The 72089-nt window shown below is 42.1% G+C and overlaps 2 protein-coding genes across 9 annotated transcripts; one reads left to right on the top strand and one right to left on the bottom strand.

Annotated features, from left to right (window-relative positions):
- Positions 1-31488: 31488 nt before the first annotated feature.
- Positions 31489-44014, bottom strand: c10h11orf54 (chromosome 10 C11orf54 homolog). Of its 4 annotated transcripts, none has more exons than XM_041198170.1 (8): positions 43714-44013; positions 42234-42332; positions 40272-40345; positions 39251-39352; positions 36252-36428; positions 35561-35710; positions 33477-33590; positions 31489-32362 (listed from the first exon to the last, which is right to left on the bottom strand). In XM_041198170.1, exons 1-8 carry the CDS (start codon positions 43772-43774, stop codon positions 32189-32191), a joined length of 951 nt encoding a protein of 316 aa, XP_041054104.1. In that variant the 5' UTR covers positions 43775-44013; the 3' UTR covers positions 31489-32188. The 4 variants fall into 4 exon arrangements, with proteins under 4 accessions (XP_041054104.1, XP_041054107.1, XP_041054105.1 ...); XM_041198173.1 differs by having other exon boundaries at positions 43657-43770; XM_041198171.1 differs by lacking the exon at positions 33477-33590 and having other exon boundaries at positions 43714-44014.
- Positions 44015-45584: 1570 nt separating this feature from the next.
- On the top strand, positions 45585-61593 carry LOC121283618 (TATA box-binding protein-associated factor RNA polymerase I subunit D-like). 5 transcript variants are annotated; one of them, XM_041198391.1, is made up of 7 exons: positions 45585-45644; positions 46032-46148; positions 46930-47469; positions 51263-51650; positions 55223-55395; positions 57378-57435; positions 59798-61593. In XM_041198391.1, the coding sequence occupies exons 3-7, from the start codon at positions 47171-47173 to the stop codon at positions 59981-59983; spliced, it is 1104 nt and encodes a 367-aa protein (XP_041054325.1). In that variant the 5' UTR covers positions 45585-45644; positions 46032-46148; positions 46930-47170; the 3' UTR covers positions 59984-61593. The 5 variants fall into 5 exon arrangements, with proteins under 5 accessions (XP_041054325.1, XP_041054323.1, XP_041054322.1 ...); XM_041198389.1 differs by lacking the exon at positions 45585-45644 and having other exon boundaries at positions 45726-46148; positions 46930-47043; positions 47144-47469; XM_041198388.1 differs by lacking the exon at positions 45585-45644 and having other exon boundaries at positions 45726-46173.
- Positions 61594-72089: the final 10496 nt, after the last annotated feature.

Here is a 72089-nt window from a genome sequence, read left to right as displayed (position 1 = left end):
TTATTTTTACAGCATGAATGGGTCCAATATGTTGTACATATTAAAAATAATTTCCTTGTTTTCATATTTGATACCCAATGAATAAACACTGTAGCTGCTTTGACTTGCTACGTCCTTACAGCCTGTGCTCCTACCTCAAAAAACAGTGTACTTCAATCTCAAAAATGAGTTCCTCCACCCCAGAAGGAAAAGACAGTTCAGACTTATTTCCCAGTTTTTACTGGTGTTCCATTTTAATGTATACAAGACCAGTTCAGACCAGTATTCTCATTTCCCAGTGTTTATTGTTTTTCGTTCTGGGGCTTCTGTTTTGAACCTCGCCATTTGCAGTATAATTCTTTTCATTATTATTTTTCCTAAAATTCATTGCATGAAACTGCATCCGCCATCTGAAAGCCCGTTTTGTGCTTAACTGTAATCTGCCACATCTTTCTCACAATCTCTGACGATCTATAGTTTGGTATATCCAGCAAACTTTGATATGATCCTTCTTGTGGCAATATCCAAGCCCCAGCAATAAAACGCATTAACTTTAGAACAAAATGTATAAATAAACAATAGATATTTTCCAGGGAAAAGGCGATGATACAGATTTTGCCGTCAGCAGCAAAGGAACAGTTCTTGCCACTGACCTCAAAAAACCTGCTCACAAAGATATAGCATGCTTAGAGTGTAGTTTCCTCATTTCAGATCTCAGTTTCAATTTGGTGTCATCCACAGGGGTTCCGGGACATCCAGCAACAAGGCAGACAAGCAAGCTAGCTGTTCAGCAAGCAGCAAGCAGCAAATTCGATTGATGAGTTCTCACAGACAGTAAATCAGGAAGGAAAAAACGGGAAGGGAACATAAATCACATTAATCATTGTACAAAAAGTGAAACAAAAAAATAACATATAAACATGGGGTTATAGATATATTGAAAATAGAAGCAGGAGTAGGCCATTAGGCCCTTCAAGCCTGCTTGATCTTGGCTGATCCTCTATCTCAATGCCACACTCCCCCTCTCTCCTCATACTCTTGACTCCTTTAGGGGCTAGAAATCCATTTACTTTCTTCTTAAATATATTCAGAGACTTGGGCTCCACAGCCTTCTATGGTAAAGAATTCCACAGGTTTACCACCTTCTGAGTGAAGAAATTTCTCCTCATCTCAGTCCTAAATGGCCTACCCGGTATCCTGAGACTGTGACCCCTTATTCTAGACACCCCCAGCCAGAGGAAAAATCATCCCTGCATCCAGTCTGCCCAGCCCTGTCAGAATTTTATACATTTCAATGAGATCCCCCATCATTCTCCTAAATTCTAGTGAATACAGGCTTTGTCGACCCAGTCTCTCTTCATATGGCAACATTGCCATCCCAGAAATCAGCCTGGTGAACCTTCGCTGCACTCCCTCTATAGCAAGAATATCCATTCTTAGGTAAGGAGACCAAAACTGCACACAATACTCCAAGTGTGGCCCTGTACAGCTGCAGTAGATAATCCTTGCTCCTGTGCTCAAGTCCTCTCACCATTGGTCCTGGTCCTACTAAGGTCCAAGCTGTCCAGCTTGTACAGGTCCCATCTTCCCCAGAATCAGTCCCACTGCTTCAGGAAGCTAAATCCCTCCCTCCTACACCATCTCTCCAGCATTCATCTGGTCTACTCTCTAATTCCTCACTAGCACATGGCACTAGGAATAATCTTGAGATTATTAACTTTGACGTCCTGCTTTTTCATTTATTTCCTACCTCTCCATATTCTGCTTACAGGACCTCATCCCTTTTTAAAGTTAAAGAAGAAACACAAATACCAGAAGAAAAGCTGTAAAAAAAATAATTTTATCTTATTAGAAAACTACAATTTTTAGACGTTCTTCTGAGGGAATGAGGCTTCACCCTTGTTAAGATTACTTCTCAGTAGTAATTATGACATAGAAAACTACCTCCTCCGAAAACTAACCCTTGACCCTTCCATCCTTCCAAACTAACGTCCCATCTCCAAGCTCCATTTCTTCTCCGAAGTTCTTGAACAAGCTGTCACCTCTCTAATCAATAGCCACGTTCCTCAGGACTCCATGTTTTAATCTCTCCAGTCAGGTATTTGCCCATGCCACAGTACTGAAATGAGTCTTTTCAAAGTCACAAATGACATTCTACAGGACTGTGTCTGCGGTAAGCTATCCCTCCTTGTCCTCTTGATGTCTCTGCAGCTTTCAGACAATTGACCACCCCATTCTCCTGCAATGCCTCTCCACTGTGGCTCACCTGGATGGGACTGCTCTCGCCTGATTCCATTCTTAGTTACCCAGTTGTGGCAAAGAATCACCTGTAATGATTTCTCTGCTTGCACTGCACCCTTACCTCCAGTATCCCCCAAGGATCTCTCCTTGGCCCTCACTTATTTCTCATTTACATGCAGCCCTTCGGCAACATTATCCCAAACACAATGTCAACTTCCATGTGTACGCCAACAACACCATCTCTATAAACAGAAACAAAATGACACAGATCCTCGAAATATAGAATAAAAATAGAAAATGCTAGAAAAACTCAGCAGGTCTGATGGCATCTGTGGAGAGAGAAGCAGAGTTAACATTTCGAGTCTGCACGACTCCTCGTCAGAGTTCTGTCAGACCTGCTGAGTTTTTCCAGCATTTTCTATTCTCATAATACCCAACTTTATCTCACCACTACCTCTCTCGACCATTCCACAGTCAAACTGTTTGTCTGACATTCCATACTGGATGAGCAAAAATGTCCTCTAACAAAACATTGGAAAAATCAAAGCCATTGTTGTCAGGCCTCGCCAGAAGCTATGGGCAGAATTTTCCCATCCTGCCCACGGTGGGTTTCGCGGAGAATCCAGCAGCCGGCAAAAAGTCGGAAATCCACCCACTTAATAACAGCTTGCAATTCTCCCAATGGTGCTTTCGTGGCAGTTCGGTTATCCCGCCGACTAGTGGCGTAAGATCCATTTGTATTCATTAACGTCTCATGAATGCTCGCCGGAATCATTTACACCTTCCAACCTTGCGTCACACCAGTTGGGAATTACGTCGGCCATTTGAAAAGGGGTGGCATGCACAAGTCGGACCTCAGTTCACTCGTGACTTCAAGTTAAGTGCAACATACTTAGCCTACCTGCCATAATGCCGTGCCGGTCTTGTTGAGATGAGCGCCACTCTGCTGGGGCTGTCGGGTTGGTCTTCTCTGCTCCTTGCCTACATTATCCTGAGGAAAACCACTGTGGTACTCATGCAGGCCTCTACTTTCAGAAACTAGCACTTCAACTGGGGGTGGGCTGTGAGGCGATGGTGGGGTTGAAGAACACAGGTTGGGCAATGGGAAAGGAAGGCTGTGGAATGTCAGTGAGGGGCAAGGGTGAACACGAGGGGGGAAAAAGAGAGGGATGGCTGTGGAATGTCAGTGAGGGGCAAGGGTGAACACGAGGGGAGCAAAAGGGAGGGATGGCAGTGGAATGTCAAACATGAGGTGGGGGCCTTCCTGGGGTTGACCCCTAACTTCCTGTTGCCACAGGAGTCCGCTTAGAAAGAAAGGAGAAAGCCCGCGTGTGGTGAAAGCCACTGAAAGCCAATGGCTTCATGAGTACTGTTAAAAGGCTGCTCAGAACTCAGTGGCTTCACATTACAGTCACTGCATCTCAAGAGTAACACATAGGAATGTAGAATTTGGGAAAGCAGGCAATAGTGAAGGAAGCACAGCTGTATCATATATGGCATTCTATCAATGAAGTCTGTCATTTTTTCACCAGATTTGACACTCCTAACAGGCCAAAGGGTCTCCATTCACAGCAGACACATGGGGTCACCATCACCTGGAAGTTCCCCTCCAAGCCACTCATCATCCTGACTTGGAAATATGCCGCTGTTCCTTAAATGTCGCTGGGTCAAAATCTTTGCACTCTCTTCCTAACAGCAATGTGGGTGTACCTAAATCACAGAGACTGCAGCATTTCAAGAAGGCAGCTCACCACCATGTTCTCAAAGGCAATTAGGGATGAGCAATAAATGCTGGCCTAGCCTGTGACACCCACATCCCATGAATGAATTTTTTAAAAACTGATTGGTCATTAATATACCACATCAGAGATTAGAGCACAGAGCTACGTTGGGTCACTAATCTCACTTAAACACAGGGCTCAAGATGTTACATATCTGCAATGCCATCTTGGTCACCTTGATGTGTGTGCTGGTGTCTCAGGGACAAGGCAGCATTAGCTGCCATGCAAGTAGGGCAGGAAAAACTATGGACCCTTACAGATTCTAAATGTGTCATCCTCTGAGCTTCACTTTCTTGCTCCTTGAATCATTAATGTCTCCAATGTTTCCTTTCAGAGAGAAGGCAAAAGCGCATATGCATCCAGGGCTCAATACTGCCTTTGTCAGGGTCCTAATGCAATGGAGGAGGCGAAGGAGGGAGAGGTGACTTTGAGCACAGCTCCAGCAGTAGAGATGTGGTCAAGCAGAGCCAGAGAATGAACAGGAGGGTCAGGAGGAGAGACCCAGACAATGGGGGTGACTCGGCAGACCTAGGGTTTATCGTAGAAGAGTCTCCTATTTATAAACGAGTAAGAGACAATGCAAGGCATGTCTGCGTTTGTCCCGAGCTCTGGTACATCACATATGCTACATTCTTTGTGAAGACCTGATGCCACGTGGAGTTGGAGGGTATCCCCTGCCAGTGGCTTTGAAGGTGATAAATTTTGCCTTTGGGCCTTTCCAAGGATCAACAGGGGAACTGCGAGGTTTCTCTCAGTCTGCAACACTTCGATGCATAAAGGAGGTCGCAGATGCATTTTATAGGAAAGCCCATCATTATGTTAGGTTTGCTCTGGACGAAGATAGCCAGGCTGTGAGATTCACCAGCTTTGCCGCCATCTCAGGCTTCCCAAGAGTGCAGGGTGCAATAGACAGCACCCAAGTGGCTATACGGGCTCCATTTCAGCAGCCCCTAATGTTTATAAATCACAAGGGCTATCATTCCATCAATGTACAACTGGTATGTGATCACTAGAAGCACATACTGCATGTTTTTGCACTGTACCCTGGGAGTTGCCATGACTCCTACATCCTGAGTCACTCCCAGATGTCTGAGATTTTCAAGGGGCCTGAACATCTGCAGGGATGGCTGCTTGGGGATAAGGGGAACCCACTGAAATGCTGGCTGATAACACCGGTGCACCACCCTCACAGTCAATCTGAGGAGAGGTACAACACTGCTCACAGCTCCACACACTCCCTTATAGAGCAGACCATGGAGCTTCTGAAGATGTGCTTCAGATGCTTGGACCGCTCAGGTGGCTCACTCCAATACGCTTCCGATCGGGTTTCCTGCATCATCGCTGTGTGTTGCACCCTTCACAATCTGGCAATGCAAAGAGGTGACCCCCTGCCAGAGGGTGAAATGGAGGAGGATGAAAGCTCATTGGCGGATGAAGCTCCAGAGGCCCAGGAACCTCAGGATGTTGCTGAGGGTCAGAACGAACATGATCACGCCACAGAGGAAGCAAGACATGGGAGATATAGCTGTGATATGTTAACCACTGACAAGTTCCAGAAAAAGTAAAGTTAAGTGAGGGAATATGGCTACATCTCTCCTCGCCCTCAATGCCATTTACTTTCATTTCAGGGGATGTCAACCCACTTGCGAGAACGAGTCCTGCTGGCCTCATGAATCGCCAGGCTATCATCTTTGCTTTGGTCTGTGGGGCCCTGTGAGTGAGCTCACTCTGGTCACTTAGAGTCCACTTAGGAATGAGAGCAATACGAGAGAAGACTTGAATCCTTCCCCACCGCCTAATGATGCCAACATTGCTGCGACTAAGATGTGCACCTGCCTAGGGATCTCCTCCTCCCATGCATGTCTTTTCTTCTGCCACTACCACTGAAGAGACATAAATGGCGCTAGGTTGTCAATGTTGGTGAGCTGCCCTCACCCAGTGATGTCCCTTGAAGAGGAAGGGTTAGAAACGCTTACATCACACACTTCCAATACAAATTTAAACACATCTCCCTGGCATCACCCAAGGGTGCGGAGACTAGTTCAAATAAGGGTGACACCACAGAGATGTGAATCTCACAGTGGGACACTATCACTGAGTGGAAGGATGGCTAAGCATCAAAATAAGAGGATACCAAAGTACAAAATCACAACCTCTTTAGTTGCCAAAACATTCACATAACCATCAAATGTATTCGCAGAAGTGCAATTTATTTACATGTCTTGATGTCACACAAAAGTGACATCAAGTTTTCTTAACTTTCCTAACTCTATCGCTACACCTGGGCACAGCCCCGACATCCACAGTAGAGGTGGAGGCAGTCTGCTGTCTGCTACATCCTGCTGTCTGTGATGACCTTGGCAGATGTCCTCTGTAGGCCAAAGGCCTGGAGGGCCCTGGCCTGATAATCCCCACTTGCTCAAGGGCAGAAATGCCCTCTGCGGCCTGAGAAGCTGGAGTGGATGGGGTCATAGGCAGAGGGGTCTGTGAGCGGCTGCACGCCCTTGGGGTGTCCTGAGAGGAGGCCCCCGGGATGCCTGGCTGCCACTCATCCTACCTGTGGGTGCTCGAGGGCCTCGCCCTGACTCCGTCAGGAGATGGTGCAACTGGAGGGTGGTCAAAGTGCCTCGACCCATGTCACCTACATCCTGATGGTGCCCGCCAGGGTGTGTGGCCATGGAGTGCCATGCCAAGTGCGAATCTGGCAAAACCTGCTGGACCAAGGCCTCCATGGTGGTCGCCAATCTTCCTATGGTCACCTCACATGTCGGAGCCACAACATCAGAGAGATGCAGACAGACTCCTCCATTGTTCACTCTAGTCTGCTGAGTGACTGTCGAATCTCTGCCAGATGTTCCAGCCTGTCATTTCATCTCCAGCATAGGTTTGGCAGCCGCTTCCAAAGGTTCACCATTTGACTTGGACTGGGCAGGTGGCTGGTCTCCAGCAGCCCTTTGAGTGGGCCCTGACTGCTGTGGGGACGTATCAGTGAGGCATCCCCCAGAAAGTGAGCTCAAGCCTAATCTACATCTGTGCCCGACCAAGGTGTGTGTCTCTGAGCTGGTGGAGGCTTCTTGTGAGCGCCGTGATAGTTCTTCCAGAACTCCCTCCTCAGACGTCGTCTGGGGGCTCACACTGGTAATGGACTGGCTTTGGGGCCATGATCTGCGGGTGCCTAGAAAATAGAGTTTCAGTTAATGAGCATGAACTAAATAAGACTGCACTGTGACTCACTGTGAATGTCAGGATTTGATGAAGTGACGGAGCTGTGATCCATACTGTGTTGATGGGAGAGGCCAATCTCCCTTTCCCCAGAGGAGCGGCCCCTGTCCTCCTCAACCAGCTCTGCTGCGGCCTCCTCAAACTCACTGAGGGCGATGATGTCGGCCATCCCTCCCACAGTCGACGCGCTCTCACGCCTGTTGTGCAACAGCTTGGCTTGTATGAAGAAGAAAGAAAGGCATGTGATGAGAAGGGATGGAGCAGAGGTTGGGTGAGATGCATGTTCCCTGTGTGTGGTGAGCCCTCTCCAGAAGGACCAGAGGATGGAGTGTGAGCAACATGATAGATGGGATGGTGGTGATTTGAACGTCTTGGTGAGAGAACGAGTGTTGATATGTGTCCCCCGCTATTGGTGACATGAGATCCCTGAAGAGAGTAGCCATTTGAGTGTATGATGCCATGATGAGAGTATGATATTGGAGGGTTTTGAAGGATGACTTACCCTGGTGGAGCAGATGAGATCATTCAACTCTTCCTGCATTGGGTGATATTTCGGGTGCAGTCGCCATCCGCGCTGACCTGCTCCACAATGGCCTCCCAGGCCAGAGAGGTGAGGCTGCTGTGCTTCCTGCAGCCACCCCGGGATAGAGCATTTGCCTGTGTTCTTGCACCCCTCTGATCAGGGCCTAGAGGGCCTGGTGGGTGAAGCGGGCTGCTGCTTTCTTCTGGAGGCTCTTGGCCTTCTTCTTCTGGCTGCCAGACATCTGTTCATGTGGCCGGAAGACAGGTGGGCTGGAGAGGCAAGAGTGCAAGTGGGACTGGCATTTTAATATGGCGCCCGGGTCTTCGAACCTGCCAGGTGATGCAGCCCGATACTCACCTGTGCATAATTAATTATCCGCCAAGCGCGGAATTGGGCGCGAATTCCAGCCAGCAAGGTGGGCGCTGTCGAATCTCCCCCCCCCGCCCCCCCCCCACTGCACTTAATCTCATAAATGGGAAATTCCACCCTATGTTCATTGGTTATTGACCATTTGCAACTCAATGTTACATTTGACCCTGAAATAAGACCCCGACCATATATCTGCACCATCACAAAGACTGCCTATTTCCATCTCCATGACACTGCCTGTCTCAGCGCATCTGCTACTGAAACTCTCATTCATGCCTTAGTTAACACAGGCTTCGACTATACCAAGACACTGCTGGCCAGCCTTCCAAATTCTACCCTCTGTAAACTTGAGGTTCTCTAAAACTCTGCTGCCTGTATTTAACTCACACCAAGTCTGCTTCACCTCTCACCCCTATGCTTGCTTCCTTGCATTGGTTTCCCAGTTAAGCAACTGCTTGATTTTAAAATTCTCATCCTTGTTTTCAAATCCTTCCATTGGCATCAGCCTTCCCTATCTCTGTAATCTGCTCCAGTTCCACAAATCTCTGAGATAGCCACACCCCTCTAATTCTAGCCCCTTGAACAACCACAATTTTAATTGCTCCATCATTGGTGGCTGTGCCTTCAGCTGCCAAAACTCCAAGCTCTGAAATTCCCTCCCTAGACCTGTTTGTCACTCCACTCTACCTCTCTTTCATCCTTTAAGATGCTTATTAAAACCTGTTACTTTTGCCAAACTTTTGTTATCCTGCCCTAATGTTCTCCTCATGTGGTTTGTCGTCACATTTTCTTTCTATGGAGTGCCCAGGGTCTTTTACAAAGTTAGAGGTTAACTGTGAATACAAGATAACATTATTGTTAAAAACTCAGTTACTCCGGATCAAACAAGATTTAATATTTTCATTGGTTTTCGCAACGAGAATAGCATTTAAATAGCTGAATTTCATGATAAATCATTGATTTCTATTGGATTTGTTTGCAGGGACTGCAGCATCACAGTGTGTGCAGGAGGAGGGTATCAATGACAGCAACTTCCAGGTTTCTGGAAGTGCCAGTTTTACGCAGAAATGATGACAGGTGCCAGCAATTTCACTGTCATTACAAGCACAAGAACTTGAGAAACTAAGTGGCCAAGATTTTTAATGGACCATTACTCAGCCAATGTTTGGCGGCTTTGCCATGACCTTGGCATTGAAGCTGAAAATTTTTATAACTTGTCCTCTTAATGAAAAGATCTTAAGCCAATCTACCGTATGCCCTAATATACATTTCACAGCTGTGCTATGGATCAATGATCTAGAAAATGTAACTTCCTTTCCTACTAACTCCACTAAGGATAGGAGCCTGCTGCAGATGCTGATTAAAATAAACTTAATTCAAATATCAGTTGCAATGACAATGGAGGATATTCCAACGCAGTTCCATAAGCTATTAGTTTCTATTAGCAAAAAGCCTGAACAAAAAAAAATTTACATTTATGAACGCAAAACATTTTTTTCTTATTTATTCATTCACACAATGTGGGTGTCACAGGCTAGACCAACATTAATTACCCATCCCTAACTGCAGTTGGGAAGATGTTGCTGAGCCACCTTCTTGAACACCACAGTCCATTTGGTGTAGTTATACCCACAGTGCTGTGAGGAAGGGAGGTCCAGGATTTCGACCCAGCGACAGCGAAGGAACGGTGATATATTTCCAAGTCAGGATGGTGTGTGGCTTGGAGGGGAACTTACAGGCGGTGATGTTCTCATGCAGCTGCTGGCCTTGTCCTTCTAGGTGGTAGTGTTCATGGGTTTGGAAGGTGCTGTCTCAGGAATCTTGGGGAGTTGTTGCAGAGCATCCTGTAGATGGTAGACATTGCTGTTAGAGACCATGTTTGTGGATGGGGTGCTGATCAAGTGGGCTTCTTTGTCCTGGATGGTGATGAGCTTCTTTAGTGTTGTTGGAGCCACACGCGTCCAGGCGAGTGAGGAGCATCCCACCACACTCCTGTCTTGTGCCTTGTAGATGGTGGACAGACTTTGGGGAGTCAGGAGGTAAGTAACTCACCGCATGATACATTGCCTCTGATCTGCTCTTGTAGCCACAGTATTTATATGGCTAGTCCAGTTCAGTTTTTAATCAATGATAACACCCAGGATGTTGATAATGGGGGATTCCATGATGGTAATGCCAATGAATGTCCAGGGGAAATGATTAGATTTCTCTTGTTGGAGATGGTCATTGCCTGGCACTTGTGTGGTGTGAATGTTACTTGCCACTTAATGGCACCAGCATGAAAGTTGTCCAGGTCTTGCTGCTTAATGGACACAGGTTCCTTCAGTATCTGAGGAGTCACGAATGGTACCAAACACTGTGCAATCATCAGCGAACATCCCCGCTACTGACTTTATGATGGAAGGAGGGTCATTGATGAAGCAGCTGAAGATGGTTGGGCCTAGGACACTACCCTGAGGAACTCCTGCAGTGATGTCCTGGAGTTGAGTTGATTGACCTCCAACAACCACAGCCAACTTCCTTTATGCTAGGTACATCTCCAACTAATGGAGAGATTTCCCCCTGATTCCCACTGACTTCAGTTTTGTTACGGCTACTTAATACCACATTTGGTCAAGTGCTGTCTTACTATCAAGGGAAGTCAATCTTACCTCCTCACTTCTTGAGTTCAGCTCCTTTGTCCATGTCTGGACCAAGGCTGTAATGAGGTCAGGAGGTGAATGTCCCTGGCAGAACCCAAACTGGGCATCAGTAACCCCATTTTGCTGAGGGAGTGCCGCTTGATAACACTTCCCTTCCATCACGAAACCTTCCATCACCTTGCTGATGATCAAGAGTAGACTGATGGGGCAGCAGTGGCTGGGTTGGATTTGTCTTGTTTTTTTGGGAACAGTATATAGCTGGGCAATCTTCCATATTACTGGGTAGATGCCAGTGCTGTAGTTGTACTGAAACAGTTTAGCTAGGGGCACGGCTAGTTTTGGAGCACAAGTGTTCAGAACTATTTCTGGAATGTTGTCAGGGCCATAGCCTTTGCAGTATCCAGTGCCATCAGCTGTTTCCTGATATCACATGATGTGAATTGTACTGGCTCAAGACTGGCATCAGTGATTCTGTGGACCTCAGGATGGGGCCGAGATGGATCAATAACTTGGCACTTCTGGCTGAAGCTTGTTCAGCCTGGCCACACCCATAGGCAGTGGGCTGATGTGGAGTAGGTTGGCTCCGCACTGACTTTGCTTCCGGAGGGGTTTCCCCACCAACTCCCATAATATTCTGCCCAATGTATATGCTCACTTACTGGCGTGATTAATATGTTTTTTATGGAAATAGGTGTGTCTTTTCTTGGAGAATGCAGTCCAATTATATAATTCATCGGCAAGATTTTGTGGATTTGAAATAAGGAAGGTTATTTATTCTCATTCACTTTCTCTGAGTTAATGCAATGTCACACACTCAGTTTCACATACGCACATCCACACACAAATATTGGATACAGATGAAGATAGTGCACTTTTGCAGATTATAGTTAATTCAATCTCTGATTTATGATTTCCATTCTCCAATGTGGCAGGCCAGTGGTTTCTTGAATTGACTCAGTGATTTTAAAGTTGAAGTGAAGGTTTGGTAAAGCAAATGTTTTACAGCTGGTTGTGAGGTTTCTTGTGGCCAAATATCTAGGAGGTTGGTTCTCAGGTGAACTTTGAAACTGTAACAGGTTAAGCACTTTGGCTGCTTGATGACTTGCAGCTATCTTCAGAGTCTGGTTTTTAGTCACGCTAGTGACTGATAGTTCTGGTGGATCTTCTGGATCTTGGGGAAATAAGAATGCAGTTCCTAAACCCAGTTTCAATCACATGATGCTGGGTTAACACTTCTGAAGCCCACCCAGTCTAGTTTAGTATAGGCTGTCATGATACAATGGGAAGGTAATAGTAGTCACTGAGTTTCGATCTTCCCTTTTGTCCAGTATGAAACATAGAGGCAGGTAGTCTGGAAACTTTAGGTGTTGGCCCATCCTTAAACAATGGAATGTATGAACTCCATGGATGGCTGCAAGGCACCCTAACCTATGTTCATTTTTAATTAGGTATTCACCAGAAAATTGATACAGTCTTTGGTGCAAATGCCAAAAGTCACATGATTTGTAACAGCCATCTTAACAGCTTGTTTGTATCCAATTTTTAAAAGTATTGACTGAAAGTTCATAGTGTGTCATGCCTGTACTGGGCATGACATATGCCATTCCTATGCACTTCATAATAGTTGGTTCAAGAGTAGCAATGCCAGAGGTCAAGAATCCACTTGCCTTGTCAAGTTGTCTATTGGAGAATTGACACAGGGAAGATCTAAAAGGTGGGTGAACATAGATCTCCAGTTGCAAACAAAGTTTAGATTGTTCCACATGGACTTCTTCAATTAGATGAAAGTTAGACATTAGTTAAAACAGCTCACAGTTTGCAAATGGCGCCCCAATTACTGGCTACACTGGAACTCAAACTGTGAATAAATTGGAACATCTAGTTTCACAATTTTCTAGTCACTTGAGGAAGTTAGCACTCTTTCTATTTTAACATCACTTAGATGGGACTTAGGTCAGGTGTTAGAAAAAGAGCTGAGAAATAAAAATAGCAGAATAACACTGTGTATACTTCATAGCAGATCCACTTTAAAAATTATTGTGTTTATTACAGTCTAGCTAAGCTGGTCTGGCCACCTCCCAATTATGCCAGCATGATTAGTGATTGCGCCTTCTGTTGCTTAGCATACTAAGCATTGGAATTCATTCCATAAATTCCCCATCTCTTTATTTCTCTCTCCTCCAACTCATTCCTAAAACCTACAAGTCAGTGCTAATACTTCCTTGAATGGCTCAAGGTTAAATTTTGTCTGTTAACACTCCTTTGAAGCACTTTGGAACATCTTATTGTGTTAAAGATGCTATATAATTCAAGTTGCTATTGTTGAGAAACTGCAAGGCTTTCATGTGCCTTTGTAAATAAGTTATGACTCGTTAACAGTTAACATTCAAAGCTGCTGCTGCTCTTAACAGGGAGACAAGTTTTTTTCTCAAAGGACACTAAATTAATGTTGTAAAAATGGAACTCTGTACACATATAATGTTACAATTGTGAGGTTTATTTTATTTTGTTTTGTGATTGTACCTTTTGGTTGGGACTGTAGCTTTAAAAGTGGGGTAGATGAAAGGGGTCATGTGACATGTTCTGGCATCTGCAGTAAAAGAAGGATGATTTAATTGTTAGAGTTCTGAGGATGACTCAGCATTTTTTTATTGAGAGGGAGGTGCAAGATATTTACACTTGGGAACAATTACAGCAGCTTCTAAGTCTGCAATGAGTAGACCTTGAGTCTACCAACATCCTAGAAAGTTGTTAAAGGTATCGAGTTATAAACAGTGGTGCTCCGAGCTATCCATTTCTTTCTAAGATGAAATGGAGCTGTGATCAAAGATAGTCAACTAACATTTCTGCTTAGATACAAAACTAATATTTTCACCATTGCCATTGGGAAGGCGGTAGAGGAAGCCATTTTGAGATCATGTTACAGGCTTCACTTTAAACCCTGGATTATCACAGAGAGCAGTTGCAGTGTTGCCTTGTGTGGTCTGCAGCCACCTGAGAGGTAGAGAGAGCAAATGAGAAAAGCAGCCAGACCTTCACCTAGCAAAATGCAGGTAGGAATGTGCACTCAGTTTGTTAAACTGAGGAGTTAAAGGACCCCAGAAGATTTGCTTGGCTTGGAGATAGACGAAGAAATCTAAAGCACAACCATCACAGTGAGAAATAGCTTTGGGAATTAAACGTTACCTGACTGGGAAAGTAAAGACAAAGCAACCCATTGGAAGCTGGGAGCACATGTGAACTGTTTGCAGTAAGAACTGTAATTCCATTGAGAGTGCCATGCATGAAAAGTAAAAAGGAAACATTTATTTCCATAGTCTAAAGTATAAGTTGCCAACAAAAGAAAATAGAGTTTAGTTAATAATTTTTTTAGCCATTTGGTATGGTAAAGGTTTTAAAACATGAAATCTTGACATGTTATTCTTTCAGCTGTTATCTTTAAAAGATCAGTCTCTATGGAAATTGCAACAATAATCCGTTGAACATTCAAATATTCTCAACAAAATGAATCCAAAAATCAGTTGACATTGTGGCACAGCACATTAGAACACTAACCAGTGGTAACAGGAATTAGAGAGATGTTAAACAAAAACAGAATTACCTGGAAAAACTCAGCAGGTCTGGCAGCATCGGTGGAGAAGAAAAGAGTTGACGTTTCGAGTCCTCATGACCCTTCAGCAGAGATGTTGTTCACCAGAAGCCCTCACTTACATTGTAGGGAAACACTAGGTGGGTGTCGTGCTCTTTCCCACATAGGGATGGGGAGATCAAGGGAAAAGCACCTGCAGGCCACTCTTCTGCTTATTTCAGTGGCTGGCTAAAGGAGCATTGGCAGTAAGCTGCAAACTGGTAGTCGAGCCTTTTGGTCACAGTCAATGTTTGGCCAGAATATCCGAGAAAGGGTAAAGAACAATTTGAAAAAAAGACATTCTGAACCTCACAAAATGGCACAAATTAATTATATTTTTACCTCAACAGTTGTGGTTAGTTTGCTTTCAAACAGAGCCCTCTAATTGCTGATTGCTTTCACTATCTCATTATACTTGCAAACAATAGTCTCTGACCTGGCAGCTAAAGTTCTCATTCTGGATGCACCAACATCCCTCAAAAGAGCTTCTGTGTTTTTTTCTGGCAACTATATAATTAAAATTACAAGAAACAGGCTAGCAAAGGTTCTGGATAATTAAGAAAAATAATTACATGTATTTGAAGTTGAAAGACCTACGTAGTAAACAAACAAAGAATACAAAGAATTTCCTTACTGTGACGTGTAATTGTTAAAGCAGGTTATATTGCTGCTTAAAAACAAACAAACTGCGGATGCTGGAAATCCAAAACAAAAACAAAAACAGAATTACCTGGAAAAACTCAGCAGGTCCTGGCAGCATCGGCGGAGAAGAAAAAATTTTTTTTCTTCTCCGCCGATGCTGCCAGACCTGCTGAGTTTTTCCAGGTAATTCTGTTTTTGTTTTTGTTTATATTGCTGCTTGTTTGCTGTTGGCCTTTGTTAAATGCGTACACAGATTAGTATGTTTCAAACAAAATAAAAAATCTACACAACTACACACATCTCTTCTTCTTCATTCTACATTTTTTCTCTTCTTGTCTTTATGATTCTTTCCAAGATAAGGTTCTGTATTAAATATCATTATTGTTAAAATAGCAGGTAATGGATTACAATCACATATACTAAAACAATTAACAAAGATATTTTATTGGATACTTATAAAAATTATTAGAAAATGATATAGTGTCAGAGGACTGGAGGACAGCTAGTGCTATTCCTACTAAAAAGGGAGACAGGATAAATCTAGAGACTTATAGAGTAGTGAGCTTAATGTCATTGGTCAGAAACATAATGAAATCTTTACTGAAAGATGTATTAGAAAAAAAGCAAAAATATAGTGAAGAATAATCAATGCTGATTTCAAAAGAGATCATCCTTGACTAACCTTATTGAATTCTTTGAAGCACAGAAAGGGTAGACAAGGGTAATGCAGTAGATGGGCTATATTGTGATTTTCAAAAGGCCTTCAATAAGGTACCGCATAGTAGGCTCATAACTAAAGTAGAACATATGGAGCAGAATTTTACAGCCCATTTGTGGCGGGACACTGTAAAATGCAACAAGCTGTTCAAAAATCCATTGACTTCGGTGGGACTGTAAAACCTACCAGCGTAAAATTCCACCCCATGGAGCCCAGAAACAAGCAAGCAGAATGGATAGCAAGCTGGCTATAAAATAGAAAGCAGAGAGCCAGGATTAAAGATAGTTACTCAGACTGACAGAAGGTAGGAACTGGTGTTCCATAGGGATCAGTGCTGGGGCTGCAGCTGTTCGCCATTTATATGTGAAATGGCCTTAAGAATTGTAAATACAATTTAACAGCTTGCCGATGACACCAAATTGTAGAGTATTATTAATATTGGGAAAACTGTGATAACTACAAGAAGGCATTAATAAACTTCCTGAATGGACAAGTAAATGGCAAATGAATTTTAGTATTGATAAGAATGAGGTGGTGCATTTTACTAGGAGAACTAAGGAAACCAGGTATTCCTTGGAAAATATGGGTCTAAATGGAAGGGAAGAACAAAGGAATATAGCAATGCATATTCAAAAACCGTTAAAAGCAACAACACAGGTTAACAAAGACATAAAAAAACAAATAAAGCATGGGGGTTTACTTCCCGAGAAACAGAATTGAAATTTAGGAAAGTTGTGTTAAACTTGTAAGGAACCTTCATAAGACATAGTTACTAAGTACCATTTGCAGCTCTGGTCTGCATATTCTTAAAAAGGATTTAGAGGCAGCTGAAAACAGTGCTAAGACTCTTGCAAGAAGAGATCATTTTTAAAAATATGTCCAAAACTTTATCCATTTGCAGCCGTGCCTCAATTCATCTGCTGCTGAAATCCTCATCCATTTCTTTGTTACTCCCAATCTTGATTATGCCAATGTTTTGTTAGCCAGCCTCCTACCTTATATTCTCCATAAACTCCAGCTCACCCTTAGTTCTGCTACTTGTGTAGTAACTTGCGCCAAGCCCTATTTACCTATCACTCCCGTTCTCACCGAATTATATTGGTCCCTGCTCCTAAACGTTTTATTCCAGAAAGTTAGTTGGTGAATGATAAAACTGGAGTCCTTACACACTTTTGTATTTATTTAGAGAATTACACATTACAAGTTTACACCTCCAAATCCAGAAACCAATTTTAACCTGTGCCTAATTATAGGAGGTTCAAGTGACTGCCCAGTTTATGCCCATTACTTGCATATAATTAAAACCAATTAATGTACAATTAACACTGAAATGCCTTGAGTTTAAAATTCACATCCTCATTTTCAAGTTTCTCCATGGCCTCACCTCTCCCTAACTCTGTAAGCCCGCCCAGCCCCACAATCTTCTGAGATATCTGCACTCCATTAATCCTGGCCTCTTGTGCATCTCTGGTTTTAACTGCTGCACCACTGGCGACCATGCCTTCAGCTGCCTAAGCCCTAAGCTCTGGAATCTCATCCCTAAACCTCCCCAATGCTACCCCTCCTCCTTTAAGATGCTCCTTGAAAGCTCTCTCTTTGACTGAGCTTTTCATTACCTGTCCTAATACTTCCTTATGTTGGTTGGTGTCAAATTTTATTTGCTAATTCTCTTGTGAAGTGCCTTGGAACATTTTCCTATGTTAAACATGCTATCTAACTGTAAGGTGCTGCTGTTTTGTTACAAGTCTCTTAATAATTCGGTTTCACAGAAATCATTCTTCTAACACTGTGTGCAGAATTTTGCCCTCGTCAGGTGGGCTTGGCAGGGGTGGGCAGGAGCAATTGGGAAGCTGACCACTGCCGGCAATCGGGGCCCTACCGCAATTTCGCGCTGGTAAGCCAACTAAGGCCTGCCCATCGTGAAATGGCTCATCACTGGCTGGGAAGGGCCGAGCGGGAGCGGGGGCTTGTTGGCCACTGGGTCCAATGCGACCCGGCGGCCAGTTCAAAAACCAGAAAGGCTGCCAGGGAAGGACATCTGTCTGCCATTGTAAAGATGGACTCCAGACGGGAGGGCAGATTGGGCGGGCACTCGGCCCCCTGTTATTCCGATGAGTGCCTCGCTGCCCTCCTGAAGGAGGAGGCTGCCAGAAGGGACACCCTTGTCCCCAGAGATGGGAGGAAAAGCTGACCGCACCTCACAAAAAGGGTATGAGAGGAGGTGGCAGCCCAGGTCATCAGCCACCACGTGGTGCGGCGCACCTGGGTGCAGTGCTGGAACCGCTTCAATGATCTGCTGCACTCAGGAAGGGTGAGTACCGTGGTGGTATGGGTCAGGGTGTTGAACTGTTTTGGGCTGGCCAATTCCCCCCGACAGTGGAACTCAGGGGTGTTAGAGTCTGAGTGCCAGCTGTCAATGATGCCGGAGCTGGCCTAGGGGGTGAGCCCTGGCTGCTTGGACTGAGTGCCTCAAGGTTCAAGGGCCACGATTAGAGTGTATCCTGCAAGATGCTCCTCAGCTGGGGTTGGCCAAGCTGCAATGGCGCTGCAGGTAGAGAGTGGACTGGTCAATGCTAGTCTCTCCTTTCAGAAGACATCCCATAACAATGGTGAGAGGACGCCCACACCTCCTCGGCCTCTCCCGATATGAGCAGGAACCCTTGGAGTTCGAGAGGCGCCATGCACCTCGGTCAAGCCGCCGTGGAGAGGTTGGGATGTCAGACGAAGGTAAGAGTGCAGTGCATTGAGGTGAGAATTTCGGCTTGTGCAACATTCTAGTGCAGTCTCTTCATTGATGGGAGCCTCAAACCTGGAGTCCCCATTAATTATTGGAAAACGATGGCACTGTGATGCAGATCTCCATTGTCTCACCAGGGTTCCTGGTATGCACAGTGACGATTTGATGACTTTAACTAAGGACATGCCCTTCTTCTCCCTTTTAGGTTGAACAGGAAGGACCACCATGCTCCCCAAGCTCCTACGTCACACTCACTCTCTGAAGCAGGCACCAGCACAGATACCAGCACCCCTGTGGGCTTTAGTTTGGCTGCGAGTATCTCAGTGCACATTGGTGAGGGCACTTCACACTTGCTTGAGGTGCAGCCAGAGGCAGAGAGTACCCAGGGTGCTGGCAGTCAGAAGACTTCTGAAGACCAGGACGATGCTCAGTCGAAGGCAAATGATGATCCTCTGGAGTCGTCCACTAGGCAGCAGATGCTAGATGTCTAGCGGGATGTGCGGGAGGATCTGGTGGAGGTCCAAGAGGATATGTGTGCCATGGTCTCTGTTGGGGAGGAGTCCCTGCGGAGGGTGAGCACTGTGTTGACCCTCATGACCGAGTGCACTGCCTCCTCCATTGAGAGAGTGGTGACTCTCATGGAGAGGTTGCTCCAGCTAGAGAATCAGGGATTCCTAGGTCTGTGCTCATACCTGCAAGCCCTCACAAAAGCACTAGCCTCAGTGTGAGATGGATGAGGCGCCAAGTATCCCAGTTGGGTGCCTGTCCATCAATGGTGAACAGGGAGGTCCATAGCGACCCTAAGTTGGTGCACGAGCTGCTTGTCATCTCCGCAGGCTCCTCTCAGGGTGCTCCGGATGATGGCAGCAGCTCCTCCACCCCTCTGCCAGTGACCGTCACATCTGATGGGGCTGCGGCAACTGGGAAGATGCCAGCCATACCACTGCCAGGCAGGGCCAGCACAGGCCCCACTGGCCAGAGGACGACAGCCAAAGTAATCAGCAGAGTCAGCAGGCTGTCTCCAATGCCGGTGCCAGTGAGGAGGGGGCACCTAGACGCAGCACCCATTAAGATAAGTTTAAAGTACCTTAAGACAAGGGAGTACTGGTCATGAGTGATCTTTTGTTCCCTCATTTTGTTTTTCTTTTTTTAATGGTGTGACTACCAACACCAGATAATGTTCCATTCAATACTATGTGAGTTCCAACATTAAATTACATTTGCTTTTGTGTATTTGGCCTGAGTATGCTTCATTTGTTTTATAGGTGCAGGGTAGGCCAGTATGTATTGCTGGACAAGAGTGGTTTGTAACTTTATTGCCCAGGCACTGAGTATATCTTGGGGGCCAAGGCAAAGGATCATTTTGTGGTCCAAGGTGGAGGCGGCAGCCCTGGCATGATGTGGTAGCTCTTATTTGGCAGCCTAGCTGAAGGGCTGTTGGATCAAGGTGTCCTTGGTGTTCCTGCCTCCCTGGAGGTTACCAAGGTCTGCCTCCACGCCCTCAACATTCTCCTCATCATGCTCCTCTTTTGACTCACTACTGGATTCATCCTCTGTAGCCTGTGGAGCTGCGTCAAGATCCTCTTCCACCAGTGGGTACCCCCCCTGCCAGTGCCAGATTGTGGACAGTGCAGTGTGCACCCACTATCATTGAAACCCACTCTGGGGCTACTGCAGTGTGCCCCCTGAATGGTCCAGTCATCGGAAGCACATCTTGAGAAGACCTATGGTTCTCTCCACCACCGCCCTTGTGGAGGCGTGGCTCCAGTTGTATCGCTGCTCGGCCTCTGTTCTTGGGTGGCTCCAGCCACCTGTTCAAAGGATAGCCCCTGTCACCAGCAGCCATCCATCCAGCCGGGCTGGAGCACTGAAGAGCCTCAGCACCTGGGAGTGCCTGAGGATGTAGGCATCATGGGGACTGCCAGGGTATCTTGTACAGACTTGCAGAATCAGCATCCTGTGGTCACACACTATCTGCACGTTCATGGAGTGGAATCCCTTCCTGTTGACAAAGGCACCTGGTTGGCCTGCTGGCGCCTTGATGGCCACATGTGAGCAGTCTATTGCACCCTCGACATGGGAGAGCCCAGCAATCGCTGCAAAGCCTCTGGCTCGCTCAGCCTGGCTGGCCTTGTCCGTATGGAAATGAATGAAAGTCAATACCCGCCTGAACAGATTTTCTGTCACCAGTTTGACGCAACTTGGACAGCTGATTAGGAGACTCCACATAGATCACCCACTGAGCCCTGGAAAGAGCTGGAGGCATAGAAGCTGAGGGCCACTGTGACCTTCAGAGCCAGTGGCATGGGGTGTCCACTCACACAGTCGGAGCTGATCTCAGGACCAATCATCTGATAGATTGAGGTCACAGTCTCCCTTGAGAGGTGGAGCCTCCTTCGGCATTGCACCTCAGACATATTGAGGTAGCTGCATTGCCGCCTGTAAACACTGGCAGCAGGATAGTGGCATCTCCTGCAGCCTCTTCTGCCTTGGACCATCTGCTGACCCTGTGCCGCTTGTGCCTGCACCTCTCCTTCCACAGGTCCCTCCCTTGGAAGCTGCATTGGGCCACCTGGCCTCCTCTCCCTTCTGCCCCTCTCTTCCTCCTCAAAGGAGGTGCCTCCAGACCACAATCCCCATTACTAGGGTAAGGGAAGGCTGTCTGATACCTGGAAGGGTCCACACGGTCTGAATCCTCAGAGGGCCTGGACGATGCCAATGAGTCCAGAAATGAAGCCTGGAAATGTTAAGAATGAAGCCCCGATCAGAGATGAAGCTGCCACGTACCAATAAGCCAACAGCAGCAAGTTATCTCCAAAATTCTTCACTACTCACATTGATAATACTGCTGACCCTTCTTATCGCGCCCATGGGGGAGGTTGTGCAAATTGTGGCTGCCCCATTTGCCTGTGTGATGTGTGAAAAATCGCATGGCAACGTTAAATCGCCGTCAATTGTGTTGTCAAAGGCCTTAACTGGCCTGTTAATTTATGGCGGGTGCGGCTCTGATCCCATGTGTCCCTTCCGAGCGAAATATCACACGAGTGTGCAATAACATTGGGATACTCACCCAACATCATCGCGACATTTTACGCTCGAGCGGGTCGGGCACACCTGCCCGCTCATTGAAAAATTATGCCCTGTGTCTCTTGCTAATGGAAGACAGCCACACAATATGGTCACCGATACCCATCTGCACATGCACACTTGTCCGCACATGCACAGAAAACCAATGACATCATTGGCCAGAGACACAGATCCAGCAAAACCCGTGTTTAAAAAAAAACCCTGTGATAGAGGGGAGGGGAATATTAAAACAATTAAAGAAACTTTGTTTTCCCTTCCCGATTACATAAGCAAATTTTTTTTATATCCTTAAATGACATAGGCTATGTATATAACAACTGTGACAACCCTGGAGCTTTGAATTGAATTGGCAGTTGAGGGGAAAGTGGAACATGCGCCTAGTTTCTGGCTGACATTTAACTTTGTGTCAAGTATTTTTTTGGAACCTTATTTCTGTTAAACTGTGTGCATATTTTTTTATTTTGGAAAGTCGGTTTAACTTTTTTTGAATTTGATTCTGCTCTCCGTCTCTCACAATGTCATATGGAGTAAAATGGTACAACTGCGCATGCACTGCATTGTCAGCAATCGCAGCCTTCTTGTAAATACCCTTTGCATTGATCAGTATCATGAAGATGTTAATGTATATAATATTATTGGAATGTTTTAAAAATAGTCTGTGGGTGTGTCTTAATTGGATTAAAGTCTGGGTGATTTGATGTATACTAGTTTTGAGATGCAAGAGAGGTAGAGTGCATTTGCACTTTGTTCATTCAAGAAGGGGAGTGAAATCTGGCACCCAGCTAGCAGAGACCAAGCAATGCTTATATTATTAATAAAACTGGTACTATGAAAGGGGTTTTATTGTTAGAAGACTTGGAGTTCAAAGGGGCTGGTGATACAATGAGAATTTACATTCAGTGAGATGTGCTGCATATAACCGATAGCAGTTTTGTGTGTGCAGGGCAGGGGCAATGTAAGATCAAAGCCTGTAGGCCTACCACTGGGTCTGCAAAGGAATCTCATTTTAAATTTGTACGATGAAAATGCTTTGCCTGGTGTCTGCTTAAAGTCTATGGGTTGCTTTTGCCTTAATGGAGATTGGTTGGGAATTAGTTAAAAGTTATGATAGTAGTAATTTGTAGCCGTGTGTATATCTTTAACTTGTGTAAATTAATAAATGTCTCATCTAAGTTAATATAAAAATCCCTTGAGAACTGGTGGTCCGATTCCTGAATTTAGAGCGGCCTCTCAAACATACCACTTGAAAATATAGCATTTTAAATAACTCAGCTTTACCAACTAGTGTGTCATAACAAGCAGTCCTGTGAATTATTAAAGGAAAGGATTAATCCAGGAAGTACCCCTCATCAGTAGCACAAAGATTAAGATATAGACTAGAAATGAAACTTTAAATTCTCTTACAAGTTTTCAGCAGCAGTTTGCAAGCTAATTTTTCAAAAGCTCATAGACCAAAAACTATCATTTAAATGACCTTTAAATGTTGCATTGTTACTAATAAGAGTTTACAAATCTGCTACAAAAGAATCAAAGTTTCTGAACAAATAGCTATCCTAGCATCAGGTCAGATGCTAGGATATAATTAAATGCTTTGTGTTTTCATAAACTATGTATAGATTTCACATTACGTTAGTTTGGTCCTTAGGCTATTACCACAGAACGTTTGCAACATCAGGTTTACAAGCATGCCAGTCAGGTTTATAACCTCACACATAACTTTGACTTGCATCATTCTCTGTTAATTAATATTGAATGCAAATGATCATATATTTCATTCAAAGCCTTCACTTTCAAATTTACAATCTCTTTAGTATGATTCATTAACTATAAAAGATCAAAGGTTTTCTTCATGCATAATGGATCCTCTGGAGATGTGTTACTTATATAGCACAATTCTCAATTAAAGGCCATGATTGCAAAATTTGCCTGTTTCATGTCTATTTTTCGACACTAGGTGCAACAATCAAGGTCTAAAATGTGACTCGCTTGCATACGCATCTGCTTAGAGTCATGCCAGACACCACATTGGTGAGGGCATTAGCACATGCAGTGTGCATCCAGGGTGCGTAGAATAAGCAGACCGTGAAGTTAATCAGTGTGCAATGCTGGCTTGATGCCAGACCTGCAGATTTGAAGTGCAGCACTCCAACTTATGGACCTGCACTTCTGATCTCCAAGGGGTTGTACCCTGAAGGTACCCCAGAAGTTACAACGCAAAGACTGCACGAGAATTGCCTGGGAAGTTTAAACTTCCAATGGCAATTATCCTGCGCCTGGAACAAAACTCTGTTTTAAATCGGAAACTTCGAATGGTTCCGACTGTTTTAGCAGAATAGTTACCCAGGAAAAGTTAAAAGGATTGAAACGATTTCTAACTCCTGGGTATGTATGGTACTGACACCCCACCCCCCGCCACCACCGACCCCTCCCCCCCTCCACTGAACCCCCAACTACACCCCTCCCCCTGACTATCTCCCATCCCCTCCCATACCCCCAGCTAACCACCCAACTACCCAGCCACCCTTCGACCACTCCAACTACCCCCACCCCCCACATCCCACTCCCCAACCGCTCTACACCCAACTACCCCAAACCCCAACCACAACCCCGACTACTTCCAGCCCCTGCAACCACCCTATCCCCTGACTACTCCAGCCTCTGGCTACGCTCCCAACTATCCTCCCACACCCCAACTATCCTCCCACCCTCTTACTGCCCTCTCAGTCACACCTCCAACCACCACACACCCTGGGATATGAAGACGAGAACTGTGAACAGTGTCCCAGATGTGGTTCTAAAAAAAAAGTAGGCATTCTCTCTTGGCATTTGACACAGGAGAAACAAACATTCAAGCATCTCTTCCCATACCATTACATGAATACAAGACAATTCTATACCTATACTGAATAAGCTTAATAGCAACAGCATTTCTGCCAGCAAAAGCTGAGGCACAGCTTATTCGTGTATTAGGACGCTGCCCTATGGGAAGGTGAAATATGAATTCTCACCCATGCTGTGAGGTAGAGATTCTGGAGCCATGTAATTCTTCTTTTTCTTAAAAAGTATTAAATACTTTTTTGGGGGCCTTACAAAATGATAGCTACTTTTAATTTTAATTAGGCCATTTTTTGGCCTAATATTTTTTTAAATATTTGAAAGGAAACAAGGCAATTTTAACATTGCTTTACTCATGTTTATTTCACACTTCTCAGGTCGCTAAATTGGCATGTAACCAAAACAAATGGTGAATATTTCGCTCAGCGCTGAAGAACACAAAGGTTAGTCACGAGAGCACAGTACTGATTTTGTTAAGTCCATTTTAAAGATGAGAACTGAGTGGTGCTTTTACATGTTTTGAGAGAAATGAATCCCTCTGGTAGGCCTAACCTGACTTCACCTGATCCAACTCCTGATAGCTGTTTACACACTCAAATGAATAAATGTACAGCTGATATTGTATTATAAGTATGTAAGGATTTTTGATTATTTAATCAAAGTGGAAATTTGGATAATTCATATTAAAATGTTACAATAAGTTAAACCTTTTGCAAGGGCTAAAATGGGCAGGATTTCACATCCTGATCTGGCGTAAAATCATGCGCAGTGACATCAGGCAAGTGCCCCAACGTCATCAAGCACTCTCGCGATATTTCAGTCGGCGGGCACATGCGAGAGTTGGCAGTACACCCGCTGACAATTAAGAGGCCTATTAAGGCCCTTAGTCAATTAATTTATTTATATTTTTCGCTGCCCATGCCCATTCAACCGTTGGGTTGGCAGGCAGGCGAATCAGCCAGGTGGCCTTTGCATTTTTGACGAAACCTCAACCACGGGCAGGATGAGATTTCCAACAGTAAATAAAAAACTAATAAAAAAAATTTTAACATCAGTTTTAAGATGTTCCTCTTCATGTGACCGAGTCACATGTGGGGACATGTTTATATCATTTCTAAAATCTTTATTTTGGTGTGTACAATTCTACAGCTCCCTGAGGCAGCTCTGTGCCCTCAGGGAGCCTTCAGCGCACGATCCTCCTCACATGCACAGCCTTCACCGCTTGCCCTCCTCCCACCCTGGCAGCTCTGAGCTCCTCAGCGTGACTTTCATGCTGGCTGGCTGTTAATTAGCATGATTTCGCAGTTGGGGGCCGATTGCAGATGGCAGACCATCCTCTGGCTCCTGGGCCACCCTCCGTGCCCTTCCGACGACCAGAACATCCTGTCCATTGAGATGCAAATTAGAGCTTATTGAAGCATCTATGCAAAATGACTTTTCATTCTTACTGTGTTAGGTAATGAAGTTCATGAAGACATTTCAAAGAAGAATCTTGGTTGTGATTACATTCACATAAGCTTGGCAAGTGGCTGCTCTCAGTGAAGTTCTTATCTTGAAGCACTGTGATAAATTTGATTGGTAACTCAATTGACCAATACCCAAACAGGGAGAGCTGGCGGAGAGTAAGAGATTGAAATTTTGCTCTGGCTGGAACACCGTCAAGAGAAATGTGGTATGGAAGTCTGACACAGATGTTGAGATTGTCTCTCTTTAATGTAATGTAAGCTCATGAGAACAGATAGTTGCAAAAGTGTAATTAGCCTATTAACAGGGTAGTGTGGCATGCTATGTGACTGTGATAAACTATCCCTCCTCATTCTTTTTGACCTAACTCCAGCCTTTGATACAGTTGATCACATCATCCTCCTCCAATGCCTTTCCATTGTCCGACTGGATGGGACTGTCCTCACTAAGTTCCAATCCTATCTATTAAGTTGTAACCAGAAAGTTCCCTGAAATGGCTTCTTCCCACTCCTGTACCATTACCTGTGAAGATCCCTGAGGATCTCTCCTTGGCTCCCTCTTATTTCTCATCTACATGTTGCTCCTTGATGACATCATCAGAAAACAGAAAGTCAAGCTCTGTATGTATGCTGATGATACCCAGCACTACCTCACCACCTCTGATTTTCCATACTGCTTGTCTGACATACAGTACTGGATGAGCAGTTATTTCCTCCAACTAAATATTATGAAGTCTATAACCATTGTCTTTGGTCCACCTCGCAAACTCCATTCCCTAGCCACCAGCTCTATCCCTCTCCTTGTCCAAGTCTGAAACAGGTCATTTGCAACCTTGGCATTCTACATGAACCCGGGATGAGTTTCTAACCTGATAGTCACACCGATACAAAGACCACTTACTTGCACTTCTGTGGCATTGCCTGTCTCAGCACATCTGCTGCCAAAACTCTCATCCTTGTTTTTATTACCCTTATTGACGTGACTATTCAATGCTTTGCTGGCCAGCTTCCTATTCTGTAATCTCTGTAAACTTGAGTTTTTCAGAACTCTGCTGCCCATTTCATAATTCACACCAAGACCTGTTCACCCACCCTATGAAAACATCCATAGGTTCATCAGCATCTTCTGCAATTTGTGCGTGTGATGTGTTGGGATTTGGACTCTATACTAAGCCCCAGTGTTAAGCTACATTACAGTATTCTGGCACTTAAGGAGATGCCAACTTAAAGACTCCTTAACAACATTCCAATAATATTCAAATTAAGACTTTCCATCACTAAGGTTATGTACAGTTCAATTTGATAGCATAAGCCTTATTAATTGTACAAATATGAGTAGTCAATGAGTTGAAGTCTAACAGGTGCACAAATATGTAGAAAAGGTGAGTAAGCCTCACATATGAGAATTCCAACGGACCTGTGGAACAGTCAACCAGTGTATCGTCGTCAGCTGCGGATAGCAAATAAAATACAAGTCTGTCTCTGTACGGTTTTCAACAACATGAAACCACATTAATTCTACAAATTCAGTATGACTCTTTGCTATACTGAGAAGGAAGATATTATGCTAGATAAAAGTAACCTACGGTTTTGCCAATATTTTTTCTTAGCAAGTTTTGTCCCCCAATTTTCTCTCCACTCTTTAATCCTTAAGAAACTGATCCCTTACTTGATGTTAAAAACAAAAACAAAAATACCTGGAAAAACTCAGCAGGTCTGACAGCATCTGCGGAGAGAAACACAGTTAACTTTTCAAGTCTGTATGGCTCTTCAACAGAAATAAGGAAAAATAGAAATGAGGTGAAATATAAGCTGGTTTAAGGGGCGGGGGGGGTGGGACAAGTAGGGCTGGATAGAGGGCCAGTGATAGGTGGAGATAGCCAAAAGATGTCATAGAGGAAAAGACAAAGAGGTGTTGAAGCTGGTGATATTATCTAAGGAATGTGATAATAAAGGTACAGATAGCCTTAGTGGGGGTGGGGTTGGGGGAAGGGATCGAAATAGGCTAAAAGACAGAGATAAAACAATGGGTGGAAATACATTTAAAAATAATGGAAATAGCTGGGAAAAGAAAAATCTATATAAATTGTTGGAAAAAAGGGAAATCGGAAAGGGGGTGGGGATGGAGGAGAGAGTTCATGATCTAAAATTGTTGAACTCAATATTCAGTCCGGAAGGCTGTAAAGTGCCTAGTCGGAAGATGAGGCGCTGTTCCTCCAGTTTGCGTTGAGCTTCACTGGAACAATGCAGCAGGCCAAGGACGGACATGTGGGCATGAGAGCAGGGTGGAGTGTTGAAATGGTAAGCGACAGGGAGGTCGGCGTCATGCTTATGGACAGACCGAAAGTGTTCCACAAAGCAGTCACCCAGTCTGCGTTTGGTCTCTCCAATGTAGAGGACACCGCATTGGGAGCAGCAAATGCAGTAGATTAAATTGAGGGAAGTGCAAGTGAAATGCTGCTTCACTTGAAAGAAGTGTTTGGGCCCTTGGACGTTGAGGAGAGGGAAGTAAAGGGGCAGGTGTTGCATCTTCTGTGGTTGCATGGGAACGTGCCGTGGGAGGGGTTTGAGGTATGGGGGTGATGGAGGAGTGGACCAGGTTGTCCCGGAAGGAACAATCCCTGCGATATGCCGCCGGCGGGGGGTGAAGGGAAGATGTGTTTGGCGGTGGCATCATGCTGGAGTTGGCAGAAATGGCGGTGGGTGATCCTTTGAATGCGGAGGCTGGTGGGGTGATAAGTGTGGACAAGGGGGACCCTATCATGGTTCTGGGAGGGAGAAGAAGGTGTGAGGGTGGATGCACGGGAGATAGGCCGGACACAGTTGAGAGACCTGTCAACCACCGTGGGTAGAAAAGCTCGGTTAAGGATGAAGGGAGACATGTCAGAGGAACTGTTTTTGAAAGTGGCATCATCAGAACAGATGCGACAGAGGCGAAGAAACTGAGAGAATGGGATGGACTCCTTACAGGAAGCAGGGTGTAAGGAGCTATAGTCGAGGAAGCTGTGGGAGTCGGTAGGCTTGTAATGAATATTGGTGGACAGTCTATCACCAGAAATTGAGACAGAGAGGTCAAGGAAGGGAAGTGTCAGAGATGGACCATGTGAAAATGATGAAGGGGTGGAAATTGGAAGCAAAATTAATAAATTTTTCCAGGTCCAGAAGAGAGCATGAAGCAGCACCATAAGCAATCATTGATGTACCGGAGAAAGAGTTGTGGGAGGGGGCCAGAGTAGGATTGGAACAAGGAATGTTCCACATACCCCATAAAGAGACAGGCATAACTCGGGCCCATGCAGGTACCCATAGCCACACCTTTTATTTGGAGGAAGTGAGAAGAGTTTAAGGAGAAATTGTTCAGTGTGAGAACAAGTTCAGCCAGACAGAGGAGAGTAGTGGTGGATGGAGATTGTTCGGACCTCTGTTCAAGGAAGAAACGGAGACCAATCAGACCATCCTTGATGTCCTTTGTTATCTCGTTCAAGTGGTCATTATTAATATGCGAGCCTATAAGGATTGTTGGGTTAACTTTAATTTCTATTGCCAGGCAAAAGCAATTCAGCTGAACATTTTACACCCTACCTAACATCATTTTACACTATATGCTGTGCAATGGTTAAGGATGATGATTTTATGGAAAAAAAGGACATAATTATTTTTTATTCCCTAAACACCAGCACAAATCATAAAAAAACCCCTTTCTTATATTTTTAAAAATTGACTTACATTTTCAACTAATTTATAAATGGACAGAACTGCAAATGCAATAATTATTCATTAAACTTCATTTCCATAATTATTTTGGTTTATAAAGAGTTGGAAGTTAATCTTGAAAATCCTTTCGGAGCAAAAAAAATATACAAATTGGAATTGTACTAATCTAGTTTTCTCAAAACAATCAGAAACTACGGCCTGAATTTTCCCGTCCCAATTTGGGGGCGGGGCCAGCTCGCCGACGGGAAAATGAGATGGGATGATGTCGGGAGGAACCCCCCTACCGACGTCATCCCAGTCCCTTCAAATTTTTAGGAAGGCGTGCGGACAGTGAAATCATTGACAGGCTAATTAAGACCATTAAAGACCTGCCCGTCCAACCTTAAGGCTGGCGCGCAGACCAGGAGCCCCAACAGGCTTCTGATGAAGCATGAAACCTCATCCGCTGGCAGGATGAGGTTTCATGTGTTTTTAAAAAGTCTAATAAAGTTTATGTCATTTTTATTGACATTTCCCATCTCGGGGGACATGTTAATTTTTTAATTTTTCTATTTTTTGACTTTTCTTACCTGTCACTAATCTCCCTGAGACAGGGAGCAGTGCACTCTTTAGCACGCATGCGCGAAAGAGCGCACTTTAACAGTTGGGGATTCCCCCCCCCCCCCCCCCCCCCCACGCCCAGGAAGCGCGTAGCACTTCCTGTCGGGCAGGCCGCTGGGTGGGCCTTAATTGGCCCGCCCACTCAAAATGGCGGCGGGCCCCATTTAGGTGGCAGGGATCGGTTGTCCACCCGCCGCTGAGCCGGTGGAGCCCGCACGTCGTCAGAGGGCAAAATTCTGCCCAATGTAAATACATATTTTATACCAACTTAGGAGTTAGAGGAAGAACCACTTTAAAGTAGGGCAGGAAAAACACAGTTGATGCACAGGAGAGTGGCACTAAGCAGAAGTCCCTAGCAACTGAATCTGGAATAAGAAAGTTGATTATAATATTAGGTCAAAATTAAGAACAAAAAAAGTTGTCACATTCATTGATCAATGGAAATACAAAATTTAAAAAGCTGTAGCAGCCTCAAACTGTCTTCTCATTTAGGATACCATCGTATTCAATTGAAAAAAGATTAGCTTTCCTAGACAACATAAAAGCTAGCAGAGATAACAACAGCAGAAAGGATTATGTCAGACTCAAAGCAACCTCAAGTTTATTGTAAAGTTTATTTCTTTTGATCCCTGCAATATCCCCATATCAAACACTAAGCATGCTCAGATGATGGAAAAACCTAATACAATATCTCTTAGTCTGCATTAATTTGGCTGAACATAAGTAGATTTGTATTGCTGTAGTAACTTAAATTGCATTCTGTTAGACTTTTATCTCCTGGATCTGAATTGATAATAATCCCCCTGCTGTGATTGTGATGTGCATTCCTCTTTTTTCTTTGTTATACCTTTGCATCATTTTAAACATTCAATATGTTTTATTGTTCTACCAGCACAATTGCAGCCATTACTTGCGTTTAAAAAAAGCACTGTTTATAAACCTAAAGTGATGCCACACAGTTTATTCCGATCTCCTAACTTGTGCCAGCAATCCCCACTGAATGGGAAAACTATAGTCCTGTTTCCAAACAGAGGTCACAATCATAACAATTTCATTAGCTTTAATTTGATTATTGTTAATCAATTATCAACCATTCTTTGAATATGAAAAGGAAGGTAAAATATTTTAATATCTATTTTGGAAATTACTTTAACACAATCAGTAATAAATGTTTTTGTCAATCAAGATCTCCACGAATGGGCTTTATGCACCATATCCTCCAACATTTCTTCAAAATAGCTGTAAAACTTAAAATGACTTTTAACAAAAGCTAAGGAGTTATAAAGAATAAATCCAAATCACTGATCTTCATTATCGCAATCTTTTATTAATGAAGATTTAATATTCTACAGGACTAAATGTTTGAATAATAATTTTAGATCTTAATGCTGACATATACCTAATGAAATGGGCTCAAGATTCCATTTGAAACAACGTATCCACATTCTTTTCATATAATCACAAACATGATTTTCTACATAATTCTGAAAATTATAAAAGTACAGATCAGAGAACTATATGGAACCATCGTCCAATAGTGTCATTAAGCTTAATGTGCTGATACCCAAAAGCCATTGAAAAAAATTACATAATAACTTCTACAAATTCTTCTCATCCCCAATGTTAGACCTGTAACCACTCAAAATTTACCCAAAATTCATTTTTTCAAAATGCTCTCTCCAAACACAAAAGAGGATAAATGCCATATTGCTGAAAAAAAGAGACATTTTGTCAAAGTTTTTCATCTTCCACTCATCAGGACAAAAAGCTTTGACAAAATGTCTCTCTTTTTCAGCAATGCTCAAGTTCTGTACTACCAAATGACTATAAATTCCGAAATTATACTGTTGACTGATTTTCACAATTCAAGTTGACAGAGTAGGAAACTTAATACACTTCACTGAAATCCTAATGATAGCACTGACAATTCAGCATTCACAGCATTACTGAATGAATTCAGAATTTAAGGCCTTGTTACATTTTCAGAAGGATTGCCTTCAAGTGTTACTAATCACGCCCTATGTTGTGAGTTTTCTCTGGCCGGTCAATTCGATAAAGGAGTTCTGCTGGCAAGAAGTAGCCCAGGTATTCCACAGTGTCTGGGGTAGTGTCGTAGTGGTAGTGCCCACCTTCTCCATGATGGCTGAAACAATGGGTATGCTCCACTCGAAGATCAAATCCCTTGTAAAAGAAAACAGGTCAGCTAGTTCACTGTAAAACAGGGGCAACAATAAAAACTGCATACAGTGAGCTCCAGTGAAGGTTTTGGTGGCCCATTCCTGTATTTTGCTTTTAGAAAATTGCAAAATTAACACTACAGTCTCACATATCATCTTTGTTTAACACCATGAGAGAAATGGCAACATACTTCCATTTTTATCAACACTAAGAAGTGCAAGGAAAACAGCAAAAAGTATTGAAACAATAATGAAGTATTTTAACCTTGACTGGTCTTATTGTTTCAGTTTTAATCTCTAAAAACATACACCCAAATGATTGGAGGGTGCCAGTTCAGCTAGAAATTTATGGAGTAATACACTACCAAAGAGACCTCAATCTGAAAGACCAAAATATAACTCAAATGAAATGTTTGTGTGTAAAAACAAATTTATTTGAGTTTAGATTCCCAATGTTTCTCCTACTGTTTACTTGGTGAATAATCAAGCTGTACAGCTGCATAAAGCAAATGTAGGTTATGACAACAAAAAGTTCCAAGTTTCCGTTGCAATTGGTAGGTTCATAAAAATACTTTTGTCCCCCTTTTAATTTCAAAGCATCTCCCCCTCCTTTTGTTACATCCTCTCATTAATACACCAACTCTTGCTGGGGTATCACAGACACTAACAACAGAGGTGCTGACATCTAAACAGGCACATATTTGAGTAGGTATTGTTATTTGACTATGAGTAGCTGGAATGCTAACTTATAACATTCCCGACCAAAGCCCTGGGGTACTTGGACCAACTGCAGCACACTAACTGCTGTCTTGGCCGAGGTTCACTAACGCGGCAGAGACAAATATTGAACCTGGTATCTTCTGATCTGCATGGCTTTGTGTTACACCACTTTCTGCATTTACTCAATCAAAAGACTTCCTAAAATAAAGTGTAGAAAGCATACTCTTCCTTTATAAAAGATCACACCAAATTAAAAAGATCTTTAAATTAAGATAAACTCTGAAAAAATATAAAGCAGACATTGGTTAAACATCAAATGTGAATCTTTACTTTTAAAAGTTATTGAAGGACATAGAATACCTAACATTTGTAAATGCTGGTCAGACTTCAACACTTACCAGATCCCGGGACACAAACACTGATTGGCAGACGAGAGGAGCAGTCATGTCAAAGAACTTCAGCCAATAGTTTACAGCCTCATCACTGTCCAGAGGACAGGGAGAAAACTCAGGCTAGAAAAAAAAACTTTAAAACTAAAGAAATACCAAACACTGTTAAAATTAAAAGGGTCTGTTTATATTTGTACAGCTTCTACTCATTAAAATTTTTTTTAAAAATCCTTCAAAGCTCCTCTCCATACCTGTTCAAGATTTTGCAACTGGCAGCTCCCAATATAAGGAAAAACTGTTTTTCAATAATACAGCCATAAAGTTTACTCTTCTCAAAGGTTATATTATTGGTCAGCCTAACACACCAAAACATATTATGTTTAAGAGCCTCCAAGTCAAGATACAGAGATCCACACCTATCTACACTATTTCTGTTGGCTGAATAGGGAGTACAGACTCATTCCCCATAAATACACATCTTACTTGCTAAAATTGAGAGAGCTTCAGTGCAAGTTGATAGAGCCAGTGTTCAGGTCTGCAAGTGCATGCTGGAATACAGCTGGAGTTTATCTAGCAACAATCATGCAGTTTACTAGAGCTGCTTTTCCCCAGTTGCCCAGCTTGGATCACCCTGCCTGTCGGAGCAGTGCTCTACCTGTAGCTGCTCAACTGGTTTACTCCTCTTATATCCTGGTTCATCATTCCAATCACCTGCAGCAGTTTGGACTTGGCCTGGTTCAGATATGGGATTATTAGTTCTATTGCAGGAGTTGACATGGTTCTGAATTTCCATCTTGGAACCACCTTGACACCAGAGATTAGCTGAGAACACTCCCAACTTCCACTACAACTAGGTCCTGATCAATTATCAGATCCACACCACAGGCACTGTTTGAATCTGGGTCCATAGTAGAATGATAAATGATAGTAGTTGAGCTTTCCATATGTTTCCTATTCTGCCAAGGACACAGATTCATTCCAGAGAAATTTGAGGTACAATTTCTGCTGCCTTGCCACCAGTGAGCTGATATTTCAGGTGGTATATGAGAAACCAAACCTGAAGGGGAATCATTAATGGAGTGATCACGGCTGGCGAGTAAAACATCTTTTTTCACACCCGTTACTGCACATAATGCAAATTTGGGATGATTCCACCCACAGTCTATGGACCTCTCAGAGATAGCAGCTAAAATAATCCGACGTTGAAACTGGAGAGAGGTCACGTTGCCCAGCTCTTGGGTGTAGAATATACTGGATTTGAACTTAGTCAGGAAATTAAAATGGGGGCAGAAGGTGCAGCAGCCTTAACGCCCCCTTCTCTCTTCTGAAACCTCTCATCAAAGCTGAGCTATTTGTGGTTTGAAAACCCACATGAAAACCTCATTGCTATAAACTAACAGCTCATAAAAGGGGATCCCAAATCAATACCACTGTCTCCAAGAGAAAAGAGAATCAGCCAGCCATGGCCTCAGACCGATTGTTCTAATGAGAAACCCAAATACCAACAGCTACTGTGGAAAGTGACCCTTCAGCTGCAAACAAGCATCTGGACAATCCAATAATAATTTTTTTGGACTTCACTTTTTATTTGACCAAGGGGAGGGGCGTGGGGGCTTGTGTGCTTCTTATTTTGCATTAGTGGGAAGTCGGACGTATTATACATTTTGAATCTTTGTTAATTTCTGCATCTTTAACTGAGTGAGTTCTAGCAGTAAAACTAACTCTTTACTTGTTAACTTAAGGAACCAGGCTGGCTTATTCTTTACACCGAGCTATACACAAGTTAAGAATATACTGAATCGGCAATACCGCTTCCTTCTTAAATTCAAACTCTGTTATAACCAACCCAGGAGTAGGACAAAGGGAGGAGTCAGTTCATCCTTCCTAACCTGGGCATAACACTTTCTATGAGCAGCTTGTGCACGATTTTCCAATAAGGACTTCACCGCATCAAGCTAGCATGTTCTGGCCCCGAATCGGAAACTGTCCCTTCATTGTCTCTGCAGTATTCTGACCTATCCAAGCCTGAATCTGCTGTCCCTCATACACAATTGCAGTACTATGTAAAAAACATGACATGTATTGGGACTCACCATAACATGAATCTTAGCTTTTCCCTTCTGAATGACGAAAGTCCCTCCCATTCCTATAGGCTTATCTCCATAGTGCCGTTCAAGTGCTTCCCTCATGCAGCTCACAAAATTACTCTGTCCTGTTCTTCTGCTGCTTCTTACTTCAACAACCTAGTTCACGACAATATTAATCTGGTTATACCACAAATCAAAATCAGTTTGAAGAATCTGTGCACACATTTTATTGTAAACCCATTAATATATTTTAGAAAAATGCATTGAAATTGGACTATGCAATATTAACCACAAAAACATCAAACCATTTCTTACCATATCATACAGTATAATTTCAAACCCACAGAGATAATTTCCTAATACCACCATAAAGGAATAAGTACAGTAACTAGACTTCTAAATGTAATGCAAAATGTGGCAAAAACATTAAAATAGATTTGAAAATACATTATAAAATCAAAATACTGTGGATGCTGGAAATTTGTTGCTTCGCTTCTCTCACCTCAAAACCACTAATCTATAAAAAGGTACCAACGTGGATTTCCCTCTCCATTTGGAAAAGTAAAATCTGAATTTGGCAGACATTTAACAGAACATTTGTGTCTTTGATATAATAAAGACACCCTGATATGGAACTTGCAACCACATTAGCAGCATTAAATACTTCATTTGCAAAATGTCAGGCGATTCTATTCACCTTTCCTGGTTTCCCCTCACTAATGTACAAGTTTGCCAGCAGCGCAAAATCGCAGGTCTTGTACTTTTCACCATATTTCTCCAGGATACACTCACCCGTCACAGGGTTTATTTTGGCACTATAACTGTGATTCGCTTCAGGTTTACCACCTCCTTTGGTCAAGACATTGGGCATAAGCTAAAGTAAAACAAACCACATAAAATCAGTGAGCAGATAATCTTACACATCACATCAGGAGATTTACAGAATGGCACTAAGTTACAAATAAACTGTATGAACAGAAACGCTCTCAATACAAACATAATTTCTTAATCATCAGAATTTAATAGCAGTTACTGTAGGCCCTACTTCCCTCACCTTCATCACAAATGCATCTCTCGAAGTTCTCACCCTATGCACAAAAATATTGGCCTCCTCTTATATGAACCTGACAAATTCATAAGCACCACAATTTTTAATGATTTCCAAATTGGGTCATTATATATTTGCAACACATCAAGAACCATTTGGTTGACTATGCCAATGAGAAATGGTTGGAGACAATACCCATAAAAAAGAAACGAGTGCTGCTTAGCTGAGGATTGGCTAACTCAAGGATCAAACTTGAGACCTGCCTGCTCTGTCTGGTTCAGCACCACACCAGGTAGTGTAATTACCAACCAAATCACTGGAACATTACATCTCCCTGAATTCCTAAAATAATTTGAAGCCTAAATGGAACTATGTTAATGTCCTACATTATCTTCTTAAGAACATAAGAAATAGGAACAGGAGTAGATCATACATCCTTGTGCCTGCTCCACCATTCAATATAATCATGGTTGATCTACCTCAACTCCACTTCCCTGCCCACTCGCCATATCTCTTGATTATCTGAGAGATTAAAAATCTCTCCCAGCCTTGAATATATTCAATAACAGAGCATCCACGATCTTTTGGGGTAGAAAATTCCAAATATTCACAAACCTTTTGAGTGAAAAAAGTTCTTATCTCAGTCCTAAATGATCAACCCCTTACCCTGCGACTGTGCATCCATGTTCTAGATTTCCCAGGTGGAAGAAATTACTTCTCAGTGAATACCCTGTCAAGCCCCTTCAGAATCTTCTATATTTCAATGACCTCTCATTCTTCTAAACCCCAGAGTGTAGGCCCAATTTACTTAGCCTATCCTCTGGACAACTCTCTCAACCCAGGGACCAATCTAGTGAACCTTCAATGTGGCCCCTCCAAAGCAAGTTTATCTTTCCTTAGATATGGAGATCAAAAAAGCACACAGTATTGCAGGTGTGGTCTCACCTAGCACAACTGTAGCACAACTTTCTTCTCAAGGGTACTCCCATCCCTTGCAATAAGGGAAACATGCTGTTTGCCTTACTAATTGCTTTTTTTTAAAATTCATTCACGGGATGTGGGCTTTGCTGGCTGGGCCAGCATTTATTGCCCATCCCTAGCTGCCCTTGAGAAAGTGGTGGTGAGCTGCCTTCTTGAACCACTGCAGTTCATGTGGTGTAGCTGTACCCACAGTGCTGTTAGGAAGGGAGTTCCAGGACTTTGATCCAGCGACAGTGAAGGAACGACGATATATTTCCAAGTCAGGGTAGTGAGTGGCTTGGAGGAGAACCTCCAGGTGGTGGTGTTCCCATCTACCTGCTTCCTTGTCCTTCTAGGTGGCAGTGGTCATGGGCTTGGAAGGTGCTGTCGAAGGAGCCTTGGTGAATTCCTGCAGTGCATCTTGTAGATGGTACACACTGCTGCTACAGTGCATCAGTAGTGGAGGGATGAATGTTTGTGGATGTGGTGCTAATCAAGCAGGCTGCTTTGTCCAGGACAGTGTCCAACTTCTTCAGTGTTGTGGGAGCTGCACTCATCCAGGCTTGTTGTACCTGCATAACTTTTGTGTTCCCTATACGAGTACACCCAAATCTCTCCGAACGTCAACATTTCAAAGTTTCACACTGCTTAAAAAATACTCTGCTTTTCTATTATTTTTACCAAAATGAATAACCTCACATTTCCCCACATTAAATACCATCTGCCAACTTGTTGCCCACTTACTTAATGTGTTTATATCTCTGTGCAGTCTTGTGATCTTCCTCACAGCTTGCATTCCCACCTAGCTTTGTAACATCAGCAAACTTAGCTACATTACTCTCAGTCTCTTCATCTAAATCATTAATACAGACTGTAAATAGTTGCAGTCCCTTCACTGATCCTTGCAAAACTCCACTGATCACAGCCTGCCAACTTAAGAATGCCCTATTTGTGCCCAGTCTTTGCTTCCTGTCTGTTAACCGATCCTCTATCCATGCTAATATATTACCCCACCTCCCCCCATCTTGCCCTTATCTTGAGCCCTTACCTTTTGTGTGGCATCTTATCGAATGCCTTTTGGAAGTCCAGGTATACATCTACTCGTTCACTTTTATCTACCCTTCTAGTTACATCCTCAAAAAAATATAATAAGTTTGCCAAACATGACTTCCCTTTTGTAAAGCCATGCTAACTTTGCCTGCCAACTTGAAAATGTCCCATTTATCCCTACTCTCTGCTTCCTGTCTGTTAGTCAATCCTCCATCCATCCTAATATATTACCCCCAATTTCATGAGCCCTTATCTTGCATTTTAACCTTTTGTATGACATCTTATTGAATGCCTTTTGAAAATCCAAATATACTACATCTATTGGTTTTGCTTTATCTTTTCCATTTTTCCCTTTTTATGTTTTTAACGGAACATATTTTTGTTGAACGTTTTGAATGTTTTTCAGTTTGTTTACCACCATAACCTTTTAGTCATTTTGCCTCATTAACCTCAGCCAATATCTACCATTACACCAATGTAATTTCCTTTCTTTAAGTTTATGATTCTTGTTTTGCACTTGAGTTTGTCGCTTTCAAGCTTAATATGGAATTCAATTGTATTATGAGATATTTTCAACCCAATATACAAGGTTACAATAAATGGTTATCATAATTATAAGGAACACTTATAACTTGTACCTCTGCATTCACACCCACAGCTTTAAATGATGCTGCTCCAGCTCCAAGGATGAAGGCAGCAGGCAGTTCCACTTCCTTAGCAACAGTATTGAGATTATAAATCTGTAAAGGGAAATAAAAATATACATATTCCTTTATATTATAACAAACCCCCTGTGGTGGTGCACGCTGTATACTGAAGGAATATGTTGTATAAGATCAGGAGCAAAATACCATGTGAAGTGTAGGTTCATGTTCCTTTAAAAGGTAACTAAACAGTTCAGTGAGTAATGAGTATGTGGAGGTCAATTAAGAATCTACTGCTGCTTTGGCTTGCTATGTCTTCCTGTGTTAAAAGGTGTTACATAAAGGCAAGTTTTTGTAGAGTGGACTTAACAGAATTGCTGGGCAAAATTTAACGGCCTGCCCCGTTGTGGGTTTGGTGGGGGGGGCGGAATTTAATCAGGCACGAGGGTGGTGAGTGAGGACCTCACCGCCTTCCCGCCATTGCCTTGGTTAAGTTTGTGGCGGGAAGGCTAGTAGAGAGCCTTCCCACTCCGCCGCCAATTAATGCCCACTTAAGAGCCTCACCCCGCCATCACTGACATTCACCCAGCGGACGGCAGAAGACTTGCTATATGAGAAGCCCAAAAAGCAAGTCCCGGCAGTTTTGCTTGTGGGCTTCTGAAGGGGGTGGGAGTGGCACTGTAAAAGTGCCTGATCAAGAGACTCAGCATTGGGAACGAGGCGGGGTGGGCGGCCAAGAGCAACCCCCTGTCAATCACCTTCCCACATCCTCCCCACCCCGGACTCATAACTGTGCCTGGGTCCTTCAACGATTCTAGTCATCGGGTGGGTGTATTACCGGCAGCAGCCACTGCCCTCCTGGTGGTGCTCCTGAGCAATGCACAGATGCCAGCCTCTGACTGGCCAGCAGGTCTCAGGAGGCAGGATTGCTGCCTTTGGGGTCCTTGAAGCTGGGGAACACCTGCTTGGCACTTGCCAAAACCAATAAGATTTATCAAAAGGAAATTCTCCTCACCTTCTCAGTTTGTGGAAGAGGTAGAAGATAAGGAACTCCTCCCACATCTGCTATTCGAGGTTTCCCACATAGCCCTGTAAAATAAAAACACACTGCAGTAAAGGTTAACTCTAAAAATTCAATAAGTCAAGTAACCTTTAATGGAATTGAATGCTAATGTCAACCCTGATGGAAGGCAAAATAAATTATTTTAGTGCAATGAGAAATTTAATTTGTCTTATTGTGTTTGGAAGTCCCAAATCAACTGAACTGGAAAACAAATATATTATTGTAGGTACAAAGAGATTTTCTCCATGGATTTTGTCCCTCACTATTCTCCGTGGGCTAAATCTTTGGCTCAGTGAGTGGGGGCAGAGCCCGCTCACCAAGGGGTAAAATGACGCGGGGTGATGTCGGGCATGCGTCCTTCAGATTTCCAGTTCGGCGGGCGATCAGCCAGCTCGGCTGCGTGCCCACCGAACTGTCAAAGACCTAAGTCCATTTAACTAACAATTAAAATAACTAACAGAGCCCAGGCGGCCTTCACATTTTTCATCAAACCTCACCCAGGGCAGGATGAGGTTTCATAAATGATTTTAAATTTTCTCAAAAATTTTTATTAAAACTAATGCACATGTTCCAGCTCATGTGACAGTTTCACATAAGGGGACATGTCATAAAAATTTTTTCAACAATTTATTGAATAGTTAAAACTTAAAACTAATCTCCCTGAAGCACCTCAATGCCTCAGGGAGATTTCTGTACTTTTTCATGTGCATGCACAAATGAGCGCACGCCCGTCTCAGGGAACCCCCCTGCTCGCACAGGGAGCGCTCAGGTGCACGTCACGCTGGGCGGGCCTTAATTGGCCCGCCTACATAAAATGGCAGTGCAGAGAGTTTGCACCCGCCCCTACACAACCACCCTAGTAAGGGGGGAAAATTCTAACCCATGTCTTTGACTCTGGTATTCTTCACCTCCTGCTCCCCCATTAGCACCCACTCTTTCAGCCGTCACACACTTCTGTAGCAATAATGTTTAAAATGTGCTGATTTGCACAGCATGCAATGATTAACAGTTTATTGAAACAGCCAGTTTTCAAACTATGAATCATGCACTTTGCTATGTTGACGAGGTTTTATTTACTTGAGTCAGCAGCATACTAATATGAGAAACATCAATGCAGTTCTATTTTAGTTCAATGCTGCAGAAGACATACAGTAGCTACATGTTAACACAACAGATTCTCAACTAACAGCAGAAGTTAAATTGCAAACCCAATTGTCATGTCTACTCACCCCTCCTTGTACAGTAAGACAATCTTTAACAAGTCAAATACAACAGGACTAACCAACCATTTCTCAAGGTAGGCTGACCCACAAGACACACTTTAATAGTGTCCCTGGAAACAGCCATAGATTGTAATATTTTACAAGCCAGACTCTGGAAGCAGGCATTAAATTTAGAAGGAAAATAGGATAGATTTAGGAAAAATATTTAATTCTTTGCTGTTTTCACAAATGCACCTTCTATATTTGGTAACTGTTAGAGGTTTACTCTCTGTTACAAATAAAAATAAAACATGTGATTGTCGTGGTAACCAGACACAATACTTGTGTGCCCTACTTAGGACAAATTGATAACTTATTCTGGTGAAATTCCTCTGTGCACTATTTTAACAAAATCCAATAATCAGCTCATTTTAAACAGATTGACAACTGTTAAAATAGAGAGGAATTTATACCCACTTGTATTGTGTTTCATTGCATCATCATATCTGTATTTCAATGTTCAATTCTTCACAGAATTATGATGCAAGTTAGATTTGCAATCCAAGTAATATTCTGTTCAAAACACAATTGTTTTCTTCTCTCAGCAGAAGGGCTCATTAGTGCTTTGTTATCTGCATCCTGCATTTAAAGTTAAGAATTTCATAAAGCGTCATCACTTTCAAAAGCTCTGGCAATAGGAGCTATACTTAACCTGCAGCAGCAAAACTGAATGGTTCTTGTGTGAGGTCTGGGCAGTCCACCACAGACACCTGAACATCTGCAAAGTTTGTCTTCAGCCCATCGTGCAGCACTGAAAGGGAAACAGCAGATCTGAAAAGACATATTTTACTTTGAAGTATTTTTCCAGTTCATCTGCAGTAGCCCAGATAATAATGATCCCCTTTTGCATCCAGCAATTTTTTTGTGATGCAGGTTAGCACTCATTAAATTTGTCTCACTGATCCTCTCATTCATTTTCTTGACAATTCTCTCACACCTCTCCTCCTGAAAGTACTGACTCCATACTGGGGTAGTTTCTTGAATACCAGATAGGCACAATACCTTGCTTGGGGGGACTAGCATTCACATATCTGTCTTAACACTAATGGATTCAATCAAATCTAGGAATTTTTCACTCGATGCCTGACCAAAACATTTATCAGTTGAGTAGCTTCAAGGGTTCTTTGGGCACGGGGAAGTTGTCATTGCCAGTCGTTTATAACTGCAATTTCTAGAAGTTAATTATAATTAATCGCATTTAACTTGTCACAATGATAAACATATATGCAGTCTACCAGGTTTCTAAATTTGTGCAGCATTAAGACTTTTTTTAAATGAGGTATGGATCTGTGAGCTGGACTGTTAAAAAATCGACATTATTTTACAAAACTAAACAAAAAAGCCACAGCTGCAGTGTACAAACTGCAGCCCATGGGTTGATCCAACGCTTAAAAGCTTGGACAAATCAGTCCTATTTGCATCAGAGGGAGAAGCAACCATCCTCATTCCTGTCACCACTGGCAGGACCACCAACGAATAAAGATGCTGCACTTAATTTTTAACAGCCAGGATCCAGGGGTTGGCTGGCTTTGTGGACCCAGTCTATTGGTAACTCTTTCGAGTACAAACCCGTTTCCATCTGTTACAGATGAAGTTACATTGTTTCATAGTTTGCCATTGTGAGATTTGAACTCTTGATCCTCTTTCGAGTACAAACCTGTTTCCATCTGTTTCAGATGAAGTCACATTGTTCCATAGTTTGCCATTGTGAGATTTGAACTCTTGATACTCTTTCGAGTACAAACCTGTTTCCATCTGTTTCAGATGAAGTTACATTGTTCCATAGTTTGCCATTGTGAGATTTGAACTCTTGATACTCTTTCGAGTACAAACCCATTTCCATCTGTTTCAGATGAAGTTACATGTTTCACAGTTTGCCATTGTGAGATTTGAACTCTTGATCTCAGGGTTACAAACCCAGTACCATAACCACTTGGCTATTTAGGCCAAGCTCCCAGTCTATTGGTACCTGCACCCTCAGACCGTCCTGTTTAATGCGATAACGCACTGTTAACGTTTAGTTTGCATTCCATCCGCATAAAAAAACGCTTTACTTTTACTGAATATTTTCTTACAGCTTTACACATCGCCTACAATGCAGATGGTCGCTGTACAACAGGTCCAGACTTTACCTTCACCAAGTTCCTCCAAACTTGGAACATGAAATGCAGACTTCTCAATCCGTACAGCCATCGCACTTAATCCTGTCCGACTATGAGAATTCCCAGCAAACGCGGAGTTTGTTCCATTGGACCCTGGTTACTCATTGATCAGACTGGTCAAACCTGGTGCCCTGTGCGAAGTCTTGGTCAAACCTCATAGCCATAAAATCATAATAGAAGCAAGGGGTGTGGATCTGGGACTCAGAGTGGCTCTTAGTGGGAGGGATAGGGCAGAGGCTAAGAATACTTTGGGTAGATCTGGAAGAGGCTCAGCTGATTAGATAAAAGACCCAAACTGAAAAATCAGGGAGCAAAATACAGAACTATTATGATGGCCAACCCAGAGATATGGTGAGCAGTGGTATCACATGCTTAGCATGGATCAATCTTGGGATCTGATACATATTAGCCCCAATTTTAACCTAACGCTCCCGGATCTGCATTTTGGCAGGTTCGGGTTGGACAACCATTTCACACCCTATCTAAAATTAAAATTCATCTCGATGGAGAGCAAAATCAAATGGATCGTAATTGAGACATTGTACACCCCAAAAAAAACAAGCTCCCAAAATGCCATTTTCCATTCCCTATAGGCTTCCCCTAAGATTCCCTCTTACTTTACTTTACACTGAACTTGAATCTTAGTTTCTCTCCTATCACTTCCCTTTCCCCACTCTACCTCAACTCCATCATTTCTCAATTCCTTATCATTGCCTCTTTTAAGACACTTCTTAAAACCTACCTCTTTAATCTAGCTTTCAGTAACATATGCTAACACGTGCTTCTTTGGCAAGGTTACAATTTAGTCTGATTACACACCCTGGGATGTTTTGCTATATTTACCTACTATATGAGTGGAGGTGTTATGATGCAGTGGTAGTATCCCCACCTCTGGGCCAGAAGCTCTAGGCTCAAGTCCCAATTCAGGACTTGATGGCCATGGAATATGAATTCATAACATAGTCAAACAGGTTGATTAGCATTCCTTCCAATATGCTATGTGGTAAAGAGTGGGAGAATTTCCTGGTCAGCCATACCGGCAGGAGGCAGTAGCAAACCATTGCAGTACTTTGCCAAGCATAATCTTGTTAGCCCATGGTCACCAATGCCCTCTTGGGGCATTGTATGAGGAGGAGCAAGGTAATATATATAAGTAGCTGGTATTAATTGACTATACCAGCAACATTTGTTTTTCAATTAACAACAAAGGAAGAGGGTGAAGTCCTTGTACTTAAAATGCTAAGGGAGATAAAACACTTCACAGCCAATTAAGTACTTTTTGAAGTGAAATCACTGTAATATCAAAAATGTGGCAACCAGTTTGCTCACAGCAAGCTCCCAGAAACAAAAATGAAGATAACGGTCAGAAAATCTGTTTTGGGTGAGGGGATGAATATTGGCCAGGATAACAAGGAGAAGTGAGAACTCCCCTCCTCTTCATCGAAATAGTTCCATGAGATCTTTTACATCCACTTAAGAGGGCAGACCAGGCCTCGGTGAGGCAACACATCTGAAAGCATGATTCACAAAGAAGTTGTGAACCATTTGAAAATATATCCCTGGACTTGATGACAAGACCAGACAAGGGTGAAAAGGGGCACATCAGTGAACTAATTAAATTTCGAAGTTCCTGACAAATGTTCTAATTGAGTGAAAGCTGTGCTTTTATTTGCAATTCCAAAAGCATATGGGAACATTTTCAATGAAGGCGATTTCTCTTTAATAGAGCGCATTGGATCTTAATAAAAAATTGTTTAAAGAAAACAATGCTCGTTGGCGTTCACCCGTTAATGCAGAAAAATCCAGTCAGTCAAAGGTTAATGTAGTGAGTGCAACAGCGAGATGGGGGTGGGGAGGAAGCTGATGTGATCTGACGCTAATTGGAGAGTGTGAACCGTCGGGTAAGATTTCAATCGTGCATTTCCTCGGAGGGACTGAGCTGCGGGTGAGGAGTGGCGGGGGGAGGGGCTGGATTTTAGCAGCGGGACAGGCGGTAATGGGGCCAGTGGATGCGGCGGGACAGACGGTAATAGGGGGAGTGGAAGCACCGGGATCGGGAGCGGCGGCGTTCGGCGCCCACTGAGCCTCCTTTGCTGGGCTGCGACCACAGACCACACTGGGCTGGAGGGACAGTGGCTCCAACAACTGCTCCCAGATAAACGCACCTAACCCACTTTCTTTTTCCAGTCCTTTTTTTTAAAAGTGTTTAATTTAAGCTTTAGCTTATATCGAGCCACCCTGCCGTGAATTAAAACTGATTTGCCAGGTCTTCTGTCTGCTATGTACAGGGCAGTGAATATTAACAGAAGATGGGGCAAACTGCCTTTCCTCTTTCACAGGGTGAAATGAGAATTAATTTGTTGTAAAAGTCCTTCAGTTCCTGTGGTTCGAGCTGTGCATTGAAGGTGTGGAGAACGTCCTAAACATGAAGTTAGTGTTGTTAAAAGTAAATGAAAAGGCTTATTGTTGGAATGGAGCCTCAGTCATTTCATGTGACAATCATTTTGATTTTAGAAATATTTACTTATTTTGACTAGCTCATGAACAAACATAGCTTCTTATGTTTACAATGTGCTTCCTTCTTTGGGATCATAAATCTCACTTCAAACATTTGATGTTGACAGCTTTGGGTCCAATTATATAAATCAAAATGGTACCCCAATTACTCTGCAGCAATTGATAAAATGTTAACTAATTTCCACAAATATGTCATCATTACAAGTATTAGTATAGATTATAGTATGATCAGATATGTTGTGCTGAAATCCACTCAGTATTCTGGCATCTGCACCTTGGTATGTAACACACTCCTGGTGAAGAGGGAGATTACAGGCCTTGGCTCTTTTGCTTGTTAATGTATTGCACCCTGTCATTATTTTTAAATAGAGGTTGTTAGCAATATCATTTCAATCCTCTAGTTCCAATTTAACAAGATTGCAAGTCAATAACTGGGAGATCACAAGATCCACACTGATGTTGTTCACATTGAATATATAACTAGCCAGGTGTAAATTGCTAGACAAAACTACTAAAAGATGCTCTGAAGAAAGCTACATATTGGTATGAGAAAATGGATTGGAATTCGAGTGGTTGGTAGAAAAATCATTGAGTTCAAACTTCCACTTTCACATTAAATACAGATTTGTCCTGGCAATAATTCAATTTTATTTTTCTTTATTTTACCAGGCCCAGCTCAACTGGGAAGGGGCACATCTGCAAAACTGTTCAATCATTTCAATGAGCAATTGGAGCAATCCAATCTGCAAGAATATCGACCTTACCTACTTCCTATTGTGCAATGTAATATAGACATCTACATTTTCCCTGTTATTGAGATCCCTTTATATAAATTGCATTTTTAAAATTAGAATTATCTGGCTGTCTTGATTGATTTGCACAGCAAGGCTGAAAAAAATTGCAGAAAGAAATGGAAGATGAAACGAACATGATGGGCGCAAAGGACGAGAGCGAAAATAGCGTTTTGTTGTTTTCGGATGAAGAGGATGAGACTGCGCAGTTGCTGCCGAATGTTAGCATGAAGGCAATGAAAAGTATTACTGAGCAAGTGGACTTGCCCATCTCCATAAGCAGTTCAGAAGGAGATCATGTTCCTGGTACTTTTCAAAATGAATCTCAGCAGAATGTGTTGAGTTATCAACCTGTGCGCATCACTTCATTTGCTCTTTCTGGCAACAATGGAAGAAATGTGGCTCAGTTATCAGAGCAGTAAGTTACTGGGTACTTATAAGAATGTAACTCTTAGTTGTGCATTGTTAGCATTGTTAATTAGTGAGCAATGAAGTCTTTTTTTATTTCCTTATTTGTTAATATTTTTCCAGGGTTCATGGTTAAAGGGCCACATGTAATTCATAGCGCATCTCCAAGGCTAGTGCAACTGAAGGATCAGAAAACACAATTCTCATCCTTCAGGTACCATGCCCTAAGAGGACATTGGTGACAATGGATGTTCATTGATTTGGACCATGATTATGCTTAGCAAAGTACTGCAGGGGTTTTCTGTAGTATGGTTGACCAGGAAACTCTCTCACTCTTACCGCCTGCCATCAGGCATATTGGAAGGATTTACAGGCTGATAATTAACCTGTTTGGCCACATTATGAATGCACCTTTCTGGCTATCAAGTTCTTAAGTTGGACTTGAACCCAGAGTTTCTGGCCCAGAGATAGGGACGCTACCCACTGCACCACAAGGCCTCCTTGAAAGCACAATATGGAGTTAAAACAGAACAAGAATTTATGATGAATGGTATTAGGATTGGCCATCAAGCTTAAAAATCTATAAACAAAGGACCAGAAGTGGGTATTCAATTAGATCATGGATGACCAGAAGTGGGTATTCAATTAGATCATGGATGATCAGCACCGCAACTCCTTTTACCTATCTTTGCCTCATATCCTTGATCCTCACCTTTCCCATATTACAACAATGACTACATTTCAAAAGTGCTTAATTGGCTTTAAAGCACTGAGACATTACATAAATTGAAGTTCTATTTTCCTACTAAAAATCTTTCGCGCTCAGTCTTAAATTTCAATTGACCTTGTATCCACAGCCCTTTGCGAGAGTGATTTGTATACATGGGCATCTAAATCCCTTGATCACATGGCTCAGGATACTTCAGTTTCTGTAAGGTACCCAAAATACACTGTCCCTCAAAATACCAGACTGGAGTTATTTGGTTAGGTTATCAGTCTCTCCTTTGATAAATATGATTTGAGACTCTAGGGTCATTGAAAGTTTAAAGGAAAGCTTTTCTTCCTCTAATTTTGTCTCCTCATCTCATGAAAGCGTTGTATATGTTGGCAGTTTTCCACTACCTCCCTCAGCTAGCCATTATTCATTCTAGACAAGCTTCATAGTTGAGCTTACTCTGTTGATGGCCCAAATTCCCCACACAAACACATGCACACACACACACGTGTGCACACGCCCACATTTCCATCTGGAATCACTGGGCAATGACTGGGGATATGAACCAAGCAGCAGGGGTAGGGGAGGATTCCTATTCTTTCCCTGCCGATAGTTGAGGAGATGAACTCAGAATCACTCAGTTTTGCCCAGTCCTTTAAACAATGTAATGCATGCATCCACTAATTCTTCAGAACTATTAACTGAGGAAAAAATTAGTCTTCAGTTATTCTAGTTTCAATTGTTTATTAAAGCTGCAACATGTATGCATTTAACACAATTAGCCTGAGCTAACTATCGATTGTACTAACTACTTTTGTTAGAACTAGGACAGAATCAAAACTATGCTTCATTGCCCTTTCCAGAGGTTAAAGTAATAAAAGTATATAATCAGGAGAGAATAGAATCCAGGGTGAATTTATTTCAAATCTGAATGAAAAGGTTGCATTATTCACAGGAGTGTGCTGAGCCCAAGCGCTCAAATTATTCTAGCATAAAGTGCTTGTTAGTATCCTCAGGAACCCAAGGTTGCCTCACTCTTGTGGATAACTAGCATTTTGGGACATTTATCTATATGGTTTTTAAGGGATTTGTTTCAACTTACAAAATTTCGATAGGGTAGAGTTGGCTGACAAAGGGTTAAATCATATAGCATTTTTTTGGAGTTAATATTTAGGTCAATACACATTGACCAATATCTGGTGGAGGCCTGTATGATTGGGGATGTTAATATGCTATCCAAAAAGAGAGAGAACAGCCATTCACCTGTTCATTTTTGCATATTACTTTAGTTTTAAGTCATTGAGAGTTGTTAATGTTTGTTCTTATTTCTTGTCGTAATGACAGAATGGTTTTCATTCACTCAGCTGAAGTCTAAACTAAACTACTACATCAAAAGAAACCGGGCGATAACAGACAGCTTGATGTGCCAATCCCCTGCACTCATAGTTATGGGAAGGGTCAAACTTCCATTTTCTGCTTTCTTGATAGAGACTTGAAGTGGGCACATACAGCTTGTAACAGGACTACAAGAGCAGTTAGCTGAGGAATAGCTAGCTTGTAAGTCTGTTTTTGCCAACAACAGTGGAGGCTTGCTTTTTATTGTGCTCATGATATGAGGAGCTGTAGGAAATTAATGAAACACAACTGTGAAAATGGTAGGGTGTTAATTTGTGTGTGTAAAACAATTTATTGATTTGCTTTTTCCCACTAGAATACTTTTCAGTCAGCCTTCCATAAAGTCAGGAAAATGCAGCAAGTGAGATATGTAAGAACAAGATTACAGTTGCTGGTAGATGCAACAAAAATTCTATCTTACCCAACCTTCAGGTCACAAAATTGTTAAACTAGATATTTGGTAATAAAAGTTAACTCCAGCTCAGAGGAGACAAGGCTGCTTATGGGATTAGCCACTGATGCTGGACTCAAGGAAATGCCTAGCGCTAAACCAGTGGAATTTGTAACAATAACCATGGTCAGATTTCCTGAAATCGCTTTGTAATGGCCTGCTCTGAAATGTCTGCTTGCATGGTGTTACAGACAGGAGGGGTTTTAATTTAAACAGCATTAATTCCTCCTCTAAGTGCTCGTCCATAAACAGAAAGGTGTTTTTGATTTGCTTCCCTCTTTATAAGCAGTGCCGTATTTCCCAACCTCAGGTTTTTTGCGTGATCCAATGTTCTATTACTAACCTCACAGCAAACTTGAGATAGGATGAACTTAAAGGATTAGTTAATTTGCACACACTGAAAATGCGGGAAGGAGGATTTGCAACGTCACCTCCACGCTCACAGTAAAAAGAGAGATAGAGAGAAGAAGGTTTGACAGTACAGACACCACAGAGAAAGTAAATATTTGTTCATGTGAGTTCCAGAGTCCAGAGACAAAGTCCGATAAGGTACTCCTTCACAGAGGTTGATGGGCTGAAAACCAATGTGTTAGAATTCACATTTCCAGTGATGTTGACTTCACAAGATGAGATAGGCATGCAGAGATGAATCAGTCTTGTAGGTGATAGCAGAGAACTTCCAGCAGAAGCAGGGTAGATAGGGCCAGTTATCCAGCCTAGCCTGAACTCCTTCTGTGTGGCCTGCTAGTCAGATGTTAAAGCAGCAGATTGAGCTATTCATCTTAGCAAGTCAATATTAACTTGTTCAACAAGCCAGAGGTCTAGGTCACATGATCCCTACATCTGCACCAGGTCTTCAACAAAAGATGTATATCCATCGTCTGGAATTCAGCTGGGTCTCAAAAACTGCTAAACGTCCCAGCCATTATGAGTTGAAAGGAATGCTTGAGGGGCCTTTTGTCTTGGCAGACCCTCTGTACTCTGCGGCCAGCTGGATTATCAGATGCAAACGGCCTTTGTATAGATCACTTTGAAGTTGGACTGTGCAGTCCTCAGGTGATTACGAGGTGCAAGTTTCCCTGAAACTGCAAAGTGGCTTCTTTTGTTCTGAGGTCACAGACAAACATAGGTTCAGCCATTTTGAGGATATTGTCCAGCCAAGGTCCATATATATTCTTAGTCCATCATACTGATATAGTGATGATCTTTGTTCAATATTTATAGTTTTTTTTTCATTTCTAGGGATAGTTCAGATTCGATGAGCAATTTATTTAAAACACAGTGTCCTTCCATACCAGTAAGAAAGGTAAGACTTCGGGGTACAGGAACATTCCTAACCAGATCAGCCATCAAAAATCAAACTGCAGAAGATACTGAAAGCTCATCTGATTCAGATGAAGTCAGTCATCCAATTTTTGAGAAGTTTGAAGTAAGAAGACGCCAACGACGCAAGAGATCTGAAATCATTTCAAGGTATAAGAAATCTGGGTGTCCAAGGGGAAGGCCTCAATCATCCATAACTGAAGCAGAGAAGAGGAAGAGGTTGAGAGAACGAGGGCTGCAGTTTCCATTTGTGCACAAGGAATACGGAAGGAAGCATTTGCCATTTAAGATGATTTTTGCATATGAGGTAAATAGTCCATAATATATTATGTAATAATGGTTATAGCCATCCATCCTATTGAGTATTTTCTTCATATATATTTTTCAAACTATTGATTCACAACAGCTTTTCACATCTTTTTTCACCTTTTTATTTGTATTATTTAAACTTTTAATGTTCTTTGTGGCGAATTTTGTTGTAAGAACCCACTGCAAACTAATCAGAAATACACTATCGACCACATTTTTTACTTTTTGCATGCCCAAATCCCTAGTCATAAAAAGGTTTTCAAAGAGTGCAGGTAGCTCTAGTGAATGCCTATGGAAAGAGTGACAAAGTTGACTTTAAGTGCTCCTGGCTCGCACTCAAACTGATTACAGGGCCATAGGCAGAAGGTGAGACATACAAGATTACAGTTGCCGGTAGATGCAACAAGAATTCTATCCTACAACCTTCAGGCCACAAAATTGTTAAACTAAAAATTTGGGAGTAAATCTGTTAACAGAGGAAAAAATAAGTTTCCAGTTATTCTACAGGCAGAAGCCTGAGAGCAGATATTTTGTCCGCTCAATTAGTAAATTAATTACATATGTAATAGAGCATATGATGTAATAGAGACAAAGTAATAAAATAGTGCACATAAAAAAGACCTAACTTTAGGGAATACCAAAGTTTCTTATAACACTCAATGTTACTTTTTACTGAAGAAGTTGCTGTGAGTTATTTTCTTCAGAGGATGATTGGGGTTAGGAGGCCATTGCTTATTTGTGGTGTTTGGGACTTTTCAGACATTAACCAGACCTACTGATGAAATGAAAATTCATTGTGGTAATGTCAGCCAAATTTACTTCGATTTGGTGCTTTGCTTGCTTCGAATCCTCACCTTCTGGTGCTGTTCCCAGCGAAATAATTTTTACTATCCTCAACTTCCCATCAGTGGCCTAGGTCACTTGTTCCTTTGCTTAGGCAACCACTTGGGATGTGCATTGCTACTAGAGTTACTGAGAAATTAAGTTTTTACACTGCCTTGCATTGCTATTCCTCTCATTTCTTTCCTTATTGGGATGTTTGCAGTGGCAGCTGTTGCTCAGTTGGTCACACTCTCACCTCTGAATCACAAGATTCCGGTTTAATCTCACTCCAGAACTTTTGCTCAAAAATTAAAGCTGCCATCTTTGGGATAAGATGTTAAACTGAGACACCATCTGCCCTCTTAAATGGACGTTAGACATCTTAATAACACTATTCCGTACAAGAGCAGGGGAGCTATCCCTGGTGACCTTGCCAATATTTGTTCCTCAATCACCAACACTAAAACGGATTCTGACCAGTATCATACTGCTGTTTGTGGGAGTTTGCATTGTGCAAATTGGCTGCTGCATTTCCTACATTACCATAGTGACTACACTTAATAAAGTACTTCATTGGTAAAGTGATTTGACATGTTCAGTGGTTGTGAAAAGTTCTGTATAAATGCAAGTCTTCCATTTTACATATAACCCATAAAGTATTTGAAAGCTCCCTCGGTTGTTTGGCTGGGTAAGACAGTAAGCAGCTGAACTATAATGCCCCAAATAATCCCCAATTTGTGCTGAATTAGTTGCTGTTAGCAAGGTAGCACTTATCTGAGTGCCTTCAGGTGAGAAAGGGGAAATTTGACGACAGCTCCTCTGCACATTGCAGTCCAATGAACCAGACTGTTGAGTTCACAAGTATAAATGTTCACTGTCTCTCTTGCCAATGCAGGATTGCCACCACTGCCCATCTGCAAACGCATACTGGTCCACACAAGCGCAGAAATCCAATGATGTCACTCTGCCAGTAAACTCTGCGCAACATCAATGATGCCACCACACTCATAAGCCATCCTTCACCACCACCTCACATCCCCATCCCCCTCCTCGTCACCTCCATCCCCCATCTCCTCACCCATCTTCCTCAACCCTTCCAGCTCTCACCCATCACTCTCCCTCACCCCCTTCCCATCCTTCTCACTCCCCATCTCTCCTCCCCACCACCCACGTCCCCCTTCTCGCGCCCCGCCACCACCCATGTTCCACCCTCCTTGCGCCCAGCCACCCCCCTCCCTCATGCCCCACCACCCCGTTCCCTTCTTTTGACCCTAATCTCCCTCAACCGTTCTTCTCTGTAATCCCCCTACTTGACCCCCACTCAGACCAAATTCACTGTCCGAGGCCCAGTCTGACTCAGGAAATGGACTCCCTTTCTTTGAGTGACAGGTGTCCAGCAAATCCACTTGAATTAGGAATTAAAGGATGCTGCCTAAAACAGAGTCCTGAAGTTATGAGCAGCGCCATCTTTGTTCCTGGCCACTGCCTACTCGCTCGCAATGATGTAACGGAGTAAAACACTAGAACTGTGCATGCACAGCAGTGGCAACAAACGCAGCCATAAATGTTTCATGAGGATCGGGTCAGGTTCTGCTGTGATATTTAATATCACACTATATTTAACTTGTCAGCAGTCACTCTTTGCATTTTATATATGAACGGACACTGAGGCAAAATAACCCGTGGAACCAGGTTCTCTGCCCATTTACCACGTGATCTACAATTGCCATCATTATCTTCCAGTATTCCTCTGCCACTTACTGTTCTTTTGGGTAAGCTGAGGTCTACCATCCTCTTTTGCCTCTCCTTAAAGTCCTCATTGTCTGCTACCCTTCTGGTGTTTTGTGATGATTTTCTCCCCGAGATTGTTACCCTATTCTCCTCACTCAGGCTGTACACCAAGTGACTCTCTTCAACCTGTGTACTTTCAACTGTATGTAAATTCCCTTGTCCCTTGTGATTTTCCTGCTTTGCTGACCTCAATCACCCTCATTTTGCATACAGTGTACCCCATTCACAGCATAGGCATTCCTCCCTGATGCAGCTGTCATAGATGGTCATGCCATTGCTGAGGTCAGTCATTGACAAGGCCATTTCAACATTTTCCTTTAGCTCTCCTCCACCATTCACTGCTCCATGCCTATCACTAACCCAACTGCCCTTACACTTGGTCCTAAAGAAAGGTGTACTCCAGATCATAAAGAATGTTTATGCGAGTGACCATTGACCCTAAGTCCAAAGGACAATTTACAAACATACATATGTTCGCCTGCATCCAATCTCACACCAAGTCCAGCTCACCTACCACTCCCGTCATTTGCCAACCCCCATGTCTTTCCATCTTTCAGCATGCTGATTTCAAGATTCACTGATCTCCTAGTTGCCTAGAAGTTGCTTCATAGTTTTGTACCACCCTACCTCTGCAACCCTTTCAATGCTTTTGTTCTGATTTATATGACCCATATATTCCACCTACTCTGGCCCAAGCACTCACTAGCTTGCTACAGATTCATGCATTCATGTGAAATGCTTTTTGTCTATTTATAGAAAAAGCATTGGCGAGCTAAAAATAAGCGGTTGTACTTTGTTAACTAATGGACAAAAGAATTTCACATACAATTGTTGAGATATTTATTACTAATATCAATCACAGTGCAATTTAAAAGCATGTAAATAAAAAAAAGCAGTTCTGGAACTTGGAGGATATTTTGGTAAATGTTCTAACACTTAAATTCTCTTAACTTATAGCAGGCAGCTTTGTGTGGATTATTTACTTACATGAAAGAGTTAAAATGTCAAAACCATCTCATAAAGTCCTTAAAAAAAATAAATGTGGACTGTCCAGACAGAGGCAGCCACCCTATAAGACAATACAAGTACTTGGATGAGAAAAGATCAATTTCACCCATACCAGAAAGCAGGTAGGCCTGTACTTTGAAGTGTAAAGGACCTCATTTCTCTGCCTGTGTGTGTTTATATACTGTGTTCATGCTAGTCTGTGGTCTGCCAAAATGCCAACAATCAGAAGTACTTTGGCTCATCTTAATTATATTCAGAGTCTAGTTCAGTTGCTGCTCAATATAGATTAAATTGTGCAGAGCATGAAGGTTCCAGCTTTGATTACGCAGTTTCTGCCAGATTAACTGATGTTAACCATGGAGGTGATAGGAACAATATTATAATTCTCAACACCACTGAGCCAGGGAGAGGAAAATGACCCAGGGTTCCCACTTCTGATCACTATCCAGTGAGTTCTGCTAGGAAATGCACACACATAGATGTCAGATGAAGAGAGGATTGCACCCAGCAGCAATGTCCCTATAGTTGAATAGCTCACTGATACTCACCATCTAGTTATATGAATTAAAAATGGCCTCTTGGGTTACTAGGACAGCTGAGCCTGATTGAACTTACTTCAGTGTGAGCCAATGGTCTCTGGACAGGAGTGGCATAAATTGGCTTGGAAGACTCTTAAATTGGTGGCACAACTTAATACAACACTACTGCCGTGGTTAATAAATTCAGTCTCCCTTGCATTTAAGTTTCATTATGGGCAAATACTAAGCATGTAATTGGAGGATGCTGGGGAAAAGTGGATCTGGAAAAGTATTTTCTCCAAGGTTTGCTAAGACCAATATTGGTAGAAGCCATAGAGCAGGCACCAGTGGAACTGAACTTGGGAGGTGGGAGGAAGAAGGATTATACCTTAATACCAAAAAAAACTCTGGCAATTGGAAGAGTAATACTGGCCGATGACCAGCTTCAGGCTGTTAGTCACCGGCTCGGATGAACAATGGTGTTTCCTGTTTGAGAGCCTGAAATATTCATTTATTTGTCTGTATCTTGAACAGATTCACTATGACTAATGTAACATTCAGTGAACCATGTTTAACAGATATATGTACACAACAAAGTTAATAAACTCATATATCCTGTCATTCTTTAATCTGTATCCTCAAATCTGCATATTTGCCATTGTATCAATTTTGAATCATTTCAATTAGGAGCAGTAGTTTCTGATAAATCCTGACAAAATTGGCTGACAATACCAAATTGGCTAGATGAGTTAATTACAATGATCCCCATTTATGGGGATGAATGGTGCAATTCATATTTCTGTGTAACAAACAAAAACATTTATTTTCTAATGAAATTATCATTCAGTTCTGTGTGTGGTGCTCTTGTGTATTGCACTGGACCACTTGAGTACTGATCTCATTGAATGGCAGAACAGGCACGAGCGGCTAACTGGCCTACTCCTGTTCTTACAATCTGAATCTCATCGCTTTAATTTCTACATTTATACATTGGGATCCCAGTTTTCTCAGGGTGATTCCATACTGCAATTGCATAACTCTCCATCTATTGTCAGACTCTATCTTTGTTGACTGATCGTTTCCCTTGTTATAAAAGCATATTTAAAAAATACTCTGCAACAATAGCTTGTGTTTTGGGTGGTTGATGCTTTTTTGTTGGGAAAATTAAGGCAGATTGGTACATACATGTGTAGTTGCAGGGGTCCACAAAAGCATATGGGTATTTACAGGGAACAACCCACATGATAAACCTGAAGCTGCTTTTAGTTTAATGCATTCAATCTAAGTTCACTGAAAGAATCTCTGAATGATATAGTTGTCCATTCTAGTTCAGCTATAGAAATAAGGATTACACCCCTCTTAAGGTTATCAGGCCTGGCTTACTTAGAGAGAATCCAGAATTGTGACACTGCCTCAGCTTGACTAAGGAATTTAGTTTCAGGCTAACTTTTGAAAGCAATGTGCCACTGTTCATGCTATCAATTAAGTTAACAGTGCTTAAAATGAAAGGACCATTTTTAAGTTATTCTGTCATTTAACATACTTTAATGTAAACAATTGTGACAGTAATGTTTGTAATATTATAGTGATGAAACCTGCATCGAAGACCGTGAAAATGAAGACACATTTGATGTGAAAATTGTGGTAACTAATTTTTTTATATTGGATACATAAACTCCGGAGTATTAAGTTTAATAGTAAATGGCACTTTGTATTTATAAATCAAGTAGCATAATGACTGATGCTATTCTCAAAAGATTTATGAATGAAGTACGTCTAGGGGCAGAATTTTGCCCTTGGCTTGCAGGATTGGCGGGGGCAGCCTGGAAGCCGATGGCCACCAGCGATCAGCAGCGCTCCACAATTTTATGCGGGCAGGCCAATTAAGGCCCGTCCAGTGTGATACTTGAGTGACAGGGCTGAGCGCTGCCTGTGCGGGTAGGGAGAGGGGGGTGAGCAGACCTAGCACGAACTTCGCGCGTACACACAGAGTGCTGAACAATCTCCCTGAGGCACGGAGCTGCTTAATTAATAACTTTTTCAATATATTCTTCAAGAACAGAAAAATTTAATAAAACATGTCCCCTCGTGTGACTCTGTCACGTGAGCAGGGATATGTTCTTAATCAAAAGTTAAAATTTTTATTTTGTTTGTATTTGATTTTGGAAACCACATCCCGCCCATGAATGAGGTTTCCAAAAAAATGCAAAGGTCGCTTGGCCTTTACGCCTGCCTGCCAACCATTAGGTTGAAAGGGCAGTGAAAAATTAAGCACATTTGATAACTTAATGGCTTTAATAGGCCTTTCAATTGTTGGCAGGAGCACTGCCAGCTCTGCTGACCGCCTGCTCGCCTGCGACTGCACGTTGACATTGGCACTCTCGACCGGTGCCATCACACATCATTTTACACTCAGTCGGGTTGGGCGTGCCCCCACCCACCGAGCTAAAAATCCTGCCCTAGATTACAAAGCGTATCTGTATGTAATTTGGTTTTATTGCCCACCTTAAAAAAAAAACTCAAACTTATTGAAGAACATTTATTTAAATGTTTATATCAAGATGGCAGGCATCAAATAGACACTCAAATGTTGGCATTTGTAAGACCTCCAAATGTGAAAGTTTCAATAAATGCAATCTGTGAGTGCTCTGCACAGTTACCCTTGTGCTTTGGGCCAAAACAAGCCAGCCAAAACAATTTTGCATTTGAAGAACTGTCTCATAATTAGCCTTTTAACTTCTCAACTTTTTTTGCTTCACTCCATTTCTTTTAATGCTGCTTTTTGGTAAACACTTCCATCACAGGAAGATCATCAGCTTGTTCCAAACTCTGCTACTTGTTTCCCATCCTGCACCCAGTTCACCCATCACCCCTGTCCTCAAGGACCAGCATTGGCTCTGGTTACCCCAACTCGTAAAATTTAAAATTCTCATCTCGTATCTAAATCCTACCATGCCATTACCTCTAGCTACCTCTGTAACATCCTCCAGTGCTACAATTTCCCACTTAATTTTGGGTGAAATGGAGAGCGGAAGCAAGAGGCAGAGAAAGAAAGAAATTGATATTGAAATACTTTTGATTTGGAAGTTTACTCATTCTCTAATCGCTGGAGCTGTGAAAATGATCTAGTAAGAAAAGACTTAAATCATGTTTTCAAAATAAGGCCCATGTGTTCATCAGACAGTCTGGACTGGATATGTCTTGAATTCTACAGCTTATATTTTTTCTTTTCCTATTCTTGTTTGACTTACTAGCACATTTATTTTTGCTGTAACTACGACACTGTATGACAGTGTATAGGTGGTTCGTTCTTGAACAAAGGGTCCCAGGCAGTATACAATTATTTCCAAGTCTTCCGTAGGAGTGCGCATGAGGCTGTCTCATTCAAAACTTTCTAAACCATTGCCTTAAACCAGAACTGAAAATATATTTCTCAAAACTTGAACAATAACAAAGTTCAGATTTGTTATCAACACCTGCAGTGGTGATCTATTGATACCAATCAATAGATGCATAACTGACCTTATAACTAAAATTTAACCTAAGATTTATTTTGGCAGATTGGTTAAAGATTTATATTGAAAATATTGGATTAGATTTTACTACACTTTTTTATTGGTAGTCTGTCACAGATTGCAAACTTTTACTCATGAATCTTCATTCAAATTGGAGAAACTTTGGATTTTATTTCACTGAATATTCAGAATAAGCTAATACTTAATATTGGATGATTTAGAAACATTTAAATGTACCTACGTATACATCACATTACGGTAATTTTTGGTGCCTTGAGACGTAATTATTATGGAGCTTTGAAACTTATTCAAATCTTAATGGCTTGTTCTGATTCCTGATCCACTGCTATGATATTGTTGTCTATCCCTTGCTGTCCTCAACCTGCCTTTTACCACACTAACACCTCAAGGGTAATATCATAGACAATATTTAAGCAAAATAGGAATACAACTATTTTGTACTTTGTTCATAATATTTGTTTTGTTTCTAGGATAACAGCTGTTTTCTAATAGAAAAGGAGTTTGAGAAAAAGAAAAAGCACCTTCGGAAAAAGAATACCAATGGCAAAAATAAAGGCAAGCGTATAACTAATGGACCAAGTAAAGACAATGCGAAAAGTAAACAAGTAACAGTTCAACTAGAAGAACCAGGCAATGCAAAATCTTCCACAACTTAAAAATTTTAAGCACAAAACTAGATGCACTGTGGCAGAACAACTGTCAGACCAGGTTACACCAGAGAGCCCATTGTTAAATCAGCCAGTCAACAAAGTACTTGTGTGCCATCTGATGAACTAGAAAATGAGAGAACACAAGGCTCCTTTTTGTTGAAGAATCCCTAGACTAGTGAACACTCAAAAAGAATAGGGCAGAATGGAGAAGGCATTTCATCACAGGAAGAAAATATTTGAGAGGGAATGCTATGTGAATCATAGATGTGAACAGCATCTGTGCAAGAAATGTTTCCTTGGAGCAGGATGACCCAGTGGAACCGGTTAACAAGATATAAACTTATTGTCAATATCGAGAAAGAAAATGAATAAATGCTTATGGGAATGACTGTTGGCTAACCATCATTAGCTATTATTTAAGAATGAACCAATTAGCTGGTGGACTGAAAAAATTAATGAATGTATGCCACGAAGGCACTCAGTTAATATTCAGGCTAGTGATGGTTTTGCACTGCAGTGTGTGCATGTCCATAATTAAGATCGATGACTTCCAGTTGGTTAGACGGTCAGGAAAAATAGTTTTGTATTAATTTCAAGGACATTCTATTGTCTGGAACATAGTGTTAAGAATGTTATGCAACTGAAGTCTATAAGTTTCATGTTGTGGGCGAACCTTGTAGAAGATGAAGAATATACTCACACTGTACACAACTAATGCTCGATGTGCTGTGCAAATTAGTGGTTTGACAACAAGAGGTAGCACCTAAAATTATATCCTAAAAATACCTTGAAAAGCAAATATCAAATATTTATGCTCTAGATCTACAGATTATAACATTTAATTATTTAACTTTGACCTCTATTTAGTATCCGACCACTAATCATTTCAAAAAAAGATTTATCTTGGGACAAGTTGAATTGAAAACTGGCACTGAAAAATAGAGATTGGATTATATTTGGTGGAGTTTTTTTTTCCCTGGCATTGTAATGGACAGTGATAGATAGCAGGTTCTTGTTACTGATCCACGTCATTTGAACTTGAGTGGTGATGAATTTGATTATTTTGAAAGTTACAAAGCACCATTATTAGTCCAACAATTAATAAATGGATGATTAACTTGAACTTTTGAGGTTTTTATTTGTTTTTGTGTGCATGCATCATACACATAGGGCAACGTTTTTCCTCCGTCAGGGGAAAGTGCGGGTGTGGGCGGGCAGCCCTCCATTCGGCACCCCCAATTGGGGGTGCGCCACCATTTTTTGTGGGCGGGCCGATTAAGGGCCATGCGCTTCCTGTACAGGCAGGTGGGAATGCCAAATGCATGCGAAGGACTACTCTGATCTCCCTGAGACTAAATGCTGCCTCAGGGAGATCAGTTCCCAAAGTGAAAAAGGTTATTCTGTCGAAATTTTTATTCACCATCCATGTCCCCTCGTGACAATGTCACTTGAGTTGGGACATGGACATAACTTTAAGTAAAAGTGAATCTTATTTTTTCTAATTCAGTCATGAAACCTCATCCCGCCAATGGATGAGGTTTCATTCTTTTTCAGGTGGCTGCCAGCACTCCTGACCTGCCCGCCAACCTTAAGGTTGGACGGCAGGTCCATTGATTGGTTTAATTGTTTTTTGAATAGCCTCAATAGGCCGTTGACAGGTCGACAGGCGCACAGCTGACTCGGCTGCACTCCCACTGACCTGAAATTGCAAATGACGCGGGATGACGTCTGGCATTCCACCCATTGTCATCCCACATCATTTTATGTGTCGGCAAGCCGACGGGAAAATTCTTCCCATAATGTAGTTGAGGCTATTCTTTTCTACCTGGAGATGTCATTTTTAGAATGTGGTTTTGAAGATGAGGATGGAAATTATTTTAATTCTGAAGATTCCGCCTGAATGTTTTTCTCCTTTTTAGCTTAATTTTCAATACTGTATACAGGACAAAACTGTCAACATTTTTGGTTTGGGTTTATTATGTTTAAAATATGCCACATCAGTTGTTGTGTCAAAATGTTATTAAGATGTCACATGTCTTCATGTAAAAAGACATAATTAGCAGTTACTTCATGTTTTATCTTTGGATAGACACCAATAAAGCATATACTCCTTGGAAAAAATCTATTTCAGGTTTGTCCTTTGGATTAGCTATTTTGCTTTTTGTATATACTGATTTGTGTAATGTGCTTATTTAATTTACATATTAAGGTTGTGAATTTGCCTGTGATTCTGAAGGGCATTCGGGTGTTAAAACATGCGTAAGAAAACATGAGAAATTAATGAAATGGGATAAGATAATTTGCTGCATCAAATCTGTTCTTTTCCACATACAATCTGCTTTAGATGTATCTACTGTAGTTCCATGATATTCAATGCTATCAACTCTATCCTCTACTGAGGCTGAATGAAACTGCTGTGCGCACATCTGGCAGACTTTTTCCTTTGCCATTAATTTTTTTTTAATCTAGAATCTATTCATTTCTGCCTTTCAACCTTCCAACCTGCTATCTCAAGCCGTGTCAGGAAATGCTTTTTTTCAGCCTACACAATATTGCCTCTTACTCCACCCCATCTTTCTCCTTCTGACACCAGGACCTTATTCTGTTGTAAAACAAAAACAGAATTACCTGGAAAAACTCAGCAGGTCTGGCAGCATCGGCGGAGAAGAAAAGAGTTGACGTTTCGAGTCCTCGTGACCCTTCAACAGAACTTGAATGAATCCAAGAAAGGGGTGAAATATTCTGTTGTCACCACATCAAAGCCTTACTTTTGCAAAAGTCTTTGAGCTGGTCTTCCAGCATCGACCCTGTACTATAAAGGCTGGAATTTCTTCTGAACCCATAGAAATCTCAGTAGATTTTCCATGTAAGGATTTTGACCTCTTGTGTCTCATCTGCTGAAGTCTTGATTATGAAAACCGATCAAGATTCAACACTGGCTTTAGTCAAGTACTCTGAACAAGGATAAGTCTTAAAGGAGCCAAGTCTGTCTTATCCTGTTACAAATCACCACTCCTATGCCATGTTCATTGCATTGTGATTCACTGAATAGCCATTTCATCCCTTTGTGTGGGGGCAATATTGATATTGTCATCCATTGGTGTTAAGGTTCAAGAAAGGAATTTGAAAAATTAGTTTTTTCTTTTGCTATTATTGGATTAAAATTCATCTAGTGCAGTACTAAGAGAGTGGTACACTGTCAGAGGTGCCATCATTAAGGGCCTAGCTGCCTATTCAGGTGGATGTAAAAGATCCCTTGGCACTAATTGAAAAAGCATGAGGCAGGTATACCTCAAAAACAGATTAATGGGTCAATAACCTTGCTATTATGTCAGGGGCTTGCTGTGCACAAACTGTTAAAACTTAGGCTGTTTTGCCTAAGAAGAAATACTACTTCAAAGCTACTTATTGCTGCAAAGGTCTTCGGGACATCCTTTAAACATGAGAGGGGCTGTATAAATGCATATTCCTTTGATATTAATCTCATGTATACCGTGGCAGTCAATCTTAAAGACAAATATACGCTTTTATCATAATCTCTTTGTTCAGTGGCCCACATCTTGAGAGAATCTATATTTCTGGATTTTTGTCTACACCTTTCTGGTGTGGAGCCACTGTGAATTGTCACCTGTGGAGGAGTGACCTTCAATTAACTGGAGATTGTAACATTTCAGGTACAGAATGTACCAAGGGTTGATACATTGGACCATGCCTCAGAACAGGGCCTGACTCTGCTGCAAGATTTAACAGGACTTCAGATTAGTACAGAGCTGAGGAGGCAGCAGAAGGTTGCTAGCTCCGTACCGCTGAAGTTCTGTCATGAGCTCTGAGGAGCTGGAGCTCAGAGAGGCCTGGGGTTGCAGGGGGTTGGGGGGGGTGTGGTTGGGAGGGTAATGATACTTTTGTAAAATTGGCACAAAGGGAAAGCCTGTGAGCACTGGGGTTCTGCTCAGAACAGCTACGAAACTGGGACCATGTCAGTGATTAGATGCTGAAGTGCAGCCTTGTGAATCCAGTGGGACACAGTCTTGGGAGAAGAGATTGAGCAACTGGGTGGTGAGCAGTGCTGAAACATTCTAATTTTGAGTCTTATGACCTGACAACTTGCAAGCCAAAGAAGTAGCAGAAAGGCCTCCAGAGTGAATTGGAACTGCTAATAAGGGAAAATTGGAGACTAGACCTCAAAGGAGAGGAGCTGAAAACTCAAGTGAGGAAGACAGAGTTTAAATGATTTTGTGACTTTCAGGCCTGGATTTTTCAGTCGGCAAGGGTGGTCGTGGAGCTGACTGCTGCCGGCGATCGGCTCCATGCTGCCATGGGCGGGCCAATTAAGACCCGCCTAGTGTAACACGTGAACTGTACTGCTCAGCGCTACCTATGCAGGTGGGGGAAGGAGGGAGAGTTGGGGCCAGCGCTCTTCCACGCATGTGCGCAAAAGAACGCTTCAATCTCCCTGAGGCAGCTCCACACCTCGGAGATTGAAGTGCTTTTGAAATTATTAAATATGTGGAGTAAACATTTAATTGCACATGTCCCCTCTGAGATGGGAGGACATGTTTTGATATTTCGGAAAAATTATTTAATTAGTTAATAAAAGCTTTAGGAAACCTCATCCCACATGTGGATGAGGTTTCCTAAAAAACGTTAAGGCCACTTGGCCTTTACGCCTGCACGCCAAGCATAAGGTTGGACAGGCAGCGTTAACCTGCATTAATTTACTTCCTCAATAGGCAGTTTAAATATCGGGCACGCAGCCGACTCCAACCCACATCCACCGAAGAAAACGTTGCAAGGCAGCAATGACTTCGGGACGCACACCCGACATCATCGTGCGTCATTTTACACATCGGTGTGTCGGGCCCGCCCCCACACGCCAACTGAAAAATTCAGGCCACAATGATCGCTGACGTCTGGGTGGGTTACTGAAAAATTCGTGGGACCTGTCTTGGTTGTGTCTGCCATTTAATGTGCAGTTTTATGAAGTGTTCTATCACAGTTTAGCTGTTAATTCATATTTACCTCATGTTGATTCTGGATGTTAGAGTATAAGATAGTTGGTGATGACTACTTTGCTGCCTTTTGTACCGTAAAATTTCTTGTTTATTTACAACTGTAGAATCTTGCGGCTTTATTCTCTTAGTAACTGGGATTTCAACTTTTGTCTACTTTGCAACAGAAGTTACTGGTCTCTAAAGGGATCATAATAAAATTTGAGAGTCTGGTCTGGGATCGTGACGGTCTGGAAAATAAAATATTACTATTCATGATTGGCTAAGATCAGACAAAACTTACTAAAGGTAGGTGCTTGTTAGAGTGATCCACATTTCCATGAATAAAGATTTGAGATGCAGGAGTCAGATCAACTTGATAGATTTTATAATGTTTCATTTACTTGACTAAGTAGCACAGTGTTCACCTTGTGATTCTCTAAACCTAATTCTAAGATTATCTGTTATTCATCTAGCCTATCTAATACTTATTCAAGTTAATTATACATAGAGTTAGCTACATTTTACACCAAGTACCCTTCTGCTGTTCTATCTCAATTTTCCACTCACTGATTATTCATGCTCCATTGCTTTGTAAACTTTCCTTCACGTAATATGCTAACTATCCCCTAATGCTAAGCCATTTCGTCTGTAGGATACCGTACAAAGATTTTTTGATATTTTGGTGTGCAGGATTTGGAAGATCCGGTCACCATTATTTCCTTTGATCCTGAATAATCCTTTCATGTTTTAGACAGAGTATATCATTTCCATGCATTAGAGAAATTTGAATTTTGATAATCAGGCCAATGCAAATCAACTCATTCCAACTCCTGTACAATCAATAGAACTGTTAAGATCAGTTATACTCCACTCCAGAATGAGGTGAGATACAGAGTACATTTATGGCTATTTATTGTGTTTCATGTTTATGCTTTTTTTTAACAACTAATACTGATTAAAAGAAATAATATTTTCTATCTGATTTCAGTTTGGCTACATCATAATTTAAGCATCTCTAGCGGTAGGGAGGGGGAAATAAATTTGGGTTATAACTATTTAATTTTTCAAAGACTCCTGCTGGAAAGGCCCAGGGTGGGGCTTGAATCGAGAATAAGATTGATTTCGCAGTAACATCCTGTTCGTGCGCTTTAAACACACATAGAGAGAATGGCTACAGTTGGAAAGTACCATAAGGAATATCAATGGCATTGATGGAACATTATACCAGCAAGAATATGAGCTTTTGAGAGAGGAGGGCGCATATGCTAACTGTTCTAAACTGAGTCAGTTTTCTTCATACAGAAGTGACAGGCAGGAAAACAAACAGCTAGTCCACGCTATTTTTAGCTACAGCATTGTGGCAAGACACTACCCCCAGAAATCATTTAAGTTCCTGGGAGAATCAAGAAACAGAAAAATCATGGGCCAATAACTTAAAACAATACATTGGAAAATTCCTCTAAGGAAATCAAAGTCAGTCTACGACACCACATGGACATGTTTTATCTGTAAAGCCACTTACCTTCTACATGACGTGATCTCTTACCCAGTCAATAACTGGTCCACCTCTCTCTTGAAGGGATGCAGACTGTCAGCACCAGAGACGCTGCACTCTGAGAAAAGAACTGATTTGACATCCAGTCTATGCCTACTCTTGCACTGTTCAGATGCATGACCCCACTCCTCCTCAATCTGTCAATCAATAATCTATCAATAGAAGCACTATCATTCAGCCATTTCATTACTTTATAAACTTCTATCAGCTGGTGAGTCATGAGAATTAGAAAAAATAAAAATATGGATTTTCTGCTGGGATTGGCATTTGTTAATATCAATCAGATCAATAGGAAGGCAAGGCTAGAGCCTGTCAGAAACCAATCAGATTCGTTAGAGAGCAGGTTTGGATTCTGTCAGAGGTGGATTTGTTTGCATTTGGGATTGAAGGTTATTAGAACCAATCAAAGCAGCTGTGCAATGGGATGGGTCCATCAGCATCAGATACTATGGTGTTGTCACATAAACCTGAAGCAAACAAGTTTTATGGTTAGCGCGGAGTTTGAGTCACAGCTACAGGTCTGTTTATTTAATGTTTACCCTCAGAGAAGTTTTATAATAACTTACATTTATAAAGTACCTTTAACATAAAGTGCCCTGAGGCATGTCACAATAGTGATATAAAACAAAGAAAGACACCAAGCCAAATAGAGAGATATTAGGTCAGATGATCAGAAGCTGGTCAGAAGTAGATTTCAAGGAGTGTCCTAAAAGAGTAAAAACAAGCTAAAGAAGTCGAAAAGTGTAGGGAGGGAATCCCAAAGCTTAAGGCCTAGGCATCTGGAGGCATAACCACCAATGGTGGAGCAATTAAAATTGGGAATGCTCAAGAGGCCAAAATTAGATGAGCACAGACATCACGGAGGGTTATGGGAATAGAGGAGATTACAGAGATAAGGAGGGGCGAAGCCATGGAAAGATTTGAAAACCAGGGTCAGAATTTTAAAATCAGGCATTGCTTGACATGGAGTCACCGTCAGTCAGCAAGCACCAGGGTGAGAGGTGAATGGGACTTTGTGCGAGTTAGGAAATGGGCAGCAGAGTTTTGGATGACTTCAAGTTAATGGAGGGTAGAATGTGGTAGACAAGTCAGGAATGTGTTGGATTAGTCAAGTGTAGAAGTAACAAAGGAATGAGTGAGGGTTTTAGCAGCAAAAGTGCTGAGGCAGCGGCAAAACCAGTCAATGTTACGATGATGGAAATAGGCGGTCTTAGTGATGATGTGATCAGAAGCTCATCTCGGGGTCAAAAATGACACCAAGATTGCAAACAGTTTGGTTCACAGACAGTTGCCAGGGAGAGGGATAGAGTTGGTAGCCAGAGAACAGAGTTTGAAGCGAGGACCTAAAACAATGACTTCAATCTTCCCAATATTTAATTGGACAAAATTTCTGCTCATCCAGTACTGGATGTCAGATAAACAGTCTGACAATTTAGCAACAGTGGAGGAGTCGAGAGGTGGTGGTGGTGAGGTGAAGCTGAGTGTTATCAGCGTATATTTGAAAAATAACACTGTGCTTTAGAATGATTTCACCAAAGGGAAGCATTTTGATGAGAAATAGGAGGGTTGATCCTTGAGGGAGGGCACCAGTGGTAATATTGCAGAGCAAGAAGCGAAGCCATTACAACTGATACTCTGGCTTTGATTATATAGGTAAAAATGGAACCAGGCAAATACAATCCCATCTATTTGGATGACAGGTGAGAGGCATTGCAGGGGGATTGTCAAAGGCTGCAGTCAGGTCAAGAAAGATGAGGAGGGATAAGCTACCAATGTCACAGTCACATAGGATATGATTTGTAACATATGGCAGGGCAGGTTGAGAAAGTGATTAAAAGGCATAAGGGATCCTGGGCTTTATTAGTAGAGGCATAGAGTACAAAAAACAAGGACTTTATGAGAATCTTTATAGAACACTCATTCAGCCTCAACTATAATATTCTATCCAATTCTAGACATCACCGTTTAGGAAGACTGGAAGGCTTTAGGGAGGGTGCAGAAAAGATTTCAGGGGTTAGGGATTTTAGCCACATGGATAGATTAGAGAAACTGGGATTATTTTCTTTAGAGAAGAGAAGATTGAGAGGAGATTTGAAAGAGGTGTTCAAAGACATGAGTGGTCCAGACAGTGAAGAAAGAAACTATTCCCATTGGCACAGGATTGAGATCTGGAGGACACCAATTAAAAGTGACTGGCAAAGAAGCCAAGGCAACATGCGGAAAATCCTTTATGCAGTGAGTGGCTAGGATCTGGAACGCACTGCCTGAGAGTGTGATGGAGGCTGGTTCAATCGTGGCTTTCAAAGGGAATTAGATAAGCATTTGAAGAAAAAAAATTTTCAGGGCTGAGAGGTAAGGGCAGGTGAGTGGGACTAGTTGAGCTGTTCTTGCATAGAGCTGGCAGGAAACAACAGGCTGAATGGCCTCCTGTGCTGTAACCATTTTATGATTCTAAGATAAAATTTCCCTCCTCATCCTTCTTGACCTGTCTGTAGCCTCTTATGTTTTATAACATTGAAAACTATTTTCAGTTTGTGGCGCGAGCCCTAAGTATCTGTTTAGAGTGGTTAACATCTGTAGGGAAATGTGGAAGCTGATATTAATTACCAATAAAGAGTATAATGGATTGAAGTGTGAGTGCAGAATAAAGTTCTGCGCATCTTCCTGAAAAGCACTTCCTTCTGCACTTTACAAATGTTTCCTAATTATTAGTGTGTATAATGATTTTAAATTCTAATTCAAATGGAGCAGCTGCCAAGGCTCTAAACTCTGGGATTTCTTCCCTGAACTTCGCTAAACTCTTTTTTCCATTAAGACACTGAGCTAGTATCTCCTTGTGTGGCTCGGTGCTCAGAAGAGCAGAGTGAGCTAGAAAGCAGTCATTGATCATTATACAGAAATTACAGTACAGGAACAGGTCATTGGAGCCACTCAGACCCATGCTGGTGTTTGTAAGTCATTTCTCTATTTACTATTTTAACAGAGATATCAACGGGCTATTATTCTAACCCCGAATCATTGTATAACAAAAATTATTGTTTTTCCTGGAAGGATTTCAAATATTTCATACATGGAAATGAAAGTATTTGTAGGGACAGGAATACAGAAATTTCTAGTCATATTTTTTAAACTCTTAAAGGTTGTTTGAAATGCACAGCAAAGTTTAGTGATTTCTTTATTGTATCTTGACTGTTTTCTTTCTCTTGCATTGATTCACGCTTAACTCTCCTATAGCTACTTAAAATGTTTTTAAACTATAATTGTTAAATCAGCATCAGTCAGAAAAATTTGAATTATTGTGAATGCGTTGTGTGAAATTTCACTTCACTAATTTTGTGAAGTTAGTTTAGCAGTGAGAGAAATCGCACCCTGCAAACTTGTATTACATTCCAACAACTGCTTTTATTTCCAAAGTTCAAATAATGGCAACACATCCAGGAAAGTACTTTGGCATGAGAGAAATCACAACATTGGAATCGAAATGCTGAAAGCTCCATAGAGGTGAAAAATTATTATTTCCTTCTGAAATTAGGCATGTGATCTTACTGCATTATTTTGTTCTTTCAGCACCATATCTCCTAACACTAAGTTATAAATTCATCACTATTAGATACCATGTGTTTCCAACACTTTTTGGTTTCCTTGTCTTGCAATGTTTGCGGAACACGGCCAGCAACTAAAGAAATTACAGGCCCCTGTTTCATTGCGCTTTCGACTTAAATGCGGCATAACTGTTGTTTTTGAGGGATGTTTTTTCAGTTTCTCCAGGTAGGTATATGTGGACTCTGATGGAAGAGAATATGCACAGCAAGGATAAAGGTCCAATGCTGTATAGTGTACAGGTAGGATAAAGGTCAATGCTGTATAGTGTACAGGAAAGGTAAAGATCCAGGGCTGTACAGTGTACAGGAAAAGTAAAGATCCAGGGCTGTACAGTGTACAGGAAGGATAAAGAGCCAGGGCTGTATAGTGTGCTGGAAGGATAAAGATCCAGGGCTGTACAGTGTACAGGAAGGATAAAGATCCAGGGCTGTATAGTGTACAGGAAGGATAAAGATCCAGAGCTGTATAGTGTACAGGAAGGATAAAGTTCCAGGGCTGTACAGTGTACAGGAAAGGTAAAGATCCAGGGCTGTACAGTGTACAGGAAGGATAAAGATCCAGGGCTGTCTAGTGTACAGGAAAGGTAAAGATCCAGGGCTGTACAGTGTACAGGAAGGATAAAGATCCAGGGCTATATAGTATACAGGAAGGATAAATATCCAGGGCAGTACAGTGTACAGGAAGGATAAAGATCCAGGGCTGTATAGTGTACAGGAAGGATAAAGATCCAGGGCTGTATAGTGTACAGAAAAGGTAAAGATCCAGGGCTGTATAGTGTACAGAAAAGGTAAAGATTCAGGGCTGTACAGTGAACAGGAAGGATACAGATCCAGGGCTATACAGTGTATAAGAAGGATACAGATCCAGGGCTGTACAGTGTACAGGAAGGATAAAGATCCAGGGCTGTACAGTGTACAGGAAAGGTAAAGATCCAGGGCTGTACAGTGTACAGGAAAGGTAAAGCTCCAGGGCTGTACAGTGTACAGGAAAGGTAAAGATCCAGGGCTGTACAGTGTACAGGAAGGATAAAGATCCAGGGCTGTATAGTGTGCTGGAAGGATAAAGATCCAGGGCTGTCTAGTGTACAGGAAAGGTAAAGATCCAGGGCTGTATAGTGTACAGGAAAGGTAAAGATCCAGGGCTGTATAATGTACAGGAAGGATAAAGTTCCAGGGCTGTACAGTGTACAGGAAAGGTAAAGATCCAGGGCTGTATAGTGTACAGGAAGGATAAAGATCCAGGGCTGTACAGTGTACAGGAAGGATAAAGATCCAGGGCTGTATAGTGTACAGAAAAGGTAAAGATTCAGGGCTGTACAGTGAACAGGAAGGATACAGATCTAGGGCTATACAGTGTATAAGAAGGATACAGATCCAGAGCTGTACAGTGTACAGGAAGGATAAAGATCCAGGGCTGTCTAGTGTACAGGAAAGGTAAAGATCCAGGGCTGTACAGTGTACAGGAAGGATAAAGATACAGGGCTATATAGTGTACAGGAAGGATAAATATCCAGGGCAGTACAGTGTACAGGAAGAATAAAGATCCAGAGCTGTATAGTGTACAGGAAGGATAAAGTTCCAGGGCTGTACAGTGTACAGGAAAGGTAAAGATCCAGGGCTGTACAGCGTACAGGAAGGATAAAGATCCAGGGCTGTCTAGTGTACAGGAAAGGTAAAGATCCAGGGTTGTACAGTGTACAGGAAGGATAAAGATCCAGGGCTATATAGTGTACAGGAAGGATAAATATCCAGGGCAGTACAGTGTACAGGAAGGATAAAGATCCAGGGCTGTATAGTGTACAGGAAGGATAAATATCCAGGGCTGTATAGTGTACAGAAAAGGTAAAGATCCAGGGCTGTATAGTGTACAGAAAAGGTAAAGATTCAGGGCTGTACAGTGAACAGGAAGGATAAAGATCCAGGGCTGTACAGTGTACAGGAAAGGTAAAGATCCAGGGCTGTAC

Source organism: Carcharodon carcharias, chromosome 10, assembly GCF_017639515.1.
Source record: "Carcharodon carcharias isolate sCarCar2 chromosome 10, sCarCar2.pri, whole genome shotgun sequence".
NCBI classification, from domain to species: domain Eukaryota; kingdom Metazoa; phylum Chordata; class Chondrichthyes; order Lamniformes; family Lamnidae; genus Carcharodon; species Carcharodon carcharias.
This window is presented reverse-complemented; position numbering and strand designations above follow the sequence as displayed.

Bases quoted from the DNA above. Each gene is read 5' to 3' on its own strand.
- LOC121283618 (XM_041198391.1), top strand. From the start codon at position 47,171: ATGGAAGATGAAACGAACATGATGGGCGCAAAGGACGAGAGCGAAAAT. The intron at 51,651-55,222 runs GTAAATAGTCCA...CTTAACTTATAG, and splicing joins AGATGATTTTTGCATATGAG to CAGGCAGCTTTGTGTGGATT. The intron at 57,436-59,797 runs GTAACTAATTTT...TTTTGTTTCTAG, and splicing joins CATTTGATGTGAAAATTGTG to GATAACAGCTGTTTTCTAAT.
- c10h11orf54 (XM_041198170.1), bottom strand. From the start codon at position 43,774: ATGGCTGTACGGATTGAGAAGTCTGCATTTCATGTTCCAAGTTTGGAG. The intron at 33,591-35,560 runs GTGAGTCCCAAT...TTTTTTTTCTAG, and splicing joins AAGCTAAGATTCATGTTATG to CCTGAGTTTTCTCCCTGTCC. The intron at 32,363-33,476 runs GTAAGTGTTGAA...TTCTTTTACAAG, and splicing joins TGTTTGTGTCCCGGGATCTG to GGATTTGATCTTCGAGTGGA.